Source organism: Trichosurus vulpecula, chromosome 6 (genome assembly GCF_011100635.1).
Source record: "Trichosurus vulpecula isolate mTriVul1 chromosome 6, mTriVul1.pri, whole genome shotgun sequence".
Taxonomy (NCBI): Eukaryota; Metazoa; Chordata; class Mammalia; order Diprotodontia; family Phalangeridae; genus Trichosurus; species Trichosurus vulpecula.
The window spans coordinates 13,969,984-14,042,072 of NC_050578.1; the positions used below are offsets into that span (position 1 = coordinate 13,969,984).

General features: G+C 37.9%; 1 long non-coding RNA gene across 2 annotated transcripts; it reads left to right on the forward strand.

Annotated features, from left to right (window-relative positions):
- The first annotated feature begins 23,151 nt into the window (after positions 1–23,151).
- On the forward strand, positions 23,152–39,283 carry LOC118854361. 2 transcript variants are annotated; one of them, XR_005010711.1, is made up of 3 exons: positions 23,152–23,433; positions 37,263–37,443; positions 38,424–39,283. It is a non-coding gene; the product is annotated as an uncharacterized LOC118854361 (long non-coding RNA). The 2 variants fall into 2 exon arrangements; XR_005010710.1 differs by lacking the exon at positions 23,152–23,433 and having other exon boundaries at positions 37,061–37,443.
- Positions 39,284–72,089: the final 32,806 nt, after the last annotated feature.

The following is a 72,089-nucleotide window of genomic DNA, read 5'->3' on the forward strand; positions in this document are numbered from 1 at the left end:
CTGATTCAGGGTGCTAAGGCCTGTTCCACCCGGCTTCTGGTCTGGTTGGTCCAGGTGCAGCCCACACTTGGCTCTGCTCCGCTCCTCAATAGACCTTACCCAGTGACCATCCAGGCTGTCCTGGGCTGGAGCCCTGTTTGCCTCTGCTATTTTGTGGGTTCTGTAGCTCTAGAATTTGTTCAGAGCCTTTTTTATTGGTGTTTGGAGGGTCCTGGGGGAGAGCCCTAGGCAAGTCCCTGCTTTCCAGTTGCTATCTTGGCTCTGCTCCCCAGTTGAGCAGATTTCAAAGGAAGTTGATTATTTCTTATGCAATTCTCTTACATATTCTTTGTTTAGCAAAGTGTTTGTATTTGTTGATTATTGGTAAGGTTATAATGAAAACAAAGTTTTTTTAAGTGAATAAAGTTGTGGAGTTTAGAGTAAGAGACCTTGTTAGCATGCTATTGAGGGCAAGGGTGAGCAGAGTGATTGCATGGTGAAATGGGCAGGGAACTGGCCTCGCGGTGAGGAATTGAGCATTCAAAGGATTTCTATTAGGTGCAAAGGAGTAGTTGATTAGTTTAGAAATCCTGGTAAGAGATGAATATAAATTTACTTCTATGTATTACTATGGTTCAATTGGTCATTTTCCCAAATGCCTTAAAAAATTGGTGAGCATGCTTATTCTGATCCACTGTGCTTATTTTAGTTGTTAAGAACATTGAAAAGAAGCAATTCACTTATACACGCTTGTACATGCTTCTATCTTGCCTATGTGTCTTCAGTCTCACTGTTGTAATGGGCAGTCCAGCACTAACTCCAAGTTCAAACATAACCCCTCACTCACAAAACAATCCTCAAAAACTATATCCAGAATCACATAATCATGATGAAGAAGCTTCTATTGCATCGGGGCTGTTCTATGAATTTGTTTGAATTCCTCTGATATCTTTAGATTTGATGTGAACATTATTCCCAAATATATCCTTTCCTACTCCTATGCTCAGAGAGCTAATTTTTGTAACAAAGAAAACAAGGAGGGAGAAAAAAAGGTGTTTTAAGAAAATTAACCAACCATCAATCCAGTTGAAGATTATATGCAACACTCCATCATTTATCTCTACAAAAGAGAGGGAAATGTTTTCTCGAATCTTCTAAGACAAGCTTTACCATTCTAATGTATAGCTTTTGCTTTCTTTTCTTTTTGTTTTTATTCTTTCTATGTACCTTGTTGTAGTTATTGAAATATTGGTTTCCTGGTTCTGATTATTTTACTTTGTATTTACTCATGTAAGTCTTCCCATGCTCTTCTGTATTCTTCATTTGTTATTTAAAAATACATTTATTTTTACATGCATTTATAATCTATTTCCACTGCCCCCTAAACAAAACAAAAGGAAAACAAAAAAAATAAGCAATAAAACCATCATTATAAACATGCATAATCTAGGAAAACTCACACTGGTCACTCCTAAAAATGTATCTCTCTCTCTCTGCATTTTGAGATCATTACCTTTCGTTATTTCTTTTGATACAGCCATTTTGTTCCCTTACTTTATTTCTTACTTTAACATAGATGGAAATTAATGGGGCTTTCTGGCCCATCTAGGATCAAATTGAAGGAGGAAATTCTTGACACATAGTAGGTGCTTAATAAATGCTTATTAACTTGACTGAATGATTCAAATTTTTCCTAAAAGGTACTTCTGTGTTAACCAATAACAATAGACTTTTAAATCCATACAAAATTGACTCTGCTGTAGAAAAAAAAGAAAGAAACTAATTGCAGATTTGTGTCTACAGTAGAAGGAGAATGATTGATGTTTTCATCACCCAACAGAGCAGGCAAGTTACCAATAGATTTTTTTTATTCCTTTCAGGTTATTTATCCAGCAAAGAGGTGGGTGGACAGAATCTCCTTTTGAAGTTAAAACATCTTGCCCAGATAAGCAGATATGCTGCATCAAATCAAAGTAATAAAAAGATAAAATGCTTTATTAAATCTTCTTTATCACTATATTGTACTCCAATAGCACGATTTAATTAAAGACACATATGAACTGCTTTTCATCTGAACGCTAGTTCAGAGACTTTCATTACTAAAGGGTTTACTCAGAAACAAACCCTTGGCTGTAGAGCTTCCAAGTTTCCCAGTGGTGCCTTCTTCCTGTTTTATTCTAATCATTATAGATATTTTGGCTGCCACTTTATTGTTTATTTATAGTTTCTCCTTTTCATCTTGAAAGTGTTTTTAAAGCATGAATATGATTAATCCTTACTCAGAGGTATAGTCTTTTTCCAGGTAGTGAAACTGCTGATAGTATTTAAAGTCTGTCCACAGGCTAAGGTGGATAAAATAAAACAAACAAAATCTAGTTAGTCAATTTTTGTTTTGTCTATATGATGCTTTAAAAAAGTATTGACTGAGCCAAAGTGGTAGAATACACTAGACATTTTGCCCTTGTGTGGACTCAATTTTAGTGACTTCTAAGTTTCAGGAGGAAAGTCCTCTATTAGAGACAGGTTTATGTGGGTTACTGCTAACAAACAAGCCTGTATGGCCAGTGCGATTGATATGTCCTTGATTGGAGGAGATCTCAGGAAGGAGTGGGAATGTATGTCCATTGCATGTGATTTTGTGTGCAAAGTCTTCATCTTCTATTTTCACTGCTTCTGTGTTTTGTCTGTCACATTTATGTAAATAATAATAGTAATGATATACTAATAATAGCATTTATGAAACACTTCAAAGTTTGGGAAGCACTTTGTATTTGTTGCCCCATTTGATCCTCATAACAACTTGGTGAGGTAGATGTTATTAGCATCCCCACTTTACAGATGATGAAATTGAGCTTTGATAGAGATTGAGTAACTTGCACTGGGTTACACAGCTAGCAATTGAGGCAGGTTTTACACCGAGGTCTACTCCAAGTCCAGGCACTGTGCACTGGGCATAAGAAGAAGGGCAAAAGAACATCCCTGCCCTTGAGAAGCTCACAATCTAACAGGAGGGGGAGAGACAACATGTAAATTACAATGTATAAAGTTATATGCAAGATAAATAGGAAATAATCAACAGAAGGAAGGTATTAGAAGGACTTGGGAAAAGCTTCTTGTGGGATTTATAGTTGAGATTTGAAGGAAGCTAGGGAAACCAGGAGATAAAGAGTGAGGGTATTCTATGCATGGAGGAAGCCAGTGAAAATGCAAAGTAGGGAAATGAAAATCTCATTCAAGGAGCAGTGTTACCAGTGTTGCCAGATCAAAGACCACATTGGGATGCAAGATGTAAGAAGCCTGGAATGGTTGTGGTATGTGTATATGGGGTGGGGGTTGTTGCAACAATCTGCTAGTGGCTGCTGAAGGGGTGTAAGACCCACCAACAACCAGCACACGGGAAGCTGCCAACACAGGTTCTTTTGATCTGCTTTACTAAGGAAAGCAACATTAAGGGGTTAACAATCTTACTTTAATCCAGCACACAAATATCATTCACTTAGTTCAGGGGAAAAAGCCAGCTCCCTGAACTTCAGAGCAAACACAAACAAATTACAAATATCAACAGACAGACCTTGTCTGATTCAAATCTCAATGCATGGTGACCAGAGTTTAACAAAGTCTGAACATCTGGGTTTACAAGCTGGAGGTCTCTTAACTACAGTTGCCCGGAGTCTCCATATCAACATACCTCAAAGAGTGAGAGAGCCCTAGCAAATAGGTCTGTTCTAGCTTTTTATACCCTCTTTAGTTGTCATCAAATGTCATCTGAGTGACCAGAACTTAGGCTCCTACTATTGGCTCTGGTCTTAGCAACTCTCCTTAGGACCCTGAGAGCTTCACACCCATGTAGGCTTAAGCACCTAGTAGATAGGGGTTTGGGCCTGGGGCTTTGTACTTAGTAAGGCTCAATCAAAGACACTTAATTAATCATTTTAAAACAGTAAGAAAGTTCCACCTTAATTGATATTACACTGGTCAGTAGGTTATAAAAGGCTTTGATACCAAACAGGATTTTGTTAGATGCCAGAAGTGATAGGGAGACATGAGTTGACATGGTCAGACACTTTGGCAGGAAGATCACTTTGACTGCTAAGTGGAGGATGGCCTGGAATAGGGAAAGGCTTGTGGCAGAGAACCCAACTAGCAGGCTATTGTGATATTTAGGTGTGAGGCAATAGAGTCCTTCACCAGTATCTTTGAGAGATGTCATGAAGGTAAAATCGACAAACCTTGTCAACAGATTATATATGGGGAGTGAGAAAGAGTGCAGAATCAAGGTTGACACCTAGATTTTAAGCCTAGGGGCTAGGATGGTGGTATCCTCTATAGTAATAGGGAAGTTTGAAAATGGGAGGAATTGGGGTGGGGGAAGATAAGAAGTTCAGTTATGAACACATTGAGTTTAAGATGTCCTCAGGAAATCCCCTTTGACATATTTAGTAGGTAGTTAGAGATTCAAGATTAGAAGTAATAGGAGAGGTTAGGGATGGATAAGTATATCTGAGAATAATCAGCATAGAGATGATAATTGTATCCGTGGAAACTGATGAGACCATCAAGTGAAACAGTATAAAAGGAAGAGAGAAGAGTCCTGTTGGACACCCATGGTTTGCCGGGAGTGGGGTGGGTGGGAGAAAGCCAATGTGGAGGAAGATTCAGGAAAGGAAACTGAGAAAGAATAGGAAAAGAAGCAGGAGAGAATAACATCCTGAAAACATAGAGACAAGAGAGTATGATGGAGAAGAGGGTGATCAACTAGTGTCAAAGACTGCAGAGAGGTCAAGAAGGATGAGGATTAAGGAAAGGCCATTGGATTGGGCAATTAAAGGATCATTAGTAACTCTGGACAGAGTAGTTTCAGTTGAATGATGAAGTAGGAAGTTAGACTGTAAAGTTAAGAAGAGAGTGAAATAAATGGAAGTACCACCACCAAAGGCAAGGAGATGGGATGATAGTGGGGATGGAGGGATCACATTTGTTGAGGATGTGAGAAATTTAGGCATGCTTGTAAAGCAACAGGGAAACAGACAGTGTGCAGGGAGAGAATGGTGATAACTCAGAGTGTGGGGATGTTAAGAGCAGGTAATCTATAAGAAAAGGGATGTAACGGGATCACTCGTGCACGTAGAAGAGTTAGCCTTGGCAAGGAGAGGTCTGCCTCATCATGTGAGAGAGATAAAGGAGGAAGGAGATAGTTGTAGAAGGCAAATAATGAGATGAGGAGAGGGAAGAAGAGGGAGCTCTTGGTGAATGGCCTCAATTTTTTTTAGTTAAGTACAAGCTAAAGTTCTCAGTTGAGATGCTGAAGGGATAGGAAGAGCAATAGGAGGAATTAACAGGTTTGGAAGGGCCATTGTCTGTGTGTATGTGTGTGTGTGTGTGTGTGTGTGTGTGCGCGCACATGTATAATATTCATTCACTCATTCATTTGTCCATCCATCCATCCATCCATCCATCCCTATCCAACCACCCATCCACCCACCCATCTGTCCATCCACCCATTCACCCATCCATCCATCAATTCATCCATCTATTTATCTGTTTGTCTATCTATCTATCTATCTATCTATCTATCTATCTATCTATCTATCTACCTATCTATCTATCTATCTTTCTGTCTATCTCCTCCAAATTTAATTATGACCTGCCCAACCCTGGTAGTTTCAGGTTTGAATAGAATGGAGATTGCCAGTCAAACTGAATTAGATTGAATAGAGGTAAATATTAGGTAATAGCGACTATTAAATGGGATAAAAAATTGTCAGTTGTGACTATGGCAGGACTTGAACTTCTGGTTCAAAAGGTGAAGCCGTGGGGCCCAGGCTTACTGTCCTACATACCTATATTCTCTGACAGATAAACTTTCCACCAACAAGCTCATTTGGAGCTAAATCCACAGAATCACAAATGACAGGCCTCATTTTTATCTTTAACAGTTTAACAGTGAGGCTTCTTTCTGGAATTGTGCAGTCTGCCTTAATATGTTTTATTTTCTTCCATTTTTATAATTTTTATGGGCTTTCTGCTCCAGTTTTAAGAGAATTTGTGATTAATTTTAAATTAAAGTTTATTTTAATTTTAGTGACATTTTCACAACTAATTTGAACTAAGGTCTCCCTTTAGAGAAATATTTATACAGAAATAAAATCAAGTTGCATGGTATAAATGCCATGCCATTCAACTATGTAAATAACAGCCAAGATGTTTAATTGAATATAAAACACTAGTAAAATGTAAACATCATTTTTTGTTCCAGTTACTGTGAGTCTTGACTTCAATGACACAAATGAACAGAGTTAATTGATAGTGGAGGTCACCATTTGTAGCAGGGTCCAATAACTTGAGTGTGTCTGGAAACCTTTTTGGTAATTGCTACCCTTTGATACTATTCAACCTGTTTTGTGAAGCATAGCCACTGTCTTCACACCTTGCTGAACTTTAATAGTGAGTGTCATCTTCTCAATTTCTGAGTTATTCTAAGATTTAAATTAGTCATCTTTGTAAAGCAATATTTAATCTTTCAGGCTATTGGAATATATGATGAAGCAGTACCTTATTAAGGCATTTTAAAAAAGTTGCCTGCCTATTTGTTTATGTAGCTCTTTATTTAGGGTCTTTTCCCTCCCAGACCTGTACTATATGGCAGCTAGGTAGTGCAGTGGAGTCAGGAAGATATAAGTTCAAATCCAGCTTCAGACACTGGCTGGGCAATCTTGGGTTAGTCATACAGTGAGCCACTTAGCACAACAGTTGGCACATAGTAAACAATATATGAATTTTGTTGTTATTATTATCCAGCACTATACTATATGATGGTGAAGAAGTAGATAGAATGCTGGGCCTGGAGTCAGGAAGACTCGTGTTTGTGAGTTCAAATCTAGCTTCAGATGCTTACTAGCTGTGTGACCTTGGACAAGTCATTCAGCCCTATTTGCCTCGGTTTCCTCATCTATGAAATGAGCTAGAGAAGGAAATGGCAAACCACTCGTCTACTTCTGGGGGTGTGGCCACTGCACGTACCACAGCTTCTTGGAGCCTCAGGGGAGAGCTGCATGACTGGTTGGACACCAAAGGAGGATGAGCAGCCCTGAAAAGGGCTCAGCAATCCCTCACACTGGAGGTGCTACTACTCCCTCAACACCTCCACCCCCTCGTACCATAATCCTTTCTCAAGGAAGAGGATGGGTATTAGTCCAATCCAACCACTTCAGGTGGGCCTTCCTCACTCCTCAAGTGACTTGGTTATTGACCCTCCTTATCTTTGAGGTAAACTGGTATTATTCATCAGACCCTCTCTGGCCTTTTGCTTACCAAGTAAATTGTCAATAACCAAATCATTTCAGAGATAGGAAAGGCTATGGTGTAAAGAAGGCAAGGGTTATTCTATGGCATCTACTACCCTTAATCCATTTCTCTAGCAAAAGTCTTTTTGTTCTTTTGTCCCAACTTATCAACTACCTTTCCGAGAGCTTTACCCCAGTAATCTAGAAAGGGCTTTAGAGGAAAATATTATTTCTCAATATTTCCAAAGAAAATAAAAAAAGGTTTTCAAGATGCTTCCACACCAGCATTTGGTTTTTAGTAAACAAATAAGCTATAAAGGAATATTCTGGCCTTTTGAAAAAGTTGGTCTTTATTTCTTTTGTATGGAAAAAATAGCCCTCAAAGTCAAGTTCTGCACATAATAGTGTCTTTCACAATGAGATGGCCAATGATTCCTGCCAAAAAATGCTACTGCATTTCATATTTCATGCTAAGATCATCATACTATAAAACTAATGAAATCACACCAATGCAAATGAAGGAAAATGACTGGTCTAAAGTTCACCAAGGAATAGAATACCTCTTCAAGTCATATCACTGGGGACTGGTACTCATTTCAGATGAATGTAGCTGAATCTAGTTGTCTAGGTATAAAGGCTGCTGAGAATTTGAGGTTTTTTTAAATCTTCTGTTATATTGGTATTTCTTTATATGACTAGAGAGAAGCTAAGGCAATATACTATAATGCCATTATAATGCTATTTTCTACAGAGAGAAATTTGGCATAAGGTTAATTCATTTGAAAAAATTGTTAATTTTTTAAAAACTCTGCACTTATTCCCTTCCCTCCTTCCAAGAACAGCAATGAAATAGAATAGAAAAGAAGATGATAAGACGTTTCATTTCTCAGCCCTGTCTAAGGCTTTTGTTACTGAAACCCCAAATGACTTTGTTAAATGGTGTTCTCAGCTTTAAAGGTGGGCCTCAGGGGCAACAGAGTGAGTGCTAATTAAAAACATTGACTTCTTGCTTATTTGAGCCTTTGTAAACACACCATTTTTAATAGCTTCATTTACTTTCATAAAAATTTGTATTTGAAATGCGATTTATTGTTTCAGACATTGAGGCAATGAGGTGTTACAGTGGATAAAAAGGCTTGGCCTGGGTTCAGAAAGACCTGAGTTCAAATAGAGACCCAGACACTTATTAGTTATGTGACCAGAGGCAAGTCACAATCTGTGTCTGCTTCAGTTTTCTCAATAATAACATGAGGATAGTAATAGCATCTTGTTGTGGTGTTCAAATGAGATATTTGTAAAGGGCATAGCATGGTGCCTTGCATACAGCAGGAGTTTAATAAATGCTTGTTTCCTTCCTTGTGTTTATTGAAGGAATAAAGGGTAATGAATATGACACATTTCTTTTGATTTCAGGTTGAAGGCAAATTTGCTCAGCTGTCTTGCGATAATTAGGCCCTTGAAGTTCAATGAGGAGAAGCTATAGCTCACACATGAAAAACTTTTTTGGTCATTGTTTGGAACTATAATTTCATTGTTATGAGGGAAGGAACCACCAGTAAATAAACTGCTTTACCGCAATAAATCAGTACCTGCTCAGCAACTTAAGTATCTTAGAGTGTTGCTGGGAAGGCACTGAGACTTGATGTGAAGGGGATAGGATTTGGGGTCAGTTGACAGCAGGGTATGTTTTAGAGGTGAATGTCAGAGGGCTTGAACCCAGGTTTTTCTAATTCTGAAGTTGACTTTCTATCCATATTCTCACTCTGCCTCTCAAACATTGACTTTTACATTTTATATGAACTTTCGTATATAACTTTTACATTTTGTATGTATATATTTTATTCAAGGTGGGGCCCTAGGTTGTAGGTAGTCATATCACACAATAATCGGAACTTTGCCAGCTTTTGTTTGAGGGATGGACTTTCAATAGCGATTTCAACACTAAGTTCCTACTGTGGGCAGAATACTGTGCTACACACAGGGTGTGTGTGTGTGTGTGTGTGTGTGTATGTGTGTGTTTATGTTGGGGGGTAAGGTGGGTGGGGGATATCTTTGTTGAGATTACCTAGAATGCTTTTAGTGATTTCTATACCCAAGAAGTTAAGTGACAATGAATAGTCAAAATGAAGAATGTGCCTTCCAGTGAAAGGTTAGACACCACATAATTTGGTTAACCAAATTGCTTTTATTCATTTCATTCAATGTAGACATTCTTAGTTACTCTACTCAATTGACTTTCTCAGTTACTTAACAGAAAGGGGAAAAGCCCTGCTCTGATTCTGAAAACCTCACTATGGAAATTACCTAAGTTCCCTGAGATGTACAAGAAGGAATATTGAGCACAACACCACACTAAAACTAATTAAGGCAGTTTTATTATTCCTGGAGTGGCAAAAATGATCACGGTAGACTGCATGTCTTGGTGGGGGGGAAGGGTAGCAAGTTGGGTGTTGATAGACAGTGCTGGTGGCTGCCATGGCTGGGGCTAGTTTCTTCCACGTCATCTGGTTTTATCTTGGGCAAGACTTCAGTTGGTCACCTCTGGAGGTTTTATTTATTTGTTTTTATGTATTTATCTTTATTTATTAAATTATTATTTGTTTAATTTAATTAGTTAATTAATTTATTTTTATTTTTTTTTACATCTGGAGTCTCACACTACTGATGCTGGCTTTTTGGGTTTTATTTTACTTCAGTTTAGATTCAATTTTCCCTACATTCTTTTTCTTTTTTTTAATTTAATATTTTTAGTTATCAACATTGATTTCCACAAGATATTAGGTTAGAAAATTTCTCCCTATTTCTACTCTCCCCCACCCCAAGATGGCATATATTCTGACTGCCCTTTTCCCCAGTCTGCCCTCTCTTCTGTCACCCCACTCCCCGTCCCCCATACCCTTTCCCCTTACTTTCTTGTAGGGCAGGATAGATTTCTATACCCCATTGCCTGTATATCTTATTTCCCAGTTGCATGCAAAAACAACTTTTTTTTTGAGCATCTGCTTTTAGAACTTTGAGTTCCAAATTTTCTCCCTTCTTCCCTCCCCACTCACCCTCCTTGAGAAGGCAAACAATTCAACATAGGCCACACATGTATCATTATGCAAAACACTTCCATAATAGTCATGTTGTGAAAGACTAACTATATTTCCCTCCATCCTATCCTGTCCCCCTTTATTCAATTTTGTACCCTTTACCCTGTCTCTTTTCAAAAGTGTCTGCTTTTGATTACCTCCTTCCCCGCTCTGCCCTCCCTTCTATCATCCCATCTCTCTTATCCCCTTCCCTGCTACTTTCCTATAGGGTAGATGACCAATTGAATGTGTATGTTATTCCCTCCTTAAGTCAGGTCTGATGAGAGCAAAATTCATTCATTCCCTTTCACCTGCCCCCTCTTCCCCTCTTACAGAACTGCTTTTTCTTGCCACTTTTATGTGAGATAATTTACCCCTCTCTATATCTCCCTTTCTCCTTCTCCCAATATATTTCTCTCTCACCCCTTAATTGTATTTATTTATTTGTTTTCAGATATTATCCCTTCATATTCAACTCACCCTGTGCCCATATATATATGTTCCCTTCAACTACCCTTATACTTAGACGTTTCATGAGTTACAAATATCATCTTTCCATGTAGAAATGTAACTGAAACAGTTCAGCTTTAGTAAGTCCTTTATGATTTTTCTTTCCTTTTTACCTTTTCATAATTCTCTTGATTCTTGTATTTGAAAGTCCGTTTTTCTCTTCAACTCTGGTCTTTTCTTTTTCAAGAATGCTTGGAGGTCCTCTATTTTTTTGAAAATCCGTATTTTGTCCTGGAGTGTTATACTCATTTTTGCTGGGTAGGTGATTCTTGGTTTTAATCCTAGGCCCTTTGACTTCTGGAATATCATATTCCAAGCCCTTCAATCCCTTAATGTAGAAGCTACTAGATCTTGTATTATCCTGATTGTGTTTCCACAATACTCAAATTGTTTCTTTCTGGCTGCTTGCAGTATTTTCTCCTTGACCTGGGAACTCTGGAATTTGGCTATAATATTCCTAAGAGTTTTCTTCTTGGGATCTTTTTCAAGAGGTAATCAGTGGATTCTTTCAATTTCTATTTTACCCTCTAGTTCTAGAATATCAGGACAGTTTTCCTTGATAATTTCTTGAAAGATGGTGTCTAGGCTCTTTTTTTGATCATGGCTTTCAGGTAGTCCAATAACTTTTAAATCATCTCTCCTAGATCTATTCTCCAGGTCAGTAGTTTTTCCAATGAGATAGTTCACATTGTCTTCCATTTTTTCATTCCTTTGGTTCTGTATTATAATTTCTTGATTTGTCATAAAGTCACTAGCTTCCATTCTAATTTTTAAGATAGTATTTTCTTCAGTGGTTTTTTGGACCTCTTTTTCCTTTTGGCTAATTCTGCCTTTTAAGGCATTCTTCTTTTAATTGGCTTTTTTGGAGCTCTTTTGCCATTTGAGTTAGTCTATTTTTTAAGGTGTTATTTTCTTCAGTATTTTTTTGGGTCTCCTTTAGTAAGTCATTGACTTTTTTCATGATTTTCTTGCATCACTCTCACTTCTCTTCCATATTTTTCCTTTACTTCTCTTACTTGCCTTGCCAAATCCTTTTTGAGCTCCTCCATGGCCTGAGACCAATTCATATTTTTCTTGAAGGCTTTTGATGTGGGCTCTTTGACTTTGTTGACTTCTTCTGGTTATATGTTTTGATCTTCTTTGTCACCAAAAAAAGATTCAATTGTCTGAGTCTTTCTCTGCCTGTTCTTGTTCCCAGCCAACTACTTGACCCTTGAGGTTTTTGTCAGGGTATGACTGGCTTCAGAATGGCCAGTGCTTTGTCCCAAACTTTGGGGCATTGCGCTGCTGTTTTTGGAGCTACTTCTACATGGCTAGCTCTGCCACACCAATGCTCCTCCTTCTCCAAGAACCACCAAGCAGGACCATGACCCAGATCCAAGCAGGGCTGCCTCTGCACCAGCAAAGTGCTCCCTGCACTCTCGCTCTGATCAGCTGCTTGATTCCTCCCACCTGGCCTGGGGCCAGAAGCAACCACAGCTGGAGCTCTGAAAGCAGCCACAGGAGCTTCCTGGTGCTGCAGCAGCTGGCTGCACCACCTCCTCTGCCCCTGGGGCTGGGGTCAACTCTGCACTCCTCTCACCCCTATTCAGCAATTTTCCCATTGACCTGCTATGTTGTCTTTGGTGTTCGTGGGTTGAGAAGTCTGGTAGCTGCCACAGCTCAGTGATTTAGGGCTCGCTCTACCCGATCTCCTCAGTGCCTGGTCTGTCCTGCTGTGGCCCATGCTGGGCTCCACTCCCAGTACAGTGTGATAGAGCCTCTCCAGTGACCATCCAGGCCATCCTGGGCTGGAGACCTGCTTCCCTCTGTTATTTCATGGGTTCTGTAGCTCTAGAATTTGTTCAGAGCCATGTTTTACAGGTGTTTGGAGGGATTTGGGGGACAACCTAAGCAAGTCCCTGCTTTCCTGCCACCATCATGGCTCTGCCCCCTTTCCCCTACATTCTTGTAGAGGAATAGGGAGCCACTGATGATTTTTAAGCAGGACAGAAACACAGACTGTTTTCTTGGGCAGACAGAGAGCTGGGAGGATGAATTGGAGAAGAGACAGAATGGAAACAAACAAGAATGGTTATACCTCAACACTTTTTTTTTATTACTATACTGCCTTCCTGTTGCTAGACCTTTGCTCATATTATGTCTCATCCTTGAAAAAAAGATCCACAACTCCTTCTTCCTGTCCCATCTTTTCCTTTGTCTGTGTGTTTAGTTTTTGCAAAGGGATATTTACTTTGAATAGCAAGAATAGAAGTACAAACACTTCCCCCTCATATCCAGGTGTATGCTGTCCCCTCTACCACCTTGGTCCCTGGGGACAAGTGGGATGAGACTTAATGCAGTTTCATCATGGCTTTCCAGTAGACCAATAATTCTTAAGTTATCTTTCCTGGATCTCTTTTCCAGGTCAGTTGTTTTTCCAATGAGATATTTTACATTTTCTTCTATTTTTCATTCTTTTGATTTTGTTTGACTGATTCTTGAAGCCTCACCTCATAGAGTCATTAGGATCTACTTGCACGATTCTAATTTTTAACAAATCATTTTTTCAGTTAGCTTTTGTACCTCCTGTTCCATTTAGCCAATTTTACTTTTAAAGGAGTGGTTGTCTTCAGTGAAATTTTTTTCCCTTTTTGTCAATTATACTTTTGATAATCGATCAGTTTTTCTTCTGCCTCTCTAATTTGACTTTTAAAATTCTTCTTGAGCTCTTCCAAGAATGCTTTTTGGTCATGAGGCCAGTTCATATTCCCTTTTGAGGTTTCAGATGTAAGTATAGCGTCAGTGCTGTCCTCTTCTGAATGTGTATTTTGATCTTCCCTGTCTCCATAGTAAGAATCTATGGTCTTTGCTTTTCTAATTTGATTTTTGCAAATTAGTGAGAGTGTTTTCCTCTGGCTTTTAAAGTAGATCTCTGCTTCTGGGGCACAGGGGGCTGTGTCCCATGCTTCTTGTGCTGGGGGCTAGGGGCCTGGTTACTGGCTTTGTGTGCTGTGGTCTCAGGTCCTGGAAGCTGGAAGCTATGTAATACTGTAGCTTGCCTGGTGCTGAGCTGGAGCTGGCTGGTATGTGCTGAGGCCAGGTGAGGTCTTTCTGTGTTTCCCTGGGGTTCGTGGTGTGAGGTGTGGGGGAGGGAAGTTCTGGCCACTGGAGGTCTCCTCCCCACCTAGAACACGGGTAGGTTCAGCCACTGGTGAATGCCTGTCTGTGTTGGTGTCTGCTGCTTCCTCTGGCTGTGTGGAGGCACTCCTGGGGTCCTGGTGCTGGCGCTTGCTGACTCCTCCACCCTGGGGCTCAGGATCTCCTGCTGGCCTGCTGAAGTGGGGTTTGCTGGCTTGCCTCTTGTCCTGCACTGGTCCCCTTCAGCCACAGCAAAAGAGACTTTTCCCATTAATCCCTCTAGCTTCCTTAGCCAAAAGGCTGCTGTGCCTTGTTTTTCTACTGGCTCCACCATTCCAGGATTCTTCCTGGTATTTTCTGGGTTTTTCAAAGTCAACAAGAGAGGGTGAGAGCGACTTACTGTTTACTCCGCCATCTTGGCTCCGAGAAGTCCAAGCAGGTAACTTTCAAACATTCAGTCTGTGGGCTAACAGCCCCAGAGGTAGCTGCTGTTGTTGCCGGTGCTGCAGGCCCTGCACAGGACCATGTCTCTCTCCCACCCTTTTCAACAGAACCCCGCTCTTGCTCTGAGAGATCTGGGACTCACCACTGCTGCCAATCCTTAATGCAGTTTCTGTACAGATTTGCTCCACCAAGTACACTTCTAAATATGGCCAACCAGTGGACGAGTTGACTACTGGGATGGGTGCTGGAGGTCATTGCTCTGGGCCTCAGTGCTGGACTGGCTGGCTACAACACCTGTGCAGGCCCTCTCGGGATCTCACTCTCCTGACTTTTCACAGCTTACAGGGTCATAGTCATCTCTAATCTCTTTCACCTAAAATAGGAAATAAACTTAAAGGATGGAGGCCGATATTCAAAGGCAAACATGTCATCCGCAGAAAGGGAGGGATCAAAGCTGGTCATCCCTAGAAATGCTGGAGCACTCTCTAATTAGTATTTTTCAAGATGTGTAGAGGTGAGAATTGTACTCAATATATTTAAAATTGTCAAATTATGTTTCAAACAATTGTGTCCCATCTTCACAACATTCTCATGTGGGAAGGACTAGAAAGGGGTTTAGAAATCAGCCTTGGTATTTTACAGATAAGGAAATTAAGGCCAGTACAAGTAAAGGGATTTGCACAAGATGCAGCCAGTTAGCTAACATATCTTTTTAAAAATTTATCAATGCATTTTGTTTTGATACAATGAATACTTGCCAACAAACACCCAAATGACAACTACAAAGTACAGTACATTTCCCTAAAACAGTTAAGTAACTGTTTCATTTTTGCAGTTTCCTGAGTGCTAATGGAAAGGAAGGATGTGTGCTTTAACTTTGATAATATAGGATCAACATTGTCCATCCTATCTGACCTGAGCTTTGTTCCCTCTTTGTGTAGATTTTAGGTACTTTATTGTAGTCATGCTGTGTATGTGTATACATACATACATATATATATATATATATATATATATATATATATACACATATATATGTATATACATATATATATATATATATACACATATATATGTATATATATTTGCTCTGTTTTCTTCACTCTTCATCATTTCATACAGAACTTCCTACATTCCTTTGAATTCTTTTCATTTTTCCTTATAGCTCAATAACATTCCATTTTATGTGCATGTTTGGTGTATCTATTTCTCATTTTGTGCATATCTTCTTTGTCTCTAGTTTTGTAAGCACAAGTCACACTGCTAAGAATATTTTTATATATGGAGTTCTTTTCTTGTTGTCAACAGTTTTCTATATGTCAAAAATACAGTTCTAGTAATGAGTCTTTATTTGGAAGGGCAAGAACAATGAAGTACCTCTTCTTTCATAATTATAAATTGTCTTACATCCCAGTTGAGCATAGCTCCATTAGCAATGAATTAACAGTCATTAGAGATTGGGACTGAAACTGTGATTTCCTTGAAATTGGGAAATCCTTTTACTAAAGAAGATTGACATCTACTCTGCAACTGAGTTGCTTAGGGCACTGAGAGGCTAACTGAGAGGATCACACAGCCAGAATGTATCAGAGGCGGATCTTGAACACAGGTTTTCCATTCGTTAGTTAACATTTATTTGAAGCAATTAATACATCCACGTTAAATATGTTCCTTTACAAGCATTAAAATAATCTTTCATTCTATTTTTTAGTCCAAATATATATCTTTTTTTTGGTGGGGGGGAATAGGGGGTAAGTCAACATACATGTTATTGATTTTAAAACTGCATTTGGAAAATGAAGTGCCTGCAATAACATTATTAGCTGAGATACTGTAGATAGTTTTACATGTCAGGAACAATTAACACATATCCTGTGGGTCTGATTACCAGCTTCAAGGAAGTTCTGCTTACCAGAAACTCTCTTAGCAAAGCCTCTTGGAAAGTTAAAGGTCCCCAACCTACAGTTAAATAGGAAATGTAATGTACCTTTTTTTTGATTGACCATAAACTTGACTCATGGGACTTTGTTCTCAGAGGCAAAAGCAAACATGAGTACGAGTTAAGATGTTTTACTAAAAATTTTTAAGCCTTTGGTCCCAACCATCTAGCTTAATATTTCCTAAAATACAATCACATAAATATTACCCTAAGCTTGATATAGGAATAGTGAGTAAAAAAATCAGATATGTAATTTTCTGGAATGTAGAGTATAAAAAGACAAAATAGATTATATATTTAATATGTTACTATGAGTTAAGAGCATCTACCATGTCAGAGTTATCTCAGGAAGATTAATTAAGTAATCAAAAAATCAATTTGTTAAATATTATTATAAATTCAAGAAAGGTTGTGTGGAGTTATCAATAGAGATCTGGCTTTGGAAGACTTGGGTTCAAATTTGACACATATTGACTGTGTGACCCTGGGCAAGTTACTTGACCTCTCAGTAACCCATGAAACTAGTAATGATAATAATAACAACAACAACAATTAACATTTAAAAAGCACTTCAAGTATATTGTATCATTTGATTCTCATAATAACCCTGCGAGGTAGGCGCCATTTTCATACCCATTTTAAAGAGAAGAAAACTGAGGCTGAGAGAGGTTAAGGGACTTGCTTAGGGTTACATAGTAAATATCTAAGGCAGGATTTTAACTCAGGTATTTCTACTAAATACAGTGTTCTACCCACTATGCCACCTAGTTATCTATAATTTGCACAGCAGGCACTGATTTGTATTGGTAGTGAGAAGTTGCTTAAGAGGAGTAACATACACCAAAGAAATCAAAGGTATGGTCCAAGAAAACTATTCCAGTTATGTAAGTACTTAAAATCCGGTGAAATAATGAGTGAGCTGCACTGCACAAGAACAGTTAAAAAGTGATAGGTGTTCCCTGTTGAGATCCAAACAGAATCTGAGATCTTTGTGACGTTGGGAAAGAAAACTCTATGTAAATCAAAGCTATTCATAGACTACATAAACATATAAAATATAAATGTATGAGGCAGGTAGGTGGTAAGGTGGATAGAGCACTAGGCTATCTTCCTAAGTTCAAATCTGGCCTCAGATACGTACTAGCTGTGTGACCTGGGCAAGTCACTTAATCCTGTTTGCCTCAGTTACTCATCTGTAAAATGAGCTGGAGAAGGAAATAGTAAACCACTCTAGTGTCTTTGCCAAGAAAACCCCAAATGGGGTCACAGGGAGATAGACATGACCAAGAAGACCAAATGACACCAAAATATATAAATGTATTCATAAAATAAACATCACTTTTTTCATATGTGGTGGAAGTATTGCATTGGAAAGAACATTGAACAATAATTTTTACCATGAAAAAATTTTGTCATAAAAAGTTTATAAAGTATAACACTTGGTTATAGTTACTTTCCTACACAAAGGTGTAAATACTCTATTACAGAGTTCATAATCACAGAAGTTCTGGAGAAGAGGAGCATCAGAAGAATACAGGAACAACAAGACCTCTTTCCTGAAAGTTCTCTCTCCATGCCACAATCCACAAACTCCCTGAGCTTCTATTCTCTCATCTGTAAAATGAGGGATCCATAATACTTACAGAGGGTTGTTGTGAGGCTCAGCTGACTTGGAGAGCCATATTGCATAAGCTGTCAAAAGCCACTGTAAATTCTACCCTACATGTCAATCAAAGTGACATATAATCCTTTGATAGTTTAGAAAGTTCTGGGAAGTCTCATCATCCTCTTGGACGTTATCTTTGTGATTTCATTGTCTCTTGAGTTCTGTTTTCTGGTGTAAGTTCCTTCAGGGACTATTTTGCTTTTTATTTACATGTAAGTTACAATTCATCTGAATGAATCCCACAAAATGGTCACATTATTTGAATTTGCATAGCATATTTCCTTTGGTCTGGAATTAATGACCGTATTTTACATAATTATAACTTCGAATACTTCAAATGACAATATATGTAACCACTTCATGGGATTCATTATTTGCAATATTTGGGACCACTATAATTTCCAATGCTTAGCAGGGTCTGGTGTCTGGTAAATACTCAATGAATGAGTATAGATTAAATAATTGATTATTTTGATGTCAAATGAGCAGATGGGCTCTGAGAAGAATGTCAGACCACATACTAGGTCAAAGCAAGGAACGATTAATTGCAGAAGGGAACTTGGCACCTGAAAGGAACAGCATAATAATAGAAGCCATTGGCTTATATCTTTTTAGCCCTTAAGAGAAAGCAATGTGCTGTCTCCGCCATTATCTGAGAAGCAAGGGACAGAACTTGATCCGGGACATTAGGAAGCAACAACTCCAACTCTTTAAATGACTCCCACTTTAAATGACTGAAGTGACCTGGGGCAAATTATCTAACTACTTTGGGTCTCGGCAGTCTTCTCTGTAAAATTAAAGGCTATATCTGGGTAACTTCTGAAGTCCCTTTAAGCACTAAAATTCTGTGACAACAATATTTGTCAAGGGTGAAATCATTATCACATCTGTCTGAGAATTATGGGCCATTATTTTCTTACTCTTGCCTTTAATAATTCAGAAAGAGCTGAATTCAGATCCTGTCTTAGATACTTATTAGCTGTGCGACCCTGGGTAAGTAACTTAAAGTCTCTGAGTCTCAGTTTCTTAATCTATAAAACAGAGGTGATAAAAACAGCTACCTCACAGAGTTGTTGTAAGGATCATATGAAGCCTTTGTAGCCTTTAAAGCACGGCATAAATGCTAGCCATTTATTTAAAGTGATGTATTTGGGGCAGCTAAGTAGTACAGTGGACAGAGCATTGACCTTGGAATCCAGAGGACTTGAGTTCAAATCTGGTTCAGACTTGGGTTCAAGTCCCACTTTTGACATATAGTAGCTGTGTGATCCTGTGCAAATTGCTTTATCTCTCAGTGTTCTGGAATCTAGACAACTGTCTAAGGCTCTCAGTTCTAGAGGAGGTGATAACCTGTTCTGGTAAAGGGAATCTCCTCATCTGTTTCAATGGAATCACAAGTCAGTCTCTGTGTATGTTTGTTTTGTTTAAACCTCCACATTGCAAAATCAAGAAACATGACACTTCAAATATTTGTGTTATGAGACCTCTGGCCATATTTACCGAAACTATTTTGGATTTCATCATCAATAATTGAAATTGAAAACCTAGAAACACTGGCAGGAAGCCAGGGAGAAGGCGGCAAATAGAAGTCACCTTTCTCTCAGCGTCAGGAAAGGGGTCAGATGAAAGAACGATGAGAGAAATAAAGACAAATTTCGTTTTGTTTTGTTTTTCTGTTTTTCTGCCCGTAAAAAAGTAATAAAGAAGGAAATAAAAGCAGACGTCCACTACTTCTTTCTGAAACCCTTTGAAGTGCCTCTAAAATGATAGCAAAGAATTGTGGACTATGAGGTCAAGGGAGAAAATAGATTGAAGCCCTTCTGTTCAGAGGTTAATAGTTATATGTCAGGAGTAGGGTTACCAAAATCAAAACTAAAAAAGGCTGGCTATAATAGGACACAGCAGTCAGGTTTCTGGATTGATCAAATACTCACCAGGCTGGTCCAACACGGGTCAGTTGGCAGCTCTAGTCAAGAGCATGCTAGCAGAATGAAGTACCTTGTGTTCTTCCGGCTACTCACTTTGAGGACTAACCCAAGCAAATTTTGTGTGGTTTTCTCCTGGATTAAGTTCAAAAGCTGAGTTCCATCATTTATATTGTGTCCTATTGTAAAAAGATACTGTGTAAATATAGTTTTTTAAAAAAACTAAAAGCAACATCTAATGATTCACTCAATGCTTGACGAATCTTGACACTTGGAATGGGACTGGTATCTTTTCTATTTATCTGTCAGCAGATTTGTCATTGCCTCAGCCCTGATACTCCTTCCATTGATTCCAGCCCCTACTTTCTCTGGTCACACAGGCCTGGGTAGAAAGTTAAGCTGAGAACGGCCAGAGCCCCTTGTAGCTTGTCCCATAATTGTCTCCATTTTCTGACACTACGACACTACATTTTCACTAGCTGCTCTTTATTCCTGGAGGCTGTCCCTCCCAAACTGTGCCTCCTGGTTTTCCTGGATTCTTTTCAATCTTAGTATAACTCCACCTTCAGCAGGAAACCCCACTCTTCCCGTCCCCCAACCCCCAGTTGCAAGTGCCTTTCATTTACACTATCTATATCAACATCTGGCAGCTAGGTGGTGCAGCGAACAGAGTGAGGCCTGAAGTCAGGAAGACCTGAGTTCAAATGTGGCCTCAGACACTTACTAGCTGTGTGGCCCTGGGCAAGTCACTTAACCCTTCTTGCCTAAGTTTTCTCGTCTGTAAAATGAGCTGGAGAAGGAAATGGAAACTGCTCTAGTACCTTTGGCAAGGAAACCTCAAATGGGGTCACAAAGAATTGACCGTGACTTAAATGACTGAACAAAAAATGTCTGCACCTAAATCTATCTTTATCTACCATTTTTCTATATCTTTATATAACATATAATGATATAATCTATATATAGCTATAGATATAATTTTTTTGCAACATGCAAAAAATGGCAATACAAGATCGATGTGTCTATCCATGCCTTTAATTCAGCAAGTGACATACAAAAATTGTATATGCAAGATATATATTTCTATATTGTACACACAAGATATAAACATCTCTACATTGATTTGTGTTGATATAGAGATATTTACATACAAGATTGATATATTGATATCTAAATCTTTTATGTACAAATTTTTGCATGTTGCCTGATTCATTAGATTAGAATGAGGGTTGCTTGAGTGAAGTGGACATATTTTTTTGCCTTTCTTCACACCACAAGGGCTTAGTTCTAGCACATACTACTGAGTGCTTAATAAATGCTTGTTGACTGATTACTTTCAGAGAAAATAAGTGTTGAATGCCTGTATCTTATAGGTGGTCTCCATGTCTAGTGGGTGATATCATCAGTCCTCTTCGAAAACAAAGGACAAATAGAACAGCATAAAGTGAAGTGAAGCAGTAAAGAGTACTGTTTTGGGGTTTAAATCTCACCTTTGAACTTCCTTATATGTGTAATTTCAGGCAAGACATTTAACTTCCCTGAACCTCAGCTTCATCACCTGGAAGACCTGAATTCATATCCACTCTCAGACACTTACTAGCTGTGAAATCTTGGAAAAGTCACTTAAACACTGTTTGCCTCAGTTTCCTCAGCTGTAAAAGAGGCATAATAATAACACCTACCTGCCAGGGTTGTTTGAGCATCAAATGTGATATTTGTAAAGCACTTTGCACGGTGCCTGGCACATAGTAGGTAGTATATAAATGCCAGTTATCATTACCATCACCATCACTACCATCACTACCACCACTACCACCAGCACCAGCACCCACACCAGCACTAGCATCATCATTATAATCATCACTGCCTTTATTGCATCTATAAAATGAAGGCGTTGTACTAGATGCCCTCTCAGGTTCCTTTTGGCTCTAGAGCTATGATCCTATGATTGAAGTCCTATAATTGTAGTGGAAGTCTGTTTTATTTAAAATAGCAAATGCAATGGTTTATCCACTGCACATATCACTGGGTGGTGGGGGGTGGGGGGAGTGGCGCGGGATGTCAGGAGGTAGGGAGGTCTGGAAGGGATTTTAATTGCACATTTTTACCTGTACAGCAACATGTAACAGTAATTCAAACATACTGGAGAAAAAGAGTCTGTGCTCCTCTGAGCAAATTCTTGGCTGAGGACAAAGCATGTCATTCGTCACTCTAGCTCTTAAGCAATTTGTACATAAGTTCCTTGTTGAATGAAGGAGTGTATTTGGCCATGCATTTTCTTATTGAGATAATTGAGCAGATGCCATAAAATGAACAAACTTTCCTATTAGCAAGGGTGGCTTCCCACTGTACTTTACGAAATATTTACTTCAGAAAGTTACTTAAAGACCTTCAAACCAGTAAGGTCTAGTACAAAATTTCATTTTTAAATTAAGAAAGACCTTTGTAAATTTCCCCAGTATGATGGGTGCATCCCTGTGAGAAAATGCTGTGGATGAGATTTTTGTTGTTGTTGTCTCAGCACTTTATTTGACTAGTTCTTCTTAAAGATGCTGTCATATGGCCCCTAAAATGATTAAGAGGACTGGGAAAACTCTTCCACCTTTGACTGTTTAACTTATTGTGACCTTTAAAAGCCAGGTTGATTCACTTCATAAATTTATCACATCTCTAGAAGTTGATTCCACTCATCAAGTCTGTTTCCAAGATTCCTTCATTTTGTTCTCTTGTAAAATGGAGCTCATTGACAACAAACCTAATGCACAGTGTTTAAGTCATAACTAACCCCTAAGTGTTTCCTTCAAGGTTAAGACCAGAGGATCTGAATAAAACATAGCTGGATCCCTGCTCTGATCTTTTTTGACATTTCCCAAATCCATAAGGCAAAGGGCATGGTACAGGGCTAGGGTATAAACTGTTCCATACTCTCTAAGCCTTGGGAGTGCTTGGCTTTTTGCTAGCAAGTTAGTTTTTGCAGGCAGGGAGAGGAATAAATAGCCACACATTGTGCACCAATCTTTGAGTTGGCTGTTGGTTTATTTTTTAATAAACTTTAGCAAAACCTCGTATCTGCAAAGAAGAGGTAAGAGATCCCATGCAACATATTACTGTAGAATCTCTGAATTCTAGAATTCTATTTTTCTATTGTTCATTAAAATTCCCTTTTTCATGCTCTTGTTCTTCAGGATTCTTCTTTCAAAAATAAATGGGAAGTTGCCGGTTTGCCACAGATACACAGAATTATCGCAGGAAGCACATGACATTTTGTGCTTACTGGCAGGTTGATTTTTCTCCTTTACTGAGTGCCAAGTTTTGAAATAGAAAGCAACATGTTACGTACATGATGACAAGCAAACTGTAGGAGTCATAGAAATGGATTGTTGGTCGTCTCTATGTGACTAAAGATCATTCTCTGAAAGGGTAGGTCAAGTAACATCGACCTTGGTAATGACTGTGGCTGCCCAGAGCCCATCACGAACCAATAATGACAGAGGTAAGCATGATAGCAATTTATGAACCCACAGTCCTCTTGGGAACAGCATTTCAAACCAGAACTTTGCCTAAACTGTTTATTGACTAAGGTTGCTTAAATGTATGAAGTGTCAAGAAGTTTCTTTGACATTATGCTTGTTATTGTTCTTTGATTTATGTACCTAAGCAAAATGTAGTAAATAAAATGATTGTTTGGTGGTTTGGTACTGAAAGGAAATGATTAGAAACATTTGCTAAAGCTGTTTATTTTATGCAGAAGTTTTTTTCCTTCCTTTCCAAATAAAAATGATGTTTCTGGTCCACTGCAATGACTTCCTATTAAAGAGGTCTAAAGAGATCATTACTGTAAGTGGAGATGCCTATGAAACTCTCAGAAATATCCCCCCAGTCCATTGTTGAGTATGCAATACACACAACACATGCACTCAGATAAATACTTTTCCCCATTTTACCCTTCCAACTTTATATTGGGCGACTCACAGAAATTCCCTATTTAGAGAGTCTGAGGTACATTCATAGTGGTAACTGTGACTTACTTGTCAGAGGGCTTGGAAAAGATTCTCTCTCTCTCTCTCTCTCTCTCTCTCTCTCATCGGCAGCTGGGTGGCACAGCAGATAGTGTTGGGCCTGGAATCAGGAAGACCTAAGTCCAAATCTGACCTCAGACACTTAATAGCTGTGTGACCCTGGCCAAGTCACTTAATGTTGTTTGCCTCAGTTCCTCATCTGTAAAATAAGCAGGAGAAGGAAATGGCAAACCACTACGCTATCTTGCCAAAAAAACCCCAAAAAGTTGGACGTGACTGAAAAATGTCCATTCTTTCTTTTCTTCCTTCCTTCCCTCCTTCTCTCCCTCTCCCCTCACTTCCTTTCTTCCTCCCTCCCTCCCTTCCTTCCTTCTTTCCTTCTTTCTTTCTTTCTTCTGTTCTTCCTTCCTTCCTTTTTTTCTTTCTTCCTGCCTTCCTTCCTTATTTTCTTCCTTCCTTCCTTCTCTCCCTTCTTCCCTCCTTCCTTCCTTCCTTCCTTCCTCCCTCCCTCCCTCCTTTCCTTTCTTTCCTTCCTTCCTTCCTTCCTCCCTCCCTCCTTTCCTTTCCTTCCTTCCTTCCCTTCTTTCTTTCTTTCTTTCTTTCATTCCTTTCTATTTCCTTCTCCTCCCTATTTTGCCTAGGCTAGAAGTATAACTCTCGCTCATAAGCTGGATCTCACTACTGGTTGACGTGGAAACTTCAGATCCATTTCTGACCTGGACTAGTTCAAAATGTCTTATACACCCCGGTCCCCTGTCCCTCCCAGGGTTTTACCATATCAGTGTCTAACTTAGTGCTGACTCTGTCTTGGCATTAGCCCCAGTGCAGCGCAGAACTCCCAAGTTCAAGGGATCCAAGAGACTCAGCTTTCCCCAAGAGCTGGGATTTCAGATCTGAGCCACCACCACTGGCAAAACATTAAGATACTACTACTACTATTACTACTACTACTACTACTACTACTACTACTACTACTACTACTACTATTACCACCACTACGTAACATTTATATAGCACTTAGTATGTGCCAAGTATTTTACAATTATGATCTTATTTGATCCTCACAATAACTCTGGGAGGTAGGTTCTATTATTATCGCCATTTTACAAATGAGGAAACTGAGGCAAATAGGTTAACTGACTTGCCCAGGTTCACACAGCCTGTAAGTATCTGAGGCTGGATTCAAACTCAGATTTTCCTGACTCTGAGTCTAGTGCTCTATTTACCATGCCACCTAGACTGCTAAAAAGCTTAAAAAGTGATTAACTAAATAAGAGTTCTTGAATTCTCTGGTTTTGACTTGTATTGCTCTTCATGTTTTCTTGATTATTGAGTCAGAATTTCAAGTCTGACAATGTTATAGGCAAAATCCTCTAGAATGAACCTCAGAGAATAGAAGTATTAGTGTTTGAGGGGCTCAAATTCATTGTTATTTTGGAAATTAATTAAAAAATGAATAAAATTAATTAAAATTTCATTTTTACATAGAAGGAAAGTTAATACAGAAGGGCATGTTTAAATATCTGTGTTGTTCAAATGAGGACAATTTGAAAGCGTAAAGACCGATTTGGGAGTAATCATAAACATACAGAGATGGAAGAGGACAAACGAGAAAAGACTTATCTATGTAGGTCATGTTAACTTGTTGCTGAATCTGTTTCCTTGAAAACAGGAAGTACTGAAGCCATGTCTATTTAATGGAAAGTGACTTGGATTTACTTGTGAACAAGAAAAAAACAAAAAAACAAATCCGGCCCTCCCTGTTGGAGTGACAAGTTCTGATCTGCTATCCTTCAAAGAGAGGCTGTTTCCTAGGCTGGCAAATATTCCTATGGAGCAACCAAAGCATATTGATAAGTTATCGGATTCCTCCCAGGAATCAGCTGGTCAGGAAGGATGGGGAAGGAAGGGAGGGAATGAGAGAGGGAACTGTGATAACTGCTTTGTTTGATCACCAAGGTAGGAGGAAATGGGATGGGGAGGAGGGAAAAAGGAATGGAAGAGTAAGAGGTAAAGAAATAAAAAAAATGGGAAACACAAGAGAAGGGAAGATAAACGTAAGGAAAGAGGAAGATAGATAATTTAGCTCAGTGGAAAAGTTTGTTCATAGAAAGGGCAGAATTAATATTATCTTTTCAGATCTCTGGTCACTTTGGTAGGCTCCATATGCCTTTGAAGATAGTCGCTTTCCTATAGAGACCCTGAGTTACTGGGGAATGCAGTGAGAGTCAATGAGAGCCAGAGAAAGAATGAGCCTCTTTCTGGGAGTAAAATGGGTACTTTGTGAGGGAGACTCATTCTTCTAGGTCTTTAAAGGACTTACTTCTTGAGGGGGAGCATTAGGGAACTGTGATTTCATTGAGGTGAGCAAGCTTCCACTGTGCAAACTTTTCCCACCAATGTAGATAAGAAACTCATTTGTGACTCATAATTTATAACCACAGCTATTAAGCACTTTACGTATACAAAGCTCTTTCCTCACAACAACCCTGCAAGGGAGGTAGTGCCAATTCTATTATCCTCATTTAACAGATGAGGAAACTGAGTCTTGGAGGTGTTAAACAACTTATCAAAGGTCACACAGCTGTCAAAAAGTTATCGCTCTCTTTTGTTTCTATATTGTCTTCATTTCCAAATATAGCTATTTCCCCTCTCCTTCTCAGCACACCATCCCTTGGAACAGAATAAAAAGAAAAAAAGCAGTTTATTAAAACTAAACAAGACATCGATTCACTACGCTGCTGTAGATAATGTTCCATGCCCCAAATCTCCTACTTCTGAAAAGAAAGCAGAAAGGAATATCACAGATACTAAAAGGCAGACCTGGGATTGGAGTTCTAGGCTTAGTGGTTTGAGTCTTTTAAACTAATTTTTGAAATTAGGAACTTAAGAGTCATTAGCGGGAGTGGGGAGGGGCAGAGCCAAGATGGCAGAGTAGAAGCAGGGACCTGCTTGAGCTCTCCCACCAAACTCCTCAAGGTAACTGTAAAAAATGACTAAACAAATTCTAGAGCAGCAGAAGCCACAAAATGACAGAGTCAAACAGATTTCCAGCCCAAGACAATCTGGAAGGCTGACAGAAAGGGTCTATCGCACTGTGCTTGGAGCAGAGCACAGCCCAACCTGGGTGGCACTGCCATGGACAGGACTAGAGCAGGCCCCAAGGCACTGAATCACTGGCAGCTGTGGAGATTTCCAGACTTCCCAACCCACAAATGCCAAAGACAGCTTCAAAGGTCAGTGGGAAAGATGTCTCACCTGGGTGAGAGAGGAGCATGGTCCAGCCACAACCCCAGCCCTAGCACAAACCCCACCGTGGCAGTAATCACTGCTGCAGTGGTGGCTGCTTCTGGAGCTCTCAGTCTACAGACAGTGGGAGAAAAAAGTGGATGATCTGGGTCACAGTCCTGGGATGAGGAGGAGTGCTGGTGTGGTGGAGCTGGTGGCAGCTGTGGAGAGGGAGTCCTCCTCACAGTTCCAAGGCAGAAAAGAGTTCTTGTGGTTGCTCACAGACCAGAGCACAGGCCAGGAGAGGAATGGGCATCTCTCCTTTGATCATACCACTTTGGAAGAACTGAGCATTTACAGGTCCCTAGAAATATCTCTGAGGACAGCAGCACAAAACCCCTGAAACCTGGGGCAGTACACCCTCCACTTAACAAAGAGGTCAGAAGTCAAATAATTGGCTGGGAAAGTGAGCAAACAGGGGAAAAAGAATAAGACTATAGAACTTCCTTGGTGAAAAGATGTTTTCTTATGTCTTTGGTAGCGAGGAAATCAAAACATACAACCAGAAAAAGATCGAAGTATACAACCAGAGGAAGGCAGCAAGGTCAAGGGTCTTACATCCAAAGCCTCCAAGAAAAAATAGGAAATTGTCTCAGGGCATGGAAGAGCTCCAAAAGGATTTTGAAAATCAAGTAAGGTAGAGGAAAAATTGGGAAGAGAAATAAGAATGATGCAAGAAAATCATGAAAAATGAGTCAACAGCTTGCTAAAGGAGACCCAAAAATTGCTGAAGAAAATAACACCTTTAAAAATAGACTAACCCAAATGACAAAAGAGGTCCAAAAAGCCAATGAGGAAAAGAATGCATTAAAAAGCAGAATTGGCCAGATGGACAAGGAGGTCCAAAAGGTCACTGAAGAAATTAATTCCTTAAAAATTAGAATGGAGCAAATGAAAGCTAACGACTTTATGAGAAATCAAGAAATTCTAAAACAAAACCAAAAGAATGAAAAAATAGAAGACAATGTGAAATATCTCTTTGGAAAAACAACTTACCTGGAAAATAAATCCAGGAGAGAGAATTTAAAAATTATTGGTCTACCTGAAAACCATGATCAACAAAAAGAGCCTAGACACCATCTTTCAAGAAATTATTGGGGAAAACTGTCCTGATATTCTGGAACCTGAGGGTAAAATAGTAATTGAAAGAATCCACCAATCATCTCCTAAAAGAGATCCCAAAAGGAAAACTCCTAGGAATATTGTACTCAAATTCCAGAGTTCCTGGATCAGGGAGAAAATACTGCAAGCAGCCAGAAAGAAACATTCAAGTATTGTGGAAACACAATCAGGATGATACAAGATTTAGGAGCTTCTTTGCTAAAGGACTGGAGAACTTGTAATATGATATTTCAGAGGTCAAAGGAGGTAGGATTAAAACCAAGAATCACCCACCCAGCAAAACTGAGTATAATACTTCTGGGGAAAAATGGAATTTCAATGAAATAGAGGACTTCCAAGCATTCTTCTTGAAAAGACCAGGACTGAATAGAAAATTTGACTTTCAAATATAAGAATAAAGAGAAACATGAAAAGAGAAATAGGAAAGAGAAGCCATAAGAGACTTATTAAACTTGAACTGTTTGCATTCCTACATGGAAAGATATTTGTAACTCATGAGACCTTTCTCAGTATTAGGGTAGTTAGAGGGAATATATATGTATGTGTATGTGTATATATGTAGGTTTATGTGCATGTATGTATATGTATATATGTATACATATGTATGTATATGTGTGTATATGTATGTATGTGTATATATATATATATATATATATATATACACACACATATGTAGATGGAGGGCACAGGGTGAGCTGAATATGAAGGGGTGATACTTAAACAACAAAATTAAGTGTTGAGAGGAATATACTGGGAGAAAGAGAAAGGGAGAGGTAGAATGTAGTAAATCATCTCACATAAAAGAAGCAAGAAAGAGCTTTTACAATGAAGGGGATGAGGGGGGAGGTGAGAGGGAATAAATGAGCCTTACTGTCATTGGTTTTGGCTTAAGGAGGGAATAACATACATACAATTGGGTATGGAAATCTATCTTACCTTGCAGGAAAGCAGAGGGGAAGGGGATAAGAGAGGGGGGATAATAGAAGGGATGGCAGATTTGGGGAAGGGGTAATCAGAAGCAAACACTTTTTTGGGGTGACAGGTCAAGGGAGAGAATGGAATAAATGGAGGGAAGGACAGGATAGAGGGCAATGTGGTTAGTCATTCACAACATGACTGTTATGGAAGTGTTTTACATGGCTACACACTTTTGACCTGTATCGAATTGCTTGCTTTCTTAATGAGGGTGGGTGGGGAGGGAGGAAGGGAGAGAATGCGGAACTCAAAGCTTTAAAAAAATGAATGTTAAAAAAATTGTTTTTGCATGCAACTGGGAAATAATATGTACATGCAATGGGGCATAGAAATCTATCTTGCCCTACAGGAAAATAGAGGGGAGGAGCATGAGAGAAAGGGTGGTAGTGGTAGAAGGGAGGGGAGATTGGAGAAAAGAGTGGTTGGGGTGCATGCTGTCCTAGGGTGGGGGAAAGGGAGGGTTGGGGAGAAAATTTGGAATTCACAGTCTTGTGGAAGTGAATGTTCAAAACCGAAAATAAATAAATTATATAAAATTGGAAAAAAAGAGTCCTTAGCAAATACGAAGATTTCTACATACAAAAGGCAGAAAAAGATTATTGAATATGAAAATGTGTATCTGCTACATATAGCTTGTTTTTAAAAGTATACACATATTTAAAAAGTTAATTTTTTTGCAATCAGCAAAAATCTGCCCTCTCTTCTTCCCACTCAATTGAAAATGAAAAAAAAAATGAGTCATGTTACAAACATGTATAGTCAAGCAAAAAAAATGTATTGGCCATGTAGGTAGGTATGTATGTAGGTACATAGGTATATTTGTCTCATTCCACATCCACATTCCATACCCCAAATCTCTCACTTCTCTATAAGGAGATGGGTAGCATGTTTCATCATTAGTTCTATGGAACCAGGTCTTTATGCTATTCAGAGTTTCTAAGTGTTCCAAAATTGTTTGTCTCTATAACACTGTCACCATAGAAAATTATTCTCCTGGTTCTGTATTACTTCTTACAGGTCTTCCCCGCTTCTTCCTAGCTATACCAGATCTCAAACTATATTACAAAGTAGTAATCATCAAAACAGTCTGGTACTGGCTAAGAAATGCAGTGGTGGATGAGTGGAACAGAATAGGTACACAATATATTGTAGTAAAAGACCATAGTAATTTAATGTTTGATAAAACCAAAGATCCAAGCTTTTGGGACAAAAACTCATGCTGGAAAAATTAGAAAACGACAATTAGGTATAGACCAACAAAACATACCAAAATAAGATTGAAACTAGTACATGATTTAGACATAAAGGGTGAGATGATAAGCAAATTAGGAGAGTATGGAATAATTTACCTGTCAGACCTATAGATAAGAGAAAGGATATAGAGAGCATTATGAGATATAAAATGGATAATTTTAATTATATTAAAAGTTTTTGCACAAACAAAACCAATACAACCAAAATTAGAAGGAAAGCAGAAAATAGGAATTTTTTTTAAACAAGTATTGCTGATAAAGGCCTCATTTTTCAAATACATAGAGAACTGAGTCAAATTTATCAGAATACAAGTCATCCCCCAATTGATAAATAGTCAAAGAATATGAACAGGAAGTTTTCAAACAAAGAAATCAAAGCTATGTCATGTGCGAAAAAATCCTCTAAATCACTATTGATTAAAGAAATGCAAATTGTGAGGTACCACCTCACATCCATCAGATTGGCTAATATGACAGAAAAGGAAAATGATAAATGTTGGAGGGGATACGGGAAAACTGGGACATTAACGTACTGTTGAGGGAACTGTGAACTGATCCAACCATTCTGTAGAGCAATTTGGAACTATGCCCAAAGGGCTAGCAAACTGTGCATACCTTTTGGTTCAGCAATACCACTACTAGGTCTGTATCCCAAAGAGATTAAAAAAGGAGAAAGGATCTATTTGTATAAAATATTTGTAGCAGCTCTTTTTGTAGTGGCTAAGAACTAGAAATTGAGGGGATGCCCATCAACTGGGGAATGGCTGAACAAGTTATGATATATGATTGTAATGGAATATTATTGTATTATAAGAAATGATAAGCAAGATGATTTCAGAAATACCTGGAAAGACTTATATGAACTTATGCAGAGTGAAGTGAGCAGAACCAAGAGAATATTGAACACAGTAACAGTAATGTTGTGCAATGAAAAACTGTAAATGACAGCCATTTTCAGTAATATAATGATCAAAGACAATCCCAAAAGACTTGTGATGAAAAATGCTATCTGCCTGCAGAGAAAGAACTGATGGCATCTGAATACAGACTGAAAGCATACTATTTCTCTCTCTCTCCCTCTCTCTCTCTCTCTCTCTCTCTCTCTCTCTCTCTCTCTCTTTCTCTCCCCCTTCCTTCCTTCCTTCCTTCCTTCCTTCCTTCCTTCCTTCCTACCTTCCTTCCTTCCTTCCTTCCTTCTCTCCATTTCCTTTCTTGTGTTTCTTTCTTTCCTTGCTTCCACTTTGCTTACTGTCTGGGCTGGGGGGCAGGTGGGGAGAAGGTAGGGAGAAAAGGATAGAATTTGGGACTTAAAACTTAAAAAACACCAAATGATAAAAATTTTTTTTTACATGTAACTGGGGAAAAATAAAGTATTATTAAAAAACAAGTTTTCCCAGATTTCTATAAACTATCTTTTTCATACTTTCTTGTAGCACAACAACACTACAGGTTTAGACTCAAGAATGTAATAGAGAAAATGTTCATTTAAATTTAATCAACATTAGAAATATTAAGTTTTAGAGCATATCACAGGTACATTCCCTTGCCCTGGATCTTTGAGGTTCTGAGTGCTGGATTTTCAGGGACCTCTCTAACATCTCAGGACAGCATTAGGGATTTAAGAGCCACTGAGCTGAGGCTGTCCTAGTCTGAGTCCTGTAGCAGCAGGCTGGTTGCTGCCAGTGGCAAGGTTATATATGCCCTGGCCTATTTCTGGCTATGTACATCATGTCCTCCACTTGTACAGGTTTGCTTATGGATCCTCTTTCCCATGCCTATGGAATTCTAGTTGATTTTTATTGTTGTTCAGTTCGGAAGTGAAAGAAGTCATGGGATTTCTTTGTCATTATTCAATAAGGTATGAACTCTAAGGTTTTTCTGGAGTAGGTATATGCATTTTTTGATCAGGGCAGGGACATGGTTAGACCTGTATTTAATAAAGATTATTTTTGGTAGCTCTGTGGAAGTTGGATTGGAGATAGGAAAGACTAGAGGTATGGAAAACAGATTCCCTGGAGCCATCATGCTAGCGTGGAAGCAAGGTCATCTGAATATATAGGTTTAAGTCCTCCCTCCCTCAACGGAGGGTCATCTCTTATAACAAAGAATAAAACAAGAAAAAAGAGAGCAGTTAAGGAAAACTATTCAGTAAGCAAATTCAATAGGTTAAGCAGTGTTTCATATCCACAGGTCCCCTTTCTCTTCAAAGAAAGGAAGAGAGGTGGATCTTCATATGTCTTCTTCAGGACCAAGCTTGGTCATTATAATTGTGTAATGTTCAATTTTGATTTTTTTGTTCTTTCCATTTTTGGTTGTTAAAATCATTGTGTGTATTATTTTCTTGGTTCTTCTTACTTCATTTTGTGTCAGTTCATGACTTTCCCCCAAAGCTTCTCTAAATTCTTAACATTTATGTTTGACTTTTTTTGCAGGTCAGCAACATTATGTCACTTTCATATACCATGACTTGCTTACCCATTCCCCTATTGATGGACATCTACTTATTTCCATTTCTTTGCTGCTGTAAAATGTGTTGCTATAATTATTTTGCTATAAAAAAGATGTTCTCTTATGGTCCCAAGAGATCTGACCCATATGCACCTTGGGTAATTCCATTCCTGGAACTTATCATAAGTGACTTCTCTGAGGCTTCTGAAATGCTAGGGGTTAGGTTCCCTGATACTCCTCTCACACACTTCACTTTTGCCATAGAAGCAATTAGGCAGGTGGGGGTGGTGCACAGCTGGTTTTCACTGGTGCCTGGCAGAGCCTTAATTCCTTCCTGTCATCACATCCCTGTGCCACTCTAATGAGATCTCTAAGTCTGGATAAGGATTGGATAAGCAATTGAACTTTGGAGGTATGTTTCCAAATTAAACCCAACCTCTGGACCTTTATGGAGTTTGCCACTTTTTCTTGATATCCTAAGCTGTATTTGGAGTGAATTTGCTCTCATGGTTTCTGTTGGTGCAGAGAAATGGGTAATGAGAGGGTTAATCAGAGCCATACCTGTAACTTCATATAAGGGAACAAAGCCATTCTGGAATGTGAGGATGAATGTGGAGGAGAGAACAGAAGGTATGTCTGAAAAACTGGTGGGAGATTTTGATCAGCTGTTGAGCTGAGGAGAGCTACGTGGTCTGATGGATATGTTGAAATACAGAAGTAACCTCCTGACACCAGAACTGTATTAGGGTGGAGATTTAAAATGGGATGTATCTAACAAAGAGACAGAAGTCATTACAGGCTTACTGGAGTAAGCATACATTCTTAGAAATCTGATGAAATGAATATGAGATGTCCAAGATCATTAGTGGGTACTTTGTACAAATCCTTAGGACCTATTTATCACAAGGAAATTGGTGTGGGACCTTCTCCCACTGAGTAATACTGTAGGATATAAATCTCGTTCCTACTTCTAAGTACTTTAAGAATTAAAAAAAAAATTAGAACTGTTACTGTTCCTAAAAAGGGTTTATCGTTTAGTGTATAAGTTCTTCCCATCAGGCCCCCAAATTTTGTATTTTTGTTGGATATCAGTTGAAGTATTTATATCCAATTTGTTCTCATAACTAGATTTGACCCAGTTGGTGCTCAGCTATGATACGGAGTGCAGAGGGGACATGGCGCTAGACCTTGGTTTGTTTCACCACCAATAATTGCTAACTAGGTGACCACTGGAGAATTATTTAATCTCCATGATCTCTTTACTTGTAAAATGGTGACAAGAATACCTATAATGTCTACCTCATAGGTTTGTTATGATGTTTAAATGAGATAATGGATATAAAATGTTCCTTCCCTTTACTGTTGGTTAACCAATTTATTCTGTGTATATCTTTTTGGTATATAGATATTTTTAAGATGTCTCTCCCATGACGCAGCTAGGTGGTATGGAAGTTAGGGCACTGGGCTTGGTTTTAGAAAGATCTGAGTTCAAATCCAGCCTCAGGCACTTATTAGTTGTGTGATCATGGGCAAGTCACATAACTTCTGTCTGACTCAGTTTCTTCAACTGTAAAAGGGTGTAATAATAACACTTACCAATTACAACCTCCTTGTTATGAGGATCAAGATGAGTTCACATTTGTAAAAGTAGTTAGCAGAGAGCCCACCACATGGTTCTGTTTACTTCTTTCCAACCACATTAGTCTGAGATCTTTTAGATGAAGAACTGTCTTTTTTCTTTCTTTGTATTCTCAACGTACATCACAGTGCCCAGCACACAGCAAGCATTTAATAAATGCATGTTTTCTGACTGATCCTTAGAGTCATATATGAACACTAATGATTATTGTTTACCTTTGAAGAGTTCCTTTTACCATAGAGAATTTTTTTTAGTGGTCTTGTAGAAGATAATCTTGTTGTCGTCAATAACAGTAGGAGGAGCATTACTGCCAACATAATTATCATTAATAAATATTTCACGAGGGGGTAAAGTTCATTCAGTAAGCATTTAAGTGCCCATGCTGTTCCAGGCAAAGTGCAATGTGGAAGGGTTCACAGTCCTGGCCGTCAAGTAAAATCCAGTCTACCATGGGAGGCAGAAAATATACATAAAATACTACCTATGTAATGGGTGCATGGGGTATATCTTTACCTACACCAGAGTGCCTCTCACTTCTCACCTCAGTAGGTGGATACCTATGTACTCTTTGGCTCTATCACAACCTGTTCCATCACTGGCAGAACTAGATTCCCAGAGAAAAATCACCAACATGACAATCAAATTCTCTCAGGATCTTAGAAACCCTGTTGAAACAAAATATACTCACCTTGCTCATTGTAATATCTCATGAACTTAATACCAACACTTAAACATAATCATTTATTAAACAATAAAGCAAACTAATAATAATTATTAAAAAGGTATGTGCGTATTAAAGCGAATGCATGAATAATAAAATACATTATGACCTACACATAAACTTGGGTCATTGAGAGAGATGTCGGGGACAATCTGGTTCAATTCCCTCATTTAAGATGAGGAAAATGAGTCCAGAGAAGCTAAGTGATTTGCCCAAGATCACACAGGTAGCAAGTATCAGAGGCAGGATTTGAACACGGGTGCTCTTGCTCCAGTGTCCTTTCTATGGAGATATGGGATAACAGCTTGAGAAGATGGTAGGGCAAAATGAAGGCTTTTTAAGAAAAAGAGATTTAAGATGAAAGAGAAACTATTCAGTAGAGTGAACTCTCAGAGAAAGGGAGGGTGAGATCAAGGGCACAAGCAAAAAAAATTAGCTTTAGTAAGAAGGGCCATCTAGTCCTCTGAGACAGGAGCCAAGGAGGGCATGATAGGTGATGAAGCAGAATGGTTTTGAAGTATGGAAATCAAGGCATTTTATGTTGGATGGCCTCAATGTTTTCAGTGAAATAGGTGGGATCATGTGCTTAAAAAGCAAAGTAGATTTGATATAGGGGACTCGAGGAGAGAAGGGGTTTGTGGTGACTATTTGGTAGAGTGTGATTAATTCAATCAAGAAAGAATAAAATGATTACAGTGCAGCAGCAAAACCATTTGAGATTAGATAACTTGAATTTGTGGTGGACCCAGCTAAAGTAGTTGTTTAGCTTTCTCTAGTAGCATTTAAATTGAGAATATGAGCTGGGTTTAAAGATTGGCAGAGTGTGAATGGATAGACGAGAGAGGCAAGAGATTCAAGGGTGGAGGGCTGAAGACTGTGAAGGGAGGAAAGTGAGGCGAGAGCATTGGTAATGGATTGCAAGAATAGTGCTAGATGGAAAGAGTGGAATTCATAATGTGGAGAATAGTTTTAAGAGGAGTGAGATAGAGGGAGATGTGGAAGAACAGAAGATTACGATTAGAGCAATTTCTGTGCACAATTCCTGTGAAGGGCCAGTGCCCAGTTTGAGTGATAAAGATGTCACTTGGTCCTAGGTAGTAGAGTGAAGGGGCAACATCTTTACTTCTCTATTCCTCCTCACTGCAGTCTTTTCCAAGTCCAGAACTGGTCATGGACCTGTTAGAAATAATATATTCTATAAACATTTTGGTATGTGGGATTCTTCTGCCTATCACTGATTTTTGGGGGGTAAATGATGACTAGTGGGATCATTAGGTCAAAGGCTATATATAGTTTCATGACTCTTATGTAGTAGAAGGTTTAGTCCAAGAAGTATGTGTGAGGATGGGCTTATTGTGCTCTGGCTTCTTCTAGTGGGGTATATGTGGTCTGACCTCTTGCTAAAGTACATTCATACTAGTGGTTCCTGATTATTCACTTTGTCTTTCTCATGGAAGTTGGGGAAGCTGTTATTTCAAAATGATGGGTGACTAAGTCAGAAGGAGCTACCCACTCAGCAGGCTGTAAAAGGCAAGGTCTCTCTCTCTCTCTCCCTCTCTCTCTCTCTGTCTCTCTCCCTCTCTCTCCCTCTCTCTCTCTCCCTCTCTCTCTCTCCCTTTCTTTCTCTCTCTCTGTCTCTCTCTCCTACCCTTTTGAACATCTTATTTGGGACTCTGCCAACTCTTTCTTGGACTTCCTGCTATGGTGAGGACATTTTTCTTTTCCCTTTCCCTAGCAATAGCAATAGTAGTTCCAAATGTGTGGCAGTGAGAACATGTGCTTGCCTAGGTGAGCCTGAGACTGGATCTCAAACACCTGGCTGCTTTATCTATGTTATATTTCTTTCTCTGAGCACAGATCACTGATCAGTGATCCTGAAATAAGGATGTTTCCAGCCATAGCGCATTCAAGAGAACCAGAGTCCTTGAACTGAGTGCCTTTTATTTAGAGGAGAATACTACCTTGAGGAAGATGAATCATGCTGTGGCTGGCAAGAAGACCTGGACCTTGAATTTTTGCTCAGATGGTACAGATTGAGGTGAGAGTGAAATATTTTCAACAGTTCCACAAGTCTCCTGGGTATCTTGCCTACCTCCCAGAAAAGTATAATAGGAAGGATGAATTACTGGTGCATTATTTGCCAGTTAACATCTATGAGTCTTTTGAATTTTAAATATTTCTTATGTGATTGAGAGAAAAAAATAGCTGTCTCATACCTGATAGCAATTTTGTGCATTGAGTTCCTTTTTAGAAAAGATCCTGTTAATCCCTTTTTGGGAGCCCTTAGACACGAGCCAGTCTAAGATTTTAGAGATTTTCCCAAGAGTTCTACTAATGGGTGGGAGCATAACAAATCATAGAGTGTGAAAATCAGCAAAAACAAAAACTTATTACCTCTTTTAAGTGTCAGGCTCCACCATGCTTGAACTGGCCTGCTTGAGTTTAAAGCCAGACTCTTTTGGGAGAAGAGCATTCCCTGGGCCTCATCAGATTATATCTAGTATAGTTCCAAATAGTTTTCCAGAGCAGTTGGACCATTTCCTAGCTTTACCAATGGTTTGTTGGCCTGCTTGTCTTCCCATAATCCTTCCAATATCTACTATTTTCTTCTTTTGTCATTTTCAGTAATCTGGTGGGTGTGAAGTAAATTGTTAGAGTTGTGTTGAAGTTTATTTCCATCATTGCTAGTCATTTGGTACATACTTTCATAGTGTTAGTTTGAGTTTCTCTCTACTCCTTCCCTTCCCTCCCACTGTCCTTCACCAAATTTATTGTTTATATCTCTACCATGTAGCTATTTGGCAATGGCTCCTGTTCTTATATATTCGTATCAATTCGTTATATGTCTTAAGGATTATCTGTGCATTATAACATGCCAGACGGAAAATTACTATTTTGTTAGGGGAGAAAAGTACATTTCCTAGTAAAGCAGGGATTCTGAGAGAAAAAGAGGGGGATCTTTTAAGCTATTATCATTTTCATTATTATTATCAGTAACAATATTTTTATTTTTTCTAGCTGGCACTTATGTTATTTCCTTGGAATATGCTAATGTCTACAGATAATCATCCACATTACAATGGAAGAAGTCCCTAGAATTAGAGTACAAGGGCCTCTTTCAAATACCAGGTTTTAATGCTATCCAGAATTCCAGAAGACTGATGATGAAGCATGCTACCCAAGTTCTGACAGAGAAGAGATGGACTCAAGATGCAGAATGTGATATCCATTTTTGGACACAGTCAATGTGTAAATTTGTTTTGCTTGACTGGCTCTCCTCTCCTCTTCTCTCCTTGCCTTTCCCAATGGAGGTGGGGTCAAGAAGAAATAGGGATACAGTTACAAAAAAAAGGAAAGAGGATCCTCGAGGCATCTTTTTTAATGAACAGAAAAGAATAGATTGAAGGATGGACAAGCCAGACAACTTTGACAGTTACAGGTTGAGGTTATTAAATACTTGAAAAGAAAAGCAAGCTGCATATAACAGTGGCCTGCCATTTCATGTACAGTCCTGTTTCACCATTCTGTTTTGTATGTGCGAATGGTCATTTGGTTTCTAAAGTTTAAAAAAATGGAAAAACTGAAAATAAAAAATAAAAACAAATCCTAGGCTTGCAACTTACTACCTTTGTTGTTTGAAGTGAGTCATTTTATAAAGGCAGCTAGGTGGTCTAATGGATAGAGTGGACTCAGAGAAACTTGACACAGGGCAAGTCACTTAACCTCTGTCTGCTTTAGTTTTTCAAATGTCAAATGAGAATAAGAACAGCATCTTCTTCCTAGGGTTTTTGTGAAGATCAAATGATCTATTATTTGTCAATGTGCCAAGCATGGTTGCCAACAAGAAGTTGGTGCTTAATAAAATGCTTATTTCCTTCCTTTGTTCTCTGTGCCTTAGTTTCTACGTGTAGATTCTACATCACAAAATGAGGGCTTTGGCCCTATGCGACTGTAAGGTCCTTCGAACTTTACATCTATGATCCTATGATCTATTTCTAGGAAAGCTTAACATTTCCACCAAGCATGTGAGACATCTTCTTTAATCTTTCCTTTTCCCACTGCTCCTAATGATTTTTCATATCCATTATTTGTAGTCCTTTAAAATAGAAAAAGGGGAAGAAGATTTGAGAAAATTTTAATTTAAGGAATCTATTCTGTGGAATATGTTCATATATTCAAATAATTGAATAGCTCTGAGATCTCATTGATTTCCCTGTTCCATCTAGTGCTGCAGATTATTCCCCTTCCATGCCTGCCCTGCCTCCCTTCAAATTATTTTTCTTGGGCCTGGTTTGCAGAATCTTTCTGCATGATTGGTGGAAGCCCTTATTAATATCTGGTAGTGGAACCAACCTCTATTGATGGTGAAGTAGAAATCAAAAAAGAAACCCCATTCATCATTCTTGTCTGACCCCTTCTTTTGATGCATATGTTCCAAGTCAAGTATGAGTTCTTTCCTTTGCCTGTGGATTTGCTAGTAATACTTGTCTCCTCTCAGAATATATCCTGTGAAATTGTGTAACACAAGAGACCTGCTTAAGCCATAGCAGACCCATGGTCTTGTTTTTAGTGCCATCTGCAATCGTTAGGTGTAAAGTCCATAAAACCCCAGCGTGAATGACATTTAACACTTATATGAACTAGGATGGAAGTTGAAATGATGGTGGGCTGTCTGGTATTCTGTAATAACATGCCATACACCTGCTTTTTATTTTACTTAAAAGTTCACCTGCCTTCAGGACACACAAGTTATCTTTAATAGAGTTGGAGAAGTATGGCTTCTTTTATTTTTCATTAATTTTTTCAATGAACAAAAATTGATTCTGCTTTCCTTTCCATCAAAAAAAAAGAAAAATGACCCCCCCAGAAATATTTATAGTCAAACAAAACAAATTCCTTCATTGACCATGTCAAAAAGTTTCATTCTGCAATGAGTCCATCATCCCTCCTATCAGGAGGTGGATAGCATTCTTCCTTATCGATCTTCTGGAATCATGGCTGGTCAATGAGTTGATCAGAGTTCTTAAGTCTTTTAAATTTGTCTTTACTGTGTCAATTGCTTTCCTGTTCTGTTTACTTCACTCTGCATCAGTTCATGCAAGTCTTCACAGGTTTCTCTGATACCATCCCTGTCAACATTTCTTATGTCACAATAGTATTCCATTATGTTAATATACCTTAATTTGTTTGGCTGTGTCCCAACTGATGGTCACTCCCTAATTTCCAATTCTTTTTCACTGACAAGTATGGCAAATTAGAATTTGTCCAACACTTATTAAGCACTCAGTGACTACGAGGAGCTGACAGGGTGGATCACTGAAAATTCATCAATGATGAATAGAACCATCATTAACAGACATTTATTAAACTCTTACTATATGCCAGGTTCTGTTTTTGGTGCTGGGAATACAAAGACAAAAACAAAACTTTTCCTATTCTCAAAGAAACAAAAAGTAGACATACGAGTACACCAAGGATAGCTAGGAAGACCTCTTATTGATTCAGGGGATCCCACAGGCTCTCCAGCTCACTTACTGAGATCAGAGGCTATGCACTCCATCTTCTGTCTCTGTGCCTTTGCACAGAGCATTCCCCCATACCTGGAATTCACTCTCTCCTTTTTTGTGCCTCAGAGTTCTTCTCTATGTTTAAGACATAACTTAGGCACCAACTTCTGAACGAAACCTCTCCCGATTCCCTCCCTTCCCTAAATGCTAGTGCCATTCCTCTCAGACTACCTTGTATTTAACTACTTTGTACTATATGCACACATATATAATATATATTACATAACGATAATAATAAAAGCTAACATTTATATAGTATGTACCATGTGCCAGGTACTGTGATAAGCATTTTATAAATATTTTCTCAATTCTCACAACAACACTGGGAGGTAGGTACCATTATCCCTGTTTTACAGATGAGGACACTGAGGCAAACAGAAGTTAAGTGAGTTGCCTAAGATCACACAGTAAGTAGATGTCTGAGGCCATATTTGACCTCAGGTCTTTCTGACTCTAGGCCCAGCATTCTATCCACTATGCCACCTAGCTGCCACACACACACACACACACACACACACACACACACACACACACACACCTATGTGTTTGTAAATATTTACATATTTAAATTTTATATTTTTGCTATATATAATTTAATATATACTTGTTTCCCCCATTCATTAGAACGTGAGCTCATTGTAAGGAATATTTCATTCATTGTTCTTGTATCCCCAATACCTAGAACAGTTCCAGGCACATAGTAGTATTTAATAAATACCTGATTGACTGATTTGACTTTTGCTAGAATGATACATATCCCAACCTGGGCATGTCATTTGGCCCCTTGCTAAGGATACATGCCTTATTGGAAGAGAACTCCTCTGAGTGGTCCCCAGTGACTGAAGCTGTGTTGTGGTACTGGTGGGGAGGAGAAATCTCTCCTTTCTTCTCATTACACTTTCGTCTGGTAGTAAAAAGGAAAGTCCTGAAGAAAAACCCAAAAGGGAAGAATAAAACTTTTAATGGGCCACAAAGCAGGTGGTTCCTCTGATGAGATTCTGACCTCCTGACCCTCACTCAACCGATCAGGAAGGGACAATACCAGTCACTGGGAACCAATCAGAGGAGTTCATCCTGTCCACCCGGCTAGGTGTACGTCCCTCAGTACTACATGTTATGTCAGGCTCCATGGGAAGGAAGGCATTCAGTGTCATTAGTATCTAGGGGTGGGGAACCTGTGGCCTCAAGGCCACATGTAGCCTTCTAGGTCCTTGGGTACAGCCTTTTGACTGAGTCCAAGCTTTAGAGAACAAATCCTTTTATTAAGGGATTCTATGAAGTTTGGATTCAGTCAAAGGGCTGCACTTGAAGACCTAAAGGGCCTCATGTGGCTTTGAGGGTTCCCCACCCCTGATTGACCCTGTCATCTCATCAAATGGAGAGGAGGGGACCCCACCAAATCAATCGGGCATTTGTAACAACAATGCTGCTTGCTGCTACTGTGGCTGTGTAGTGCCAATAACACCAGCACACAGGAGGGCTATTAGCACAGGTTCTTTGATCTGCTTTTCTAAGGAAAGCAATTTTAAGGGGTTAACAATTTCACTTAAATATATATATCTATATATCTCATTCACTTAGTTCAGGAGGAAAAGCCAGGACCCTGAACTTCAGAGAAAATACAAACAGAAATTACAAACAGAGACAATATAAACAGAGCAAACACATGCAAATCAACAGACAGGCCTCTAGCTGTCTGACCAAATAATTACACAGTTACCAGAGAGAAAGGCGCCACCATCTGGGTCTTCAAAGGTGGGGGGCTTCAGTAGCTACCCAGAGTCTCATCTGGTCAAATCACACAACATTCTTCCAGTGAGTGAGAGCCCCAAACAAACTGTTAACCTCTGAGTTTATATACCCTGTTCAGGGTCAAAGGGTGTCACAACCATGCAACTCAAACCTACATGAACTGAGCTTTCCCTTGAGGTAAGCACATCATCAAAGACTCCCAATTTAATAAAAAAAAAAAACAAAGGCCAGACTCATCAAAGGCAATGGATCACAACAATGCTCCAAAAGAGAAAACAATAAAAAAGTCCCACCCTAATTACCAATACAGTATTCCCCGATGACCTGTGTAACATGAGTAATACCAAGTAAAGACACGGCATCTGGGCCTGTTGGTGCATGCTTGGAGCTCTACATCTGGGAAGGCTGAGGCTGGAGAATCTTTTGAGCTGCAGTGGGACTAATACCAATGGGGTAAGGGACTGTGTCTGTATCAAGTCCTGGAACCAATATGGTCAGCCCTCACAGGTGCAGAGGGCCACCAAGCTGCCTAAGGAGAGGTGAACCAGGCCAGGTCAGAGGGATGGAGCAGGATAAAGCACCCAGAGGGAGCAGTAGTGGGTTTGGGGCTGGGAGTGGATGCTGTATTTCTAGCTTGGGAGAGATAGGGAGGCCCTTTCTCAAAAAGAAAAGAGAAAGGAAAAGACAGGAAAAAAAGAAGAAAGAAAAAAGGAAGAAGGAGAGAAAAGAGAGAAGGTGATTTCAGGGTAGGGAAGGCTCTGGTCCTGGGGACATCAGGAAAGAACTGTGGAGGAGGTGACTAGAGACGACCTTGGAAGGAAACTCAGGATTCTGTTAAGTGGAGTTGAAACAGTAATGCTTCTCAAACCCGAGCCACAGCCTACAAAGTCAAGGAACTGGGGGACAATATGTTGGTATATGAGAAATAGCCCATGAGCCAGTTTGATTGGGCTGTAGAATTCACAGCAGCTAGGTAGATGGTACAGTGGATAGACGGCTGTGCCTGGAGTCAAGAAGACTCAAATTCAAATCCAGCCTCAGATACTTCCTAGCTGTGTGACCCTGGACCTTTGCTTGCCTCAGTTTCCCTAGTTGTAAAATGGCTATAAAAACAGCAGCTACTTCCCGGAGTTGTTGTAAGGATCAAATGAGATAATATTTATAAAGTGCTTAGTATAGTGCTGGGCTCATAGGCACTATATAAATGTTAGCTATTATATTATTAATTTGTGAAGGAGAATAATGTATCCTAAGTCTAGAAAGGAGGGTTGGAGGCAGAGTGTGAAGGAATGTGAGAATGAGAATAAAGAACTAAGGAAGTCAATTTAAATATTATTTCCATTCTGTTCCCAAAACTTCTTTCTCAAAAGTTTTTTTCTCATTCTGGTGATGTGGCCATATATGCCTATTCTCTGCTTACTTGGAATTTTATCAAGTTGTTCCTGAAGCTCCGTGAGCCGAAATGTTTAATGATTTCAGGGTGCCACTGCACATCGTTTTCATTTAGAGAGGAGAAGTCACAGCCACAGGGACAGTGATTCACTTTGGTTTCCTTATAGAAAAAAAGGGGGGGGGAGGGAATTGGATGATAGGTATAGTGGTTTTAAAATCTTTTAGCCTGGTTGAAATCCCAATTGGGAAAAGATGGAAGATCCATCTCAATCAAAAAATTATTTTTAAAAAATATTTGTAATTGTGGTTTGATAAGAAAAAAATCCTTCTCTAAAGGTTTCCAATTTCCAGCAGTTGCCATCCATCTTGGAATTTAAGTCAGATTATTTGATGGAGCAGTTGTTAGTGGCATGTTTTCAATTTGAGTGGGAGAAAAATGACCAAGAAGCAAGAATAAGCTTTGAGCTGAAGGGGATTTTCCTATCAGGGTGGAGATAGTGTGAAAGCATTTATTATTTAAAACTAAAACATTTATAGCTATCTCTGAGTGTGAGCTGCATGGTTCCCAGTTGGGATTTGCTGCACAGAGGCCCAGGTGGTTAAACTTGTTTACCAAAGCTTCGGTTAACAAATAGTTTAGTGGGACTAGTTTATATGAGTCCATTTAAGAGAATGATTTATTAAAACAGTACTGAAGCAATTCAGCTTTGTAAGGGTTATCCTGATTGAGAAATAATTTGAGACCTTAGATGGAAATCATTCCAGTTATTTCAGACCAGGGATTACATAGAGCATGTCTGTGTCTGATACACATCCGGAATGCCAGAAGTGAGAAAATTACTCCTCCATTTTCAATATTTTATGAGGTCTGATGTAATATGGGTCATTTTTTTCTGTGTTGAAACTTCTATGAATATCGCCTTTGGCAAACTTGCCACAGAGCAAAGGAATACTTAGCTTGAAAACAAAAAGTCTGGCATTGACTGTGGACTGAAGGGACATTGTATGGCTATTTAGGTGCTGAAATTTATTTTTTACTAAGGAAGGTTAGTTTTTATTCAACATTCTATGAAAATTTATTTGGAAAACATATGTGTGTGTGTTTATATGTATATGTACATATGTGCATAACTAAGAGACAGCTAGATGACTCAGTGGATAGAACACTGGGCCTGGGAGTTAAGAGTTGAGTTCAAATTCAGCATCAGACACTTATTAGCTGTGCGACCCTGGGCAAGTCACTTAACTTGTTTGTCTTAATCCATTGGAGAAGGAAATGGTGAACCACTGTGTTATCTTTACCAAGAAAACCTCATATGGGGTCGTGAAAAGTCAGAAACAACAAAATGACTGAACAACAAAATATATGTATATATATATACGTATACATATATACACACATACACACATACACATATGAATGTATATATGTACACATACACACGCCAATCTGTCATGAACCTTGGAGAACTAAATAAAATGCATTTAAATTCCACAAAATGCTTTGTGACTTTAGATATATTATTTAATTTCTCTGAATTTGTTTCCCACCTGAAAAGAGGAGGTTGATAAAATAGGCACTTTTAATCTGTACCTCACAGAGTTGTGAGAATCAAATGAGATGATGTATTCAGAAGCACTTTGCAAACTCTGGGCAAAGTCGCAGCAGGGAGTGAATAGTGGTCAGCTTTGTGTGCTTTGTTGTACTTCTGTCCAGGGCTTGTTTTACAATTAGGTAGAGTAGATGATTGGTTTTCTGGCCTGAGCCTGACTCAGACCAGTCTTCTGGTAGTTTAGGTTTTATAATGGAATAGAATGAGACCCTCATAGGTTGGTGACTAGTTGACAAAGTGAGACTTACTTAGACAGGAGTATATTCAACCAGGGTGGCACTGAAGATGTTTCAAGTTGATGTAAGTGAGCAAATTTCAGGGCAGAAGTGGGTAGCTTCTCCATGAAAACTATAACGATCTTTTTAAGTTCTTCTAAAAAGATTGGTAAGGGGTGGGTTTAGAGGACTTCAATCTTAATATGAATCAATAATGTGTGTATCATCCAAGAAAGTTGATGAGAATTTTGGGCTACATTAAGAATTCCTCATCTTCTGCTCTTGTGAGACCTCCTCTGAAGGATTGTGTTCAGTTCTGTGCACCACAGTTTATGAAGGACATTGATAACCTTGAGAGTATTCATAGCAAGGCAATCAGGGTGATAAAGGGCCCAGAAAGAACTAATTGGGAGTGGCTGAACAAGTTGTAGTATATGATTGTAATGGACTATGACTGTGCTGTAAGAAATGATAATCTCGGTGATCTTAGGAAAACACGGATAGACTTGCACAAAGTGAAGAGAGAAATGAACAGAACTAAGAGAAAGTTGCATGCAATAAGAGCAATATTGTTTGAAGAACAAAGTTGAGTGAATAAGTCATTTTGAATATTATGAATACCCAAATTAACTACGAAGGACATGTGAAGGAAGACACTATTTGAGTCCAGAGAAAGAACTGATAAATAGAAGTTTGTATAGAATAATTTTACATATATAAACATATATATACACATAATCACACACATATTTGTGTCTAATGGTAACTATCTCTAGGATGGAGGATGGGAAGAAAAAAATAAAAAAATTTACGTGATAACTTTATTATATATCTAAAAAGAATAGCAAGTTGTACATAATAGATGCATAGCTTCATTTGCAATCATTTTTTATTATACTATATCATGGAAATGCTTGTTTTGTTCCATAAATTAAAAAATAAAATAAATAAATAAATTAAAAGAAGAACTAATGTCATATAAAGATCAATTTGTCTATGATCTCTCAAAGTCTAGCGCTTAGGACTGAACATAATATTTGGGATATGATCTTAGTGGTGGGCCTATCATCTCATTCTATATCCCTGTGTCTACATTGTTGAGTCATATTGCACTTGTAGTCTCCTAAATCTCTAAGTTAAAAAAAATCAAAATAGCCCATTTTGAACCTTGGTCAGGAAGTTGCCTCCAGAATCATGTACTGGTTGTGGTAAGAAAGAAAAAATGAACCAAGAAAAATCTACTATTAAATAAACCAATGTTTGACAAAATGATGGAGGATGATTAAAAGTAATATGTAAAATGACATATTTTACATCATACTATACATTGTTTTGTAATATATTAAAGTATTTTGAAAATCTTAAAGCACCATAAAATGTCAACTATCATTAATATATAAATATACTATATTCATATATATGAATATATATCTACTTATATTTCTATAAGAAAATAATATTGTTATTGTTACATGAGGTATTATTTTATATTATACTATTTTTTATTTATATATTAGTAATACCAGCTGATTTTAAATAGCACATTATGACATTTCATCCTTATATTGTCTTACTGCAGGTGTTATTACCTACATTTAAGGGCCAATTAAACATAGGCTGTCGGTATTTTAGCAAAGCATTTGAAAAAGCTTCTAATGACATCCTTGTGGATAATATGACAAAATACAGGCTGAGTGACAAAATTAGATGGATTTATAGTTGGTTTGATGATTGTACTCAAAGACGTCTTATTTTCAACAGAGGTCTCTGGACAGGCCATCTTGTCCAATATATTTGTCAGTATGAGTAATTAAATTTCTGGATAACACGAAACTGAGACAAAAGAGCTAACGTGTTGGATGGCAGAATCAACATCAGAAGGATCTCAGCAAGTTGGAATTTGGGGCTAAATCTAAAATGAAATTCAACAAGGATAAATGTAATGTCCTGAACTTAAGTTTTTTAAAAAGTACCCAACTGAGGCAGCTCGGTGGCCCAGTGGATAGAGCACTGACCCTGTAGTCAGGAATAGCCAAGTTCAAATCTCCCCTCAGACATTTACTATCTATGTGACCCTGGGCAAGTCATTTAACCTCCGTTTACTTTGATCCACTGGAGAAGGAAATGGCAGACCACTCTAGTATCTTTACCAAGAAAACCCCCAGTGGGGTCACAAAGAGTTGGATACAACTCAACAACAGAAATCTTTTTTAGGGACAACTAGGTGGCGTAGTGGATAGATGTTCCTGAATTCAAATCTGGCTAGTTACTAGCTGTGTGACCCTGGGCAAGTCACTTAACTCTATTTGCCTCAGTTTCTTCATTTGTAAAATGGGGATAAAAATAGCACCTACCTTCCAGGGTTATTGTGATAGAATGAGATACTATTGTAAAGAGCTTTACAAACCTTAAAGCTCTATGTAAGTGCTAGTCATTGTCATCAAGATCATCAAGGTACTAATCCGATACAAGCAGTGGGACAACTTCGCTATCTTGGGAGGCTAGATTTGGAGTCCCTAGATCCAGGTTAGTTTAGACTAGATGGAGTGGAGTATAAGGCACAGGCTAGGTATGGAGTGCAAGATAAGGCTGCTTTGGGGATATGGGAATTAGAGAGAGAGTGCAGTACTGAAACCAGAGATTGGTAAATTGGCAAAAGTTTCAGATGGGCCTATTCCTCATTTCTCCCCCGTCTCTGTCTCTGTCTCTCCTCGCTCCTCCTCCCTCCCTTCCTCTTTCTGTCTCTGTCTCTGTCTCCCCACTCAGTCTCTGTCTTTCCCCCTTCCATTCCTCTCTTTATGTCTCTCTCCCACCCACCCTGTGTTTCTCTCCCCCTCTTTTCTCCCCCTTTCTCTCCCTTAATACTGATTATTACATTTCTAGAGATGCTTGGTGACTCTGGTTTGGGTACTTAGGGGTTTCCCTTCTCTTTCATTTGCATCCCTTGTGACACTGACAAGTGAGGGGACCTTTCACCAAAATAAGAGTCTTAAGTGATGTGGGATTCTAATACCTAAGGGAGCTGGCTAGTGTAATTATTTAATTGTGACAAAGGTATGTTTGCCAGTTTTGCTCCTCCATTTTTTCCCCTTGACTTTGCTGGAACATGCCTCAATTGGGGACGGAATATTAGAGGAAGCTACATATTGAGGCTTTCTTCTACCACATATGGCCATATGGTATGTTATCCCATGTATGAGGAATAGCCTTAGAAAGTGAGTGTAGCATTTATTTTAAGCAAAGAGAGAGGCAATTATACATCTGCAAGGGATAGTTTATTATCCTGTATTGCAATAGTCAGGGTTTGGAATGTCGCCTTTTCCAGCTGAAGAGAATGACTTTAAAGAACAACAGCTTGTGTTTCATGTTAGTCACTGCTGCTTTTCTCACATGCGAAAAAAGAGCCACCTGTGTTAGAGAAAGAGAAATCTTTAGTCTTTCCAGAAGGAAGCTTCTCTTTGAGGGAAATCTCTTGGGCATAGTTTTCTGTTGTTATTGTTTACGGATAGAATTAAAAAAACACTTTAGTCTTTGAATGGATTTTGTGCTCTTAGATTAGGATTACTTAGAAATTACTAGGAATGAGGATGGCTGTCACTTAAACATTTAAATCCTGGAGTCCCAATCCTAGGTCCTGACTTATTGACATTTCATGCCAACTTCTAGGTCAAGTGACCAACAGGCCCCGACTCTGCCTGATTTTGTGGCAAGGAAAGAGGGCCATGTAGATCAAGCGTCAGGAAACCGAAGTATATTGGAACGATGATTGGATTTGACGTCACGGGCTGTTAGGATCATACAGTCTTACATCCAGAGCTTGAAGGGCCTTTAGAGGTCATATCAACTCATTTTACAGTCAAGGAAACCAAAGACAGGTCTGACTCCTAGCTCTACTAGGAATCCACCTACTAGAAGTCCCCTTGCCCCCTTTGTCGCTTTGGAAAAAAATCATATTATCTCTGTGAGCCTTAGTTTCCTCCTCTGTAAAAAGGGTATAATAATAACTTTTTTGCCCAGTTTATATTATAAGGCTCAAATGAGCTTGCTTATATAAAATGTTTTATCTACTCTATAGATGTCAACTATTATAAGAGAATGAGCCACTGTCTAACTACTCCTCCTCCCTTTTAGGGAAGTTGTTAGGATTATAACCTGTTCACTATTATTTTCTGTCTTAGGGGACAGCAAATAATAAGAAGAGTACCAAAGGAAAAAGCAGATAAAGCAAGGGAATTGAATCAGCCACAAAGTTAATGAAAAATATAAATAAAATAATCTTAACTATTATTAAAAATAATCTTAAAATAAGATTTTTATAGAGGATAGAAGCAAAGAAAAGTAACAGGATTAGTACTGAAGGGTAGCATGGTGTCAAAGAAGAGTGTCAAATATGCCCAGAATGAACTATTGGATAATCAATCCATCAAGTAGCAGTTTTTGAACCTACTGTATGCTAGCCACTGGGAATACAGTCACCACCACTAACAACAAAATGAAAAAATATCTGGCCGCAGAGGGAAGAACTGGGAGTAATGGATGAAAGTTGAAAAGACACAGGTTTGGAGAGACTTACATCAACTGATGCTGAGTGAAGTGAGCAGAACCAGGAGAACATTGTACACAGTAACAGCCACAGAGTGTGAGGACTGATTTTGACAGACTTAGCTCTTCTCAGCAATGCAAGGACCTAAAACAATTCCAAAGGACTCAGGATGGAAAATGCCATCCACCTCCAGAGAAAGAACTATGGAGTCAAAATGCAGAGGAAAGCAGACTATTTTCTTTGTTTTGTTTTTTTCTTTCTTATGGTTTCTCCCATTTGTTATAATTCTTCAATATAACATTACTAATGTGAAAATATGTTTAATAGGAATGTATATGTAGGGTCTATACCAGATTGCACGCCATCTTGGGAAGGGAAGGGGGAAGAAGCCGGAGAAAATTTAAAACTTATGGAAGTAAATGTTGAAAACTAAAAATAAATAAATTAACTACTAAAAAAATTAAGAAAGAAAAGACACAGGTTTAGGGTTGATGTTAGGAAAAATTTAATAGTAGAACCTTATGGTAAGATGGCTTTCTATTGCTTGCATTTGGATATAGTCATACCTTCTTTTTGGGAACAACTCTGTGGTTTCAACGGTGTGGTGAACTCCCAGTAAGGACACTTTCTCCGCTGAGGCAGATTGCTACCTACTCCCCAACTTAGTAGTCTTAGAGATGTGATCACCTGTCCCACTGAGACTTAGAAAAGTCAGAAAGGACTCAAGTAGATAGCAAAATGTAGAGAGGAAACCCTTTCCAGTTTAGAAGCCTCATTTCAAACCTAGAAAAGATCTGAGGCTTTAATAGCTGAATTATATATGAAGAGGCCAAGGAGGAAATGAATTTACCTCTATGACACAGATTGCCTTCTCACTTTTGTCCAGAGCCACTTAACTGCACAAGACCCAAACAAGAATTGGGGAAGTGTAACTGGATGAATCAAGACTGATCATTATCAGCAAAAGCAAAGGTCTTTAATGAGAAAAGAAGGTTGAGCCAGTGGTTAAAGGTAGTGGTTACAGCTAGGTAGTTCAGTAGGTAGGGCACCGGGTCTGGAGTCATGAAGCCTTCAGTTCATATCCAGTCACTTACTGGGGCTACGTGTCCTTACAGGTAAGTCACTTAGCCTCTGTCTTGGCTCCCTCAACCGTAAAATGGGGATAATAATAGTATCTGCATCCCAGGGTTGAGATAATATTTACAAAGTGCCTAGCATAGAGCACAGTAGGAGCTATATAAATGTTAACTATTACTATTATTGAAATAATAGTAAATTGTATCAAAATCCTATTGAAATAATATTAATAACTAGCATTTATATAATCACCTTAAGGTTGGCAAAGTGCAAAATGGATCTGCTGGAGAAGGAAATGGCAAACCACTCCAGTATCTTTGCCAAGAAAACCCCAAACGGCATCAGGAAGGGCCACACATAAATGAACAACAGCTACTATATCGGATTTTCTTCAAAGAAGGGTGCACACTGGAAGGTTTATCCTCCTTACTATGTCCTCTGAGGAGACCTTAGCTGAAAACCTGTTGATCATTTATGAAAGTGTGGAGGATTAAGGTTCAACAATTCATTGTAGGACATTTTTGAACATTCAAGATGCTTGGCTAATGTTAAGAACCTAGTGATTGACACATACTCTAGTCTCAGTGGCCTTTACCATTTGTCTAATGGAGTCAAGAAGATATAATGAACACAGCATATCAAATCCTAAGAACAAATAGTTTCATTTGAGGAGCATAGATGATAAGAATACAGAATAGCCTTTGTAATAGGTTGTTTAAGGGTGATGGTAAATTTTCTAAATTGTAAGTCGGAAATCTGAAAAAAGTAATGCAGCTCTATAAAGACCTAACTTACAATCAGAGAATCACTTAGACAGTGAGGAAAATACAGTGCATTCCTATGAGTAACTTAGCCTTAAAATTATCTAGCCCTTTGTTCATGAATGGCAAAAGCTATGTTGGCATTGAAGTAATTCCTTGAAGTATTCTGATTTAAAATATAAAGCATATTTTTTGTCCCCTGTTTATGGGGTAAAGTATTTTAGTGGAGGCCCTGCATTGATACATCTTTCTTCTTTGGAAGATCCATATTGTCCTTTGTCATATCCCTTTCTTACTTTACCCCTTACCACTTAAATTTGTTTGTCTGACTTGACTTGACTAGCCATTACATCTGATCTTCTAACTAGCAAGAACAAAAACCAATTTTTCAATGCATTGTCAGCTTCCTCCTCTTCTTACTCCTTCTCCCATGATACCTAAATAGAAAGTTGTAAATCTTGCCTCTGGTCTGTGACTTGAAATGTGCTTTCTTATAACAAACAGAGAAATCCCACTCTTGTTCCAGACAGCTGTACTGTGTTGAAATGATTTAGGTTTGGAAGGTGTTCATCCTTCTGGAAACAAATATGTTAGCCTGATTTATAGTGCTGAAAAAAATGATTGTTATTTTATAGAGTTGAATATTTCTATTGAAAGAATGGCATTTGGAAGACATCCTCCAATCGTCTGGTGACCATTCACCAAACTGAATTATTTTCATTTAATTAAACTGTAAGGTACTTTGTGTCAATGGATGTTAGATAGTCTTTCTAAAGGCCCTTCGAGGTGAAAAGTGCAGTTCTAAAAAGAACACATTTTACTGATTCGATGCCATTAGTCCAAGTGTTTTGAAGTGATTTATAAGTAAGTTCTGTATATCCTCGATGCTTTTATGTAGATCCAGTCACTATGGTCTCTAGACACAATCTGGAAGGCACTTTCAGGCTGTATGGTCCTGAGGTCATGAAATCCTATTGTGAATTATGGAGGGGAGGGAGGAAAACTATGGCAGTCTGGCTCAATTCTCCCATCCCGATCCCAATGAGCTTTGCTCCTCAACTGCTCAATATGTAGATAACTGTGTCAGAGAGGACAGTCACATCCCTTGGTCCTCACTAATTTGATTAGAGCTTCCTCATTTCTCATTGGTTAGCAGGGGTGGGGCGGAAGTAGTAAGGGAGAGTGTAGGTAAATACTTAAGAGAAGCTTGAAGTCCATTTTCATCCAACCTAAGGGAAACATTCTTGTGAAGTTTTGTTTGATTAGTTGGTTATTTCAAGACTTTATTGTGAGTTCTCCAAGACTGTGACAGTGGAGTGAACTCTGGAAGGTGTTAGCAAGCTGGAAAGGCTTTTTTCTCTCTGTAGTTCCAAGGCGAGGGAAGTTCACCATCGGATTGGCTGAAGATGGATGAATTTTATGACTGCAGAAACTATCCAAGGACCATCCACCAAGATATTCCCAACTTAGAGAGGCTGCATTGGTAGAGGGAAATCTACGTTGAGGAAATCATAGATCCTTGAATTACTACAGTATGTTGGGGAGGTGAAAAACATGGTAGGTTACATTCTTAGTGTGAAAAATTTTCTTTAGGTATGAGTTAGGCATTTAGCGAGCTTCTCTGTCTTTTTCAGGTTACTATTTGTCAGCCAAGAAGCATTATGGCTTGATGTTTATTATTCCTTTTTAGTTCCTAGAATTGTGTGTTGCAGGATATAGGGCGAAGTTAGAATAGAATGAAAGGCACCTGGCATAGTAGATGAAAAGCTGGACTTAGAATCTACAAAACTTGAATTCAAGTTCTACCTCTGATACATATTGACTTTGTGATCCTGGGCAAATCACTTAAACTCTTGGTCTTCTTAATCAACACTCTAGGACTATAAATTGCAGAGCAGGTGCTAACCTACATTGATACATGGAATTTCCTTATCCAGAAGTTCCCTTTACTGTTGAAATCATGTCTAGTTCCTATCCTTATCTTAGAACACTGTAATTTTGTAATTTGTAATAAATTTGCAATTTGTAATAAAGGACTGCCACATTGAAGGCTTTTTCTTTGCCTTCTTGTATTCCAAGTTAACCTAATAGTTGGAAAGGTTAAATGACCTACTTATCTCTCACATATGGGAACTTGAAAAGACTAGTTTCTCTCTCCAAATGCTAGTTTACAGCTATACAATAAGTTGTTTTCTTGAATTACCATGCTGCCGGGAGACTTGCAAATTGTTCCAATAATAATGCAAAACAATTTGGGATTATGAAAATCATTAAAATATTTAAATCATTTGACCCAACATGGACACTACTAAGCATATGCCTTAAGGAGGTCAATGACAGAAAGAGAGGTAATATATGTGACAAATTCTTCATAGTAGCACTCATTATGATAGCAAAAATTGGAAACAAAGTAGATGTCAATCAATTGGGAAAATGGACAAATTGTGACATGTTAATTTAATGGAAAATTGTACCATAAAATATGATGACCCATCTGGTCTATGTAATGCTAGGCAGGTGTCTCAGTGTCTCAGTGCTCTAGGTAACTTCCTAAGACTGTAAATTGAAGAAAAGGTGCTGACCTTAGAAAAGAATTCCTTCACTCAGGGAATTCCATAAACCAAGAAAATCAGAATTCCAGTACCCATTCTCAACTTCAAGAAATGGGAAATATGAAGAATTCTGAGATACTTGGGAAGAATTATATGAACTGATGTAGAGCAAAATAAATAGAACCAGGAGAACAATCACAATAATATAAAGGAAAACAAAACTATAGTAAAAAATGTCAGAACCCAGATTGTTACAATGACCATTCTTGACCTCAGAGGACTAATAGCGAGACAAATTTCTAACATCTCATTATTATGTAAGAGCCTTCAGAGTAGATATTTTTTTCTTTGAATTTGTTTCCTTAGTGCCCACCCAGATCAATGCTTTGCACATAGTAAGCACTGAATAAAGGCTAGTTGATTGCTTGTTTTAATTTATATTTCTCTAATACTTAGTAATTTGGAACTTTTGTTTGCATGTAACTGTTAATAGCTTGGAGTTCTTCCTTTGAATGTTCAAAATCTTTGATCTATCTACTGGGGAACAATTGTTCTTATTTATTTGCATCAGTTCCTTATACATCTTTGATATCAAACTTTTAACAAGAAAACTTGCTGCAAATAATTTTCTAGTTAATTGTTTCCCTTCTAATTTTAACTGCATTAATTTTATTTGTGCAAAACCTTTTCAACTTCAAGTAACCAAAATTGGCCATCTTATTTTCAGGGATCCTTTCTATCCCTTGTTTATTCATTAACTTATTTCCAACCATAGTTGTAAAAGGTATTTCCTTCTTTGTTCTTTTAATTTGCTGATGATGTGACCTTTTATGTCTCAGTCATATTATCATTTGGAGCATATATGTTATGAGATGTTGGTATAAGCCTAGTTTTTGAAAAACAGCTTTCCATTTTCCCTGGCAGTTTTTATAGAATAGTGAGTCCTCATTGCAAAGGTTCAGATCTATGGGTTAATGGAACACTCTACTACTATTTCATTATGTTGTATGCCTAATCTGTTGTACTGCTTGACTTTTAAAATTTCTTTTAATTGGGATCAAACTGTATTGATGACTATTACTTCCTAGGAATATAGTTTGATATCTGATACTACTTTGTCTCTTTTTTTCTCTACTTTATTTTTAATTATTTCATTTGAGATTTGTGACCTTTTGTTCTTTCAGATGAATTTTATTATTTGTTTCTATCTTCATAATTTTTTGGTACTTTGATTGGTATGGCATTGAATAAGTAAATTTGTTTAGGTAGTATTATCATTTTACTCATATTAGCATGTCTAAATCATGAAAAATTAATATTTTCCCAAATATTAAGACCCATTTTTATTTCTGTAAAAAGTGTTTTATAAATTGTATTCATATATTACCTATGTGTATCTTGAGAGCTAGACTTCAAAATATTTTGTATATTCTGGAGTCATTTGGAATTTCTTTGTTTTCTTGCTGTGTTTTATTGGTAATATACATAGAATTTGATGATTTATGTGTATTTATTTTATGTACTGCAACTTAGCTGAAGTTATTATTTCAACTAGTCTTTTGAGGGACCTCTAAGTAGATCATTATACCACTTGTGAAATGGATTTGTTTTGTTTCTTTTTCTATGCTCATTCCTCATTGCTTCAATTTCTTTTTCTTTTCTTTTTTCTTTTTTTGGTTATAGCTAATAATACTAGCACTATATAAGTACTAATGGACATCTTTGCTTTATCCCTGATTTTTTGGGAAAAGTCTCTAGCCTTTCTTCATTATGTATAATATTGGCCTTTTCTAGATTATATTTTTCACACTAAGGGAAAATCAATTTATTCCTATTGTTTTTAGTATTTTAAAAAATAGAAATAGGTGTGGAAGTTTGTTCAGAGTTTATTCAATATCTATTGACATAAACATGTAGGTTTTTAAATATAATTTTGTTGTCAATACAGTCAATTATATATGCTTTTTTCTAATACCGAACTAATCTTGAATTCTTGGTATAAATCCAGCTTTGCCTTCATGCATAATCCTTTTAATATGTTGTAACTTGTTTGCTAACATTTTATTTAATATTTTTTGCATTGATATTCATTAAGGACACGGTCCTTACTCTTGCTCTGCTTTGTCTTTCCTGGTTTAGGTTTCAAGATCATATTTGTATATTAGAAGGAATTTCATAGGGTACCTTCTTTTTCTATTTTTTTTGTAAATAGTTTACATAGTAGTGCAATTAATTGTCCTTTGAATTGATGATAGAATTTATAATCCATCTGGGCCTACTTTTTTCCCTTTGAGAGTTCATTTATAATTTGTTCAATTTCTATTGCTGAAATTAGGCTATTTAAACTATCTCTTTCTTGTTCTATTAACCTGTTTCATATTTTTGTAAATATTCATCCTTTTAATCTGTTATTGGTTTTATTGGCATTGAAATATCAAATAATAGTTTCCCTCATCTTTAATTGTTGAAGAACTCTTCTTTTTCTCTTGTGATACTGACAGTAGGGTTTTCCTCCTTCTTTTAAAAATCGGTTTAGCTACTTGATGTTTTATAGATTAAAAAACAACTGGTTTTGTTCTTCAACTCTTTTTTAAATTTTGTTAATCTTTTCTTTTATTTTCAGAATTTGTAACTTGGCATTTAGTTGGGGTTTTTATTTGTTGCTTTTCTAGTTTTTTTAGTTGCATGCCCAATTAATTGATTTACTTTTTTCTCTCTTTAATTGATAAAAGTATTTAGAGAGATAAATTTTTGCCATTAAAGACTGCTTTAGCTGCATCCCAAAAGTTTTGGTGTGTTGTTTCATTGTGGTTATTTCTTTGACGAAATTTTCTATTATTTCTATGAATAGTTCTTTGATCTGCCAACGTTTGGGATTAAGGTGTTTAATTTCCAATTAGTTTCTAATCCTTTCTCACAGGCTGTTTATGGTCAATATAGTAAATAGGAGCATGCTTACAATCACTGCTTGTCTGAATTTGTGAGATTTTTGTGCTTTGACACATGGTTAGTTTTTGTAAAGTCAGTCAGTTAATAAATATCTAGTAAGCATCTACTATGTGTCAGCCAGTCAGTTAATAAACACACACACACACACACACACACACACACACACACACACACAAACACAAAGTACCCATTATGTACCAGGCACTTTGCTAAGTACCGGGGATACAAAGAAAGACAAAAGTAAGTTGCTAATTTCGTAGTCTAATGTGGGAGACAATATGCAAATAACTATATATAAACAAGCTATATAACAGGATACATTGGAAATAATAACCTATGGGAAGGCATTAGATTCAAGGAGGACTGTGAAAGCCTTGTTTTAACTGAGATTTTAGCTGGGACTTGAATGAAGCCAGGAAAGATAGGAGGTGCAGATGAGAGAGAATATTTTAGACATGGGAGACAGTGAGTGGAAATGTCCAAAATCAGAGTGTCTTGTTCAAGGAAGAGCGAAGAGGCCAATGTCACCAGATCAAAGAGTATATGAGGGAGGAAGGAATGAGGTATAAGAAGACTAGAAAGGTGTGTATTTTTGAGGATTCAGGTTATGAGAAGCTTTGAATGCCAAACAGAGGATTTTTTATATTTGGTTCTGGAGGTGATAGGAAGCCAATGGAATTTTTTGAGTAAGTCCATGATACCCACTTTTGGAAGATTTTGGTGCCATACATAGCTGTGAAATATGTGTGCTCCTTTTTCTCTTGTTTCTTGATTGATTTTTCTAATTTTGTTGTGGTGTTAGACTACAGGTGTGGAATCAAGCATGTACTGTCAGTCATCATGAATCTGGTAGTTTGTTTTACTTAACTGTTTCTTTGTTACAAGGGAGGTTTTTGTATTTTGGATGGGTAAGGCATGATATTGGGAGATGATAGCAAAGGTTAAAAAAATCTTTCCTGACTGGTATAACACATTGATTCATAGTTTAGTAATGAGAACATTTCCAAGGCTGTTACTGAGATATGAAAAATTGATTAATAACCATAAGATAGCCAGTCTTATCCCTTGCATGTTGTTAGATTATCTAAACTTTCATTATCTTTAGTTTCTATGGCTTAGAATTTTTTGCTCCCTCTTTTTTACTTTCCAAAAAATTCAGCTCAAGTTCAACGGCTTTCCCTGACCTCACACTTTTTGCATCCTGGAGACTTTCCTCCACATTCATTTCTCCCTCCTCTCACCTCCCATATCTCTCATGGTCCTGCAAACTCTAACTTAGACTATTATTAGCTCTCTGTTGTCTTGTTCTCACATTGTTTCCTGCGTGCTTGTCTTGTTCCCCAACAAGATTGTAAGGTCCTTGAGGGCAGGGATCATGTTTTCTACTAATTTTGTATCCATTTCAGTGCTAAATACCTAGTAGCTATTCAATATATACTTGTTAATTGATTGAGCTGTCAGAATGTGAGAGAGAGCAAGGCAGCAGTAAAGGAATGCCACCAGTTAAGTACCACAACAATGATATAACTGGCAGCAGGTTTGCAGCTTATCAGACACCATCCACTGAAGGAGCAGAATTCTTGGGCAAAGAATGTGAATGAAGTTTTTTTTTTATGATCTCATGTCTTTGAAGTGCCAGGATTCCTGAGATACCCTGGCTTCTTTGGATTAGTGTTACTGGATTTATTCATCCTTTTCTTAGCTCAGTCATGGTCTTGTAATTAAAGAATAATTACTGTGCTTCACTTAATTGCATTGAGTTGTTTCCATTTAAGTAAAGGGGACTCCAATTACGTCAGACAGAAGGCTGTCCAGTCCTATGAAGCAGTCCACAGTCAACTGGGATGTGGGATGAATGTGTGTGTGTGTGTGTGTGTGTGTGTGTGTGTGTGTGTGTGCGCGCGTGTGTGTAGGTAGGTGGCAGGGAGACTGAGGGCAAAATCCTGATGTGCTGTGAGGTAAGGGACTATTTTTTGCCTTCCTTTGAAAGGCTCATTGACTGATTTACTGAATATTAACCAGGTATAGATGTATTACTGATAGATAGAAAAAACATTAAGTGCTTTCTTTGCGCTTACACTGTGCTTCACCGTGGGGATATAAATGCTTTTAGTTTGTTGAATGAATGAATGCATTTTATTCCCTTAGGTCCATGTTTTCCTATTCCATTTTCTTGTTGTATAGAGTTGTATATAAACAAACAAACAAAAAGGACTTTGATTCCCAAAGTTGATCCGGTAACATTTATGTTTAATTCAAATCAATTTGAGAAACATTTATTGAAGACTTTCTTTGTTCGAGGCACCAAAGGTAAAAAAAAAACCAAAAATGAAATCATTTCTGTTTTCAAGGTGGCTACATGAGAAAGTGAGAGAAAGGGATGTAGAATAAAACATGTACACAAATAAATATGTAGTAATTTCAGGAATGTGAAAATATCAACCAAGAAAATCAAGAAGTTTCTTCTAGGAGCTAGTGCTGAGCTGAGCCTTGCTAAAAGCTAGATTTTTAAAGGTGAGAATGAGGAGATAGTGCACTTTGGATATAGGAGAAATAGGGTGATGGAGCCCAAAGATAGGATGTTGAGTGCAGGTCAGTTTGACCTGAATGTAGAGAATGTGAAGGAGAGTAATATAAAACATGTCTGGAAAAATAGTAGGGAACCAGAGAGTGTAGAACCCTAAACACCAAGCTGAAGAGTTTTATATTAGAGAAAATGGGGATCTGGAGATAATCTTTGATCAAGGGAGTGACACTGTCAGAAGTACATTTTACCATTTAGGAGGTTATTATGACAGTCCATGTGAGAGATGATAGGAGTTCTAACTAGGGCACTAGCCGTATGAATAGAGAGCAGGGGAGAGATAGGAGGATATGGAACTGATAAAATTTGGTAGCTAATTATTTATGAGGAGAAAGGGAAAGAGAATAGCTAAGGGTGAATCTGAGATTGTAACTAGTTATGTTCAACAGAGATAATGAAGTTTGGAGAATGATTGGACATGTACAGTATCTCATATCTTTGTTGGTTTTTTTCCATCTTAAAAGTACATTTATGCACTACCCTGGTTAGAAAATGGAAGTCATATGACTTTATCTTTTATAGATATGTTTTAAAATAATTTCTATTCGAACAATCATTGTTTAAATAGAAAAGATCATGTCTGGAATTTAAAAAGTAGCTCAAGTAATTTTGAAAGTCAGATAAAAGTCACACTCACCAAACTCAGATTTGGGTGTTATCTTTGAGTGCAATGCTAAAAAAAACAACCAATCAGCATTAATAAACACCCAATATTCTGGGCACTATGCATATGATACATTTGTTTTCATTATTAACACATTTCTTCTATTTTTTAAAAAAAGGTTTATTCATGCATTTTGCTTTTACATTATAAACATTTACAGATTGCCCACACTCTATGAGTGGTCTCTTGTAACAAGGCAAAACAGCAAGCAAAACAAAAAGGTCAGTGACTTCACATGAAAGCACATGCAGCGTTCCACATTGTTAGCACCATCTCAATCTCTCTACTTTAAAACAATTTTTTTTTAATGAACAGAAATCAATTCTCTCTTCTTCCTATCCCCACTCCATTGAGAAAAAGAAAACCAAATTCCTTGTGACAAATATGCCTAGTTAAGCAAAACAAATACCCTCATTGGCTGTGTTTCTCTCTCTCTCTCTCCATATACACACACTTAAATGTACACACACACACACACATACATACAAACATATATGTCCCATTCTGTACCCTTAATCTGTCACCTTTCTGTGAAGTGGTAGGTAGCCTGTTTCACCATCAATCCTTTAGAATCATGGATAGTCATTGCATATTTATGATAGTTCTGTGGGGTTTAAAGGCTGTCAACCCTCTTTCAGGGCTGCTTTCTACCTTTGTGGTCCCACCGTTTTGGCAGGAAGGCTAACTCAGGTTGAAGGTAACTGAGGGGTCTCATACCCATTGGTGAGTTAGGTGAGTGTCTACCCCAAACATGTGAAGATTTCCCTAGTAGAATGGGTGCAAGAGAACAATCTATTCCAATGGCCATGAAAAGTGGCTGAAGTATGTGCTGTGGAGTGCTTAAAGCTTGGTTAGACATTGAAGATTTGAAGATCATCCATTGCATCTTGAGCTATCACCAGTTGTCTTGACTTTTGTCTCACCACTGGACTTTGATGACTTTGAAGAGAGAATGAGGCCAACTTTGTGCAACTCTGGCTCACTTACATCCAATTTATGTGTGAATCAAAAGACACCATCCATAATATTTTGTCATGTTTACCTATCTCAAAGTCCTGTGGCAACAGGCAAGTGATGAAGCAGCAGGTGTGTATACACTGGGAGCTATAGTCATAAGCCTGTACACAGATGGCCCAGCCCACAGAGACATCTTTTTCCTGGACAGAAGCAGCAGGGTGATCTGGCAGCCACTTGGATATCTGAGCAGCCTTTTTGAAGAACCACATTGCTCATCTCCTAGAAACAGTGCCTAAAAATTGTCTGCTTCACCAGCCCTGGCCTGCTAAATGAATCAACAGCAACGATCACTTATTACTAAAAACTTGTGCATCTCATGACCTTCTCATCACCAACACTCTTTCATTTACCTAAATGCAATAAAACTTTGCGGCTGCACCATTGCAGCAAGCATTGGCATTTAATAGACTGTCTATGTCTATATACATTGTCTATGTCTATTGTATATTTGACAGTCTATGTCTATGTATATTGTATATGTCTATTATATATTTAATAGTCTACATCTGTGTATATTGTAAGGAGGAGAGACAGGTAGCTTGTGAGAGTGATGAAGGTGAAGTGAGTTACAGAATGCTAGACTGATCATAGACTTATCCTCTCCAAGCTAAATATTCAATAAAAGCTACAGCCCCAAGGCAATATGACTACCAGAATGTCAACAGATCAGAGGGCTTCTCCCATGAGAAACTGTTGTTAACTTGGAGGGAAAGTGATCCAACACATAGTCAGCAACAATGGAGCAGTAGAGGAGTGGACAGTTTTCAGAAATTTGGTCTACAGCACTGAATTTACTCATCTGGGCCAGAACACTCAAAAACATGAAGACTGGTTTGATGAAAATTATGGGGAAATTCAGAACCTGTTGAACAAAAAATATGAGAATGACACAGGGTAGTTCATCATTCTCTAGAAAGGTAGTATTTAACTCCATCAAAAATAAAGTGTAACCAGGGCTTAGCAAGATGCAGAATTCTTGGTTCAGTAAGAAGGTAGATGAAATTCAGTTTTATGCTGATAGTAACAAGCTAAAGTGCTTTCATGATTCCCTGAAGGTTATTTACGGGCCAAAGACCTGTAGTGTTTCTCACTACTCAGTGCTGATGGGGCCACCTTGATTAATAAGGACATGATCCTAGAGAGATGGGCCTAACATTTCCATAATGTTCTCAACAGACCATCATCAATTAGTGCTGAAGTTGTTGACCATATACCTCAGGTTGAAGTCAGTTCCTCTCTAGCCAAACTTCTAATGGAAGAAGAGGTTTTGAATGCCATTCAGCCCCTTTCCTATAGCAAAGTGCCTGGTGCTGATTCTATTCAAGCTGAGATTTCCAAGGCAAGGGGTCTATTTGCTCATATAAAAACTGGCTGAAATTTTCAGCAAGAGGAGGTTGCCCCCAAGGGGTTCAAGGATACCTCCATTGTCCATCCCCATAAAGGCAAAGGGAATAGATTGTCCTGTGACAATCATGTTATTTTTTCAAGGAGCATATATTCTTTTTAAAATTTATTTTTCGTTTTCAACATTCACTTTTATAACATTTTGAGTTCTAAATTTCCTCTGCCTCCCTGCCCTTCCCTTTCCCCAATGGTTAGCACAAGCTATCTGATATAGGCTATACATGTACAATCATATGAAACATATTTCCACATTAGTCATGTTGTGAAAGAAGAGTCATAATAACAGGGAAAAACCACAAGAAAAAAGAAAAAAGTAACATCCCTGTGAAACCTGGACAATATACCAATGCCATGACAGGAAACTGAATTGTTCCCATTTGACATGTCTTAGGAAGATTCTGAAGATCATCTGGCAAGATCGGGTACTGGACATTGAGGTCCTTTCTTAAGTTAAACTGCTAAGCATTGAAACTTTACTGCAGAGAGTGCAACTCGGATGGACTGGCTATTGTTTGAATGACAAGTGTACATTCGCCTAAAAGATGCTCAAGGTTTATCTGAAGAACTTTGGAATTGATTGTGTGACATTGGAGACAGTGTCAAAGGACCACCCAGCATGGCGTGCCCTCATCAGAAAAGGTTCTGTGCTCTATAAGCAAAGCAGAATTGTAGTGGCTCAAAAGAAATGTGAGATGCACAAATTTAGAGACATCCCCACCCCAAATGTTCATTTGGGCTATTTGTACCTGACCTGTGGTAGAGCCTTCTGGACTCAGATTGGTCTGATCAGCCAAAGTCAGACACACTGTACTTTAGACTCCAACATAGTGATTTCATTTTGGTTCTCTTCAGGAACAAAGGACAACCAACCAAGCATAGCTTTCAGAATAGTTTGCTCTTACAGTGTTGGTGTCGTATACATCTTTCTCTTGGTTGTGCTCACTTCATTCTTCATCAGTTTATAAAAGTCTTCTAAATTGTTTGTTTTTATCATATTGATGCTATAGTACAAATTCTTTGGGTTCTGTTTATTTTGCTCAATGTCACTTCATATAAGTCATTTCATGTCTCTCTTTTCACTTCTTTTCTTTATCTCTTCCTCTTTTCTTTTTTATTCTGCCAGAAACAATGTGATTGAATTTCATATTAATCTTTATCCAAGACCTTTCTAGGTTGGAGAGTGAGATGTTCAAACTGGTATAATGCCCTTCTCCATGTCTCTTTGAAATCACCTGTTTCTTCATGTCTTACAGCACAATCTTACAGTAATCTATCATATTTATATACCACACATCATTCAGTTATTTCTCAATTGATGGGCATCCCTTTAGTTTCCATTTATTTTTGATGACTCAAAAATAACTGTTAGAAATTTTTGTATATAGAAGGCCTTTCTCTCCCTCTTTGATCTCTTTGGGGAGTAGGCCTAGCAGTAATGTATCAGGATCAAAGAATATGTGCTGTTTAATAACTTTGTGTATAGTTCCAAATAGCTGTCCAGAATGTTTGTACCTACTCATGGGTCCACCAACAATGTACCAGCATCTCAGAACCCCTCCATCCTTGTCAATCTGATGGATATGAAGTAGAAGCTCAGAAATGCTTTACTTTGCACATTTCTAAGTAGTAATGATTTAGGATTTTAAAACATGGCTATAGCTAGCCTGGGTTTCTTTCCTTGAGAACTGCCTATTCATTTTCTTTAAATTCACTCTTCTCCAATTGGGGAATGACTCTTATTTTAATAAATTTGAATCTGCTCCTTGTATTTTTTGGAAAAAAAACCTTTTTCAGAGAAACTTTTTACGAAGATTTTTTCCTAGTTGATCTTTCCCTTTCTAATCTTAACTTTATCAGATTCATTTGTGCAAAAACATTTATATTTCATATAATAAAATCATTCCTTATAAGTGACAGTTTTCATTTTTTAAATATGTACTTGTTTCTACATATTGGTTTGAAAAACACCCAAATTTGGTCAAATGCCAACCAATTATTTTAAAAGTGTCTTAATTGCCTTTTTTCCTCCTGAAAAGATGGTGCCCATGACATTGCCTCATGCCTAGAACTTTGTTAGGCGCACAGTAGATTTTTGAAAATGTTTATTGAAGTAAATTGAATTGATGATGAATGTGATGCATCAATGTAACCTGCAAAGACAAGCAATTATCTGGACTGAATTTTTCAGAATCTTTAGTTTTACTCAAATGGAAATATCTATATCTATATATTTGTGAATTCTTATGTCCATATCTTGATTAGTTCAGAGGTAAATACCTAGTCCTTAAGTCTGGTTTCTGTCTGGAAAAAGTAAGCTATAATTAAATGAGAATTAAAAAGACCCCCACAGTGTAACCTCTCAAAGGTACCAAAAGTTAGGGAAGATTCTTGGAGATCCAGGCAGCCTTTACTATGAGCTGGGAGTGGGAAACTTGACTACCTTGGTCTGGCTTGGGCTGATTAGGAATGGACTAGAGAAAGCAGTCCAATTTCACATCAATTCTCAAGCCCCCAGAGAAATATAAACTATTTTCTAAACTTACTACTCTTTGTAAGCTTTCCAAAGAAAAGGTAGATGACTGCCATAATGCTCTATAAAATACACTAAAGACTGAGTTTGAGTTTCCTGCTCACTCATCGTATTTTTGTTTACCTTTAAGATATCTTCATTATCAAGTATAAAAATGAAATTATAAATTCAGGAGTAACGGTTTCTTTGTCAAGCTACAGGAAGGTGATTGGTTGTTTTTCCAAGGAGACCTGATGGGGGTAAGTTACATTTATGTGATCTAAATCCACTGGTGAGATGTAGAAGGATTAACATCTGTTAAAGGAATTGTATTTGGCATGCAGGTGTTTCAATATTTGCATTTAGTATGTGTTTCAGAAACAGTCTCTGAGAAAAACATTTATGTAACAATCTGGTGGTTTTATTGTTTAAATCTGTCAGGACAGTCATTTTGTTACTCAGACTTTGTGACCCCCTTGCAAGTTGTAAACTATTTAACGAAGTGAGTATATTGAGAAAGATGACAGACTTTCCAGCTTTGGGGGGAGAGTATTATATGAGAGGCATCAGTGTTTTCTCCTGAGACAGGGCCTAATATGTGAACAGCAAAAATAATTACGCTAGTGACTTCAGGAAGTCCAATAAATTCCATTGTACAGCTTAACTTTTGAAATATTACCTCGCTCAGCACAAGCTTAGGCTCAAATGTGGGTTGAAATGAACCAATCATGAAGTAATTATTGATACAATCTTGGAGATGGCAGAGGTGGGGTTCTACTTTCCACTTTTCCTTGGAGTGCTATTTGATGGTACATCAAATTATAGTCCATTTCACCTACCTTAATAATAATGCTAATTATAATAACTAATAATCATAAAACTCGTATGGTTTACAAAATGCTGAACATACACTGCCTCATTTGAGAGTCACAATAACCCTGTGAGCTAAGATACATAAGTCTCAGATAGGTATCATTTTCATTTTCATTTACAGATACTAGAAACTGAGATCCAGGAAGTAATGTGACTTTCCCAGGGTGATACAGGAAGTGTCATATAAGTAGCAACTGTCAAGGATGGAATTTTGAGCTCAAATTTTCCTCTTACTTGATTGTGCTGTATTATCTTGCTAATCAACTCTAGCTATCATGTTTGAGTCATAGAATCTCAGAGTCAGAAAGGATCTTAGATGAAGTGTAGTCCAGTGATAATTGAATCATCAACAGAATCATGGGACCAGAGGCTTGTAATTACATTACAGGTTAAAGTGATTTTAAAAATTCCTTAAATGAGTGATTTGGGCTTTGGGCTATTCCATTCATTTTAAGCAGTCTCATTTTTTTTCTGTTTGCAAAACTGAGAAAGTATGTGGAACATGCCTTCTTAAAATGTAGTTTAAAATTGGAAAATAGACAAATTGATTTGTTTAACAATTTTTAGGGGAGGCAGAGGTTAGGACCTGTGGTCATAAGTGTAGGGAGATCCATGTGTGCAAACGTCTTCTACAAACGCAGACCAGCAACTGTTTTGTCCCCAAACAATACACTGTGAGTAGTGGTGCCAGTAGTGGGACTTGGACCAGTAGTATTAGTTTTTCTACTATCAGTCTGATCATGGATTTTAAACTGTTCATACTAGTTTTAGACACAAAGACCTAAGAGAGTTGGATGCAGAGCAGGCATGGGGATGCAGTTATTAGCTACCATTTGTTAAGATGCATAAACAGAAAAAGCGATTAGAACAACTAGAATTATCTTGGCAGAACAGTTAAAGGGTACGTGAAAATGTGCATCTTTAGTTGTCTTTATTAAGAAGCTTTCATCTTGAACATTATCGTCGCTAATGAACTAACTGTTCTCTTTGATCTGTGCCCCTCCCCTTTCTAGAGACCCTTAGAGAGTTGTCCTAGGGCACTAATAATTCAAGTGACTTGGCCATGCTCATATAACAACAGTTAACATTTATTTACGTAGCTCCTACTGTGTGCCAGGCACTATGCTATGAGCTTTATAATTGTTATCTCATTAGATCCTCGCAACAATCCTGGTACATGCTATTATTATCCCCATTCTACAGATGAGGAAACTGAGGCAAACAGAGGTGACACAGCTAGAGAGTATCTGAGGCTGGATTTGAACTTTGATCTTCCTGACTTCATGCCTGGCATTCATTCACTATGTCACATAGCTACCTGTACTACTACATAGGAAGGATCAATCAAAGGCAGGACTTGAATCGGGTCTTCCTGATTCTCAGGCCAGCCTTTCTCTCCACTATTGTCTCTCTCAACCAACTGTACTTTAAGAAAATGAAAATTATACGAGATAAACACATTCATCTGCATCATCACACTTGGTTATGATATAACGGGATCACTTTTTTTGGCGAGGTGATTGGGGTTAAGTGACTTTCCCATAGTTACACAGCTAGTAAGTATCAAGTGTCTGAAGCCAGATTTGAAATCAGGTCCTCTGGACTCTAGGACCGTGCTCTATATACTGGCCCATCTAGCTGCCCCCACCCCCAATCACTTTTAAGTGCTTGTTTCACTTGTATAAGATAATTCTATCATTTAATGAAGTGTGAGATTTGAATCATCTTTTGCATGTATTTTTCTGTGACATTAAATTTTTTTGTACTTATTTACTATTTAATTTTTCCCCAGTTACATGTAAAAACAATTTTAACATTTGTTTTTAAAACTTAGAGTTCCAAATACTCTCCCTTCCTCCCTCCCCACCACCCCCTCATTGAGAAGGCAAGCAATTCAATACAGTTTATACATGTGTAGTCCTGCAAAACATAGCCATAATAGTCATGTTGTGAAAGAAAACATAGACAAAAAAATCTCAAGGAAAATAAAGAAAGCAAAAAAAGTAAGTTCCAATCTGTATTTAGACACCATCAATTCTTTCTCTGAGGATGGATAGCATTTTTCACCATAAGTCCTTCAGAGTTGTCTTGGATTGTTGTATTGCTGAGAATAGCTGTCATTCATGGCTGATCATCTTACAATAGCGTTGTTACTCTGTACCCAGTACATTTTGCATTAACCCATGCAAGTCTTTCCAGGTTTTTCTGAGAGCATTCTGCTCATCATTTCTTATAGTACAATAATTACATACCACAATTTGTTCAGCCATTTCCCAATTGATGGGCATCCCCTCAGTTTCTAATTCTTTGCCCCCAGAAAGAGCTGCTATAAATAATTTTTGTACATATAGGTCCTTTTCTTTTTTGTTTTTATCTCTTTTTGGGATACATACCTAGCAATAGTATTGCTATGTCAAAGGATAGCCATGGTTTTATAGCCCTTTGGACATAGTTCCAAATTGCTCTACAAAATAATTGAATCAGTTCACAACTCCACCAACAGTGCATTAATATCTCATTTCCCCCACACCCCCTCCAACATTTGTCATTTACTGTTTCTTTCCTGTTAGCCAATCTAATAGGTACGAGGTAGTACCTCAGAATTGTTTTAAATTGCATTTCTCCAATCAATAGTGAGCTAGAGTATTTTTTCATATTGATTACTTACTCTGAAAACTGATTGTATCTTTTGATCTTTTATTAGTTGGTGAAGAGCTCTTATTTTTATAAATTTGACACATTTCTCTATATGTTAGAGAATGAGGTCTTTAGCAGAGAAACTGCAAATTTTTTTTTCACAGTTACTATTGCTAACTGTATTTCCCTCCATCCTATTCTCCTTACCCCTTGTTTATGCTATTCTCTGTCTCCTTTCATCCTATCTCTCCTCAAAAATATTTTAATTCTGACTACCCCTTCCCCCAATCTGCCTTCCTTTCTACCAACACCCCCTTTTCTTATCCCCTTCCCCTCCTACATTCCTGTACGGTAAGATAGATTTCTATACCCAATTGCCAGTGTATGTTATTCCCTCTTTGAGCCAATTCTGATGAGAATAAGGTTCACTCATGCCCCCTCACCTCCTCTCTTTTCCCCTCCACTGAAAAAAACTTTTTCTTACCTGTTTTATATGAAATAATTCTACCTCTCCCTTTCTCTTTCTCCCAGTACATTCTTCTCTCATCCCTTAATTTTATTTTTTAGATATAATCTCTTCATATTTAACTCACACCTGTGCCCCCGTCTATGTATACTCCTGTTTATATATTCTTCTGTCTATATATACTTATATATACATTCCAAAGATACATTTCTCTATATACTTATATATACATTCTGTCTATATATACTTCTAACTACCATAATAATGAGAAAGGTCTTATGAGCTATAAATATCATCTTCCCATGTAGGAATGTAAACCATTTAATTTTATTAAGTCCTTTATGATTTCCCTTTCCTGTTTACCTTTTTATATTTCTCTTGAGTCTTGTATTTGAAAGTCAAATTTCTTATTCAACTCTGATCTTTTCATCAACAATGCTTGAAAGTTTTCTATCTCATTTCCCCCTGAACGATTATACTTAGTTTTGCTGGGTAGATGATTCTTAGTTGTAATCCTAGCTCCTTTGCCCTCCAGAATATAATATTCCAAGCCCTTGGATCCTTTAACGTAGAAGCTGCTAAATCTTGTGTTATCCTGACTGTGGCTCCACCATACTTGAATTGTTTTTTTTTTCTGGCTGGTTGCAATATTTTCACCTTGACTTGGGAACTCTGGAATTTGGCTATGATATTCCTGGGAGTTTTCCTTTTGGGATCTCTTTCAGGAGGTGATCGGTGGATTCTTTCAATTTCTATTTTAACCTCTGTCTCTAGAATATCAGGGAAGTTTCCCCTGATCATTTCTTGAAAGATGATGCCTAGGCTTTTTTTTTGATCATGGCTTTCAGGTAGTCCAATAATTTTTAAATGATCTCTCTTGGATCTATTTTCCAGGTCAGTTGTTTTTCCAATGAGATATTTCACATTGTCTTCTATTTTTTCATTCTTTTGGTTTTGTTTTATTGCTTCTTGGTTTCTCATAAAGTCATTAGCTTCCATTTGCTCCATTCTATTTTTTTCTTTTTAAAATATATTTATTTATTTTTAGTTTACAACATTCAGTTCCATGAGCTTTTGAGTTTCAAATTTTCTCTTTTTCCCTCCCTTTACCCCTCCCCGAGATGGCATGCAATCAGATATAGACACTACATATACATTCACATTAAATATATTTTCACATTAGTCATGTTGCAAAGAAGAATTATAACCAATGGAATGAACCACAAGAAAGAAGAAACAAAACAAAACAACACAAAAAGAGTGCAAATAGTATGCTTTGATCTGCTTTCAGACTCCATAATTCTTTCTCTGGATGTGGATACCAGGGTCAAAGGGTATGTACATTTTTATAGCCCTTTTGGCATAGTTCCAAATTGCTCTCCAAAATGGTTGAATCAGTTCACAACTCCACCAACAATGTATTAGTGTCCCAATTTTCCCACATCTTCTCCAACATTTATAATTTTTCTGTTTTGCCATGTTAGCCAATCTGACAGGTGTGGTGTGGTACCCAAGAGTTGTTTTGATTTGCATTTCTCTAGTCAATAGTGATTTAGAGCATTTTTATATGACTATAGATATCTTTAATTTCTTCCTCTGAAAACTGCTTGCTCATATTTGTTGACTATTTATCAATTGGGGAATGATCCATTCTAATTTTTAAACAATCATTTTCTTCAGTAAGCTTTTGGACCTCTTTTTCCATTTGACCAGTTCTGGTTTTTAAGGCATTCTTCTCCTCACTGGCTTTTTGGATCTCTTTTGCCATTTGTCCCAGTCTGTCTTTTAAGGTGTTGTTTTCTTCAGTATATTTTGTGTCTCCACTAAGCTGTTGACTCTTTTCTTATGATTTTCTTGCATCACTTTCATTTCTCTTCCCAATTTTTCCTCTATCTCACTTACTTAACTTTCAAAATACTTTTAAAGCTCTTCCATGATTGAGACCAATTTGTATTTTTTCTTGGAGGCTTTGGATGTAGCAGTTTTGACTTTGCTATCATCTTCTGAGTGTGTGTTTTGATCTTTCTTGTCACCATAATCTTTTTATAGTCAGAATTTTTTCTGTTGTTTGCTCATTTTCCCAGCCTATTACTTGACTTTTAACTCTTT